At 41.6% G+C, this 72089-nt stretch overlaps 1 long non-coding RNA gene across 1 annotated transcript; it reads left to right on the top strand.

The window, feature by feature from the left end:
• Positions 1-26588: 26588 nt before the first annotated feature.
• LOC121400522 lies at positions 26589-45316 on the top strand. The gene is made up of 3 exons (XR_005965788.1): positions 26589-26856; positions 30953-31154; positions 44629-45316. It is a non-coding gene; the product is annotated as an uncharacterized LOC121400522 (long non-coding RNA).
• Positions 45317-72089: the final 26773 nt, after the last annotated feature.

Genomic DNA, 72089 nt, shown 5'->3' with positions numbered 1-72089 from the left:
TGTCGCCTGGCAACTAATCGCCTCGTCTTCTGAGCGACAATCTCCCCGAACTGCCTCAGCATGTTTTCACATAGGCTACAATGAAAAGTCGCCTGTGCTAAATCTCCCCGAATCTCCTCGTGTGGCTTTACCCTTAATCAATAAAATAAATCCTTTGTATTCGTTAATGTACTCTCTATTTGCTATGTCTTTATGGTGTCTTCTTTTTAAATCGTCTGGAGAAACATATCTTGTTCATTAACTGCCTATGTGAAATTTGCAAAGGCCGGTTGCAGAGGGGATATTTTATTATTCGCTAGAGCACCTTACAGTTTGCTAGGTTTTTAAAAAATTCCCAGAAGTGGAGATTGTGGTATGTTTTGGCGTGAACAACACTTATGTAGGGACCCATAGAAATAAGTTCCCTAAGGTCCTAAAAGTACCACATGGTGGGAAATCCAATGCCTGGCCAGCTAAGTGTTAGACCTAAAGGGAGGGGGAGTGAGTCATTTGTCCCTAATGCAGTGTGCCCTGTCAGATTCCTGGTTTGGCCAGAAGGTGTCGCTGTGGCGTAACTTCTTCATATAGCTGCACAGCCATGTGCTCAGACAGTCTACTTCTTGATTTATTTGCAGTCAGAAGTGCAGGACTGTAGCTAAGATGTAAGGAGCCCGAGCAATTTGAGTGGTCCTGAGGAGCTTGGGGCCTTGTGAGCTCAACTATGGAGAAACCACAGAGCGGTGATGCCCTGTGTGGGCTTGGGGATAACGAGGCCCCAGTAAGAGATGCCTGGAAATGGATTCCATGGAAAGAGGCTTGGGAGTACTCACACCCAGGAGGGGTGTTGGAGTCAGCCTGAAGATTTCTGTGAGAGCTGCGGATGCCTGTACCAGTTCTGTGTGAGTTTTGACCTGAGGAAAGGGTTTTGCCAGTACTAGCTATTGTGAGCCCTCAGTGAGCGATCTGCCTAATGTAAAGGTATTGAAGGATCCTAGCATGTGTCCCCTGTTTGAGAAAGTTGTTCTTGTGCCTGCTATGTGGGAGCTACTGCCCCTATTCAAATGAGCAGTATAGGGGCAGGTAGCACTACCTGGGGTAAAGAGCTCTTGGGATGATGACTGTGTGTCCACCAGGAGTGGAAGGTGGGATTGTCTCCTGGGTAAAGACTGTGCCAGGAGTTGGAAGTCCACATGGGTACTCCAGGGCAGGATTTATGGTGCATTGAGTGAATGTATTTTACTTTGCATTTTGCCTTTTCTTCTTACATAAAGTTCTATTTGTTTTACTGCAATAGTGTGGTTAAAGGACAAGGAAATGCAAAAAAATAAAATCCAATTTCTACTTTCTTTAATGAAAAAGAAACCTATCTCCAATATACTTTAATTAAAAAATGTGTACAGTTTTTATAAGAAACCTGACTGAATGCAGTAAAATTCTCCCTTCATTTACTGCTGTCGATAGGAATTGTCAGACGGTCCCTAACTGCTGAGCAGGGAAACAATCATACTTATGAAAAGCAGGGGGAGCCCCCGCCTTACTTACCAGCCATGCAGAATTCAAGCAGCTTTGTTTATGACAATCCCTAAGCAGCCCAGACCACACTGAGCATGTGCAGGGTCAGGGTCAGGCAAAGATGTTTAACAAAGTTACAAGATGACAGCCCCCTGTGGCCAACTTTGAAAGCATAAATCATTTGTTTGATTAGGCTTTGTGGTGCAGCAAGTTCATGCTTATGTTTAGTATACAAAATACAGCATTTCTAGCCTTATTCTATTTTAGACTTTCCTTGTCCTTTAATCATTTGTTCCTATTGGGGCCACCCTTAGGTGTATTCCCGGATCCCACTAGGTTGAAGGCGCTGCCATGACAGGTAAATTCCCAACACCCTTTCATTTAGCAAATGGGATTCAGGACCTGAGGATAGTAAGAAATTAATGATGTATATCCTATGGCCTAGGGGGTGGCCAAGATGGGGTTATACTATTTAGTATACTATATACTATTTGCTATTTCATCTACCTTTGTTCTCTTTCATTTCACACTGCACACCCTCCATGATCGCTCTACAGATTGGACAAAGATAAATAGCAGCTCCTGTTTCATGTATGAAAGTTTATTGTTGTGTAAGCAGGATGTTAAAGTTGTTCATAAAAGTCAGGATCAGACAGTGGCTCTAGACAATGCAGACATTTACATTGGCAAGATAAAATGAAAATACATGATGTATTGTACAGAAAGGAGATGGGGAATGGAGCAAACCCAGTCCTCCATATTATGTTACATTCACTAGGGGAGCACAACAGAAAAAAACACAATATATGAGACTAATAAGCTAGTATTAATACAGTATTTGAACAAAAAATTGACCGAATCAATCTGTTTAGAATGAGGGTAAATAATGAGTTTGATCCTTTTAGAATGAATCACTAAAACAAAAGTAATCTGAATGTAAAGACTAGAATCAGCTGTATGTGAAGGTTCAAATTCATTATTTATTTAATTCTACACAGATTGCCTTATAATTTATATCCCAGAAATTGGCAAAAGTTAAGTGTTAAATTGTACTAAATGGTAAGAAAATAATGAGTCCATACTTTTTCAGACCCAAGCTATTCTTTAAAAAAAATATTGCTTTCTGTGTTTTTTTTGTTAAACTTTCCTTGTCCAGTAATATAGAAAGTTAAAGTTTTAACTGCCCTGTTAACTCTAACAATCTACCCTTAAATAGTGGACAGGTACTGACATTGGGCATGCCCTGAGGTCTTCATTATAGCATGGTGAAAGATTGGGACCCAACTTTTATTTGAAAGCCTCCATTAAAGGAAGGACCTGCAGAGTAGGCCAGTCTTGAAGAAGTAACTTACAAAACAAGTCATGAACAGATTTGATGAGATGGCTACAGTATATAGGTGTTCAACAATTGTCTTGAGAATAGCTATATCATACCTTGGGTCCAATGGCAATATAAGTATCTGGGTCTCCAGTGATGAATCACTCCCTCCAGCTGTAATTAGCTGCATTCTGATTGGATCTTTCTGCTTTCAGCCTCTCCAATCAGAGTGCAGTTCTCATTACTGAAAGTAAAATCTACCAATCAAGCACTCGATAGTAGGCGGCTAGGGATATTACAGGAACTGAAGGCTTCTGCAGAGTGAAGACTTTTAAGAATGATCCATAAGCTTTCACCTGCACTCCTCACTAAACTGAATCATTGCTGCAGGCTTTACCCCTTCTCATTTCACCTGCGTATTGTGCTTACATGCGTCTGTGTGAGTACAGCCTCCTTCACAATAATTGAGTACGCCTACTCCTGCACTCCCCATGCGGCTGAACGGAAGAAAGCGCAATGCAGGGGAGCGCAGCAAGAAATACCCGTGTGTAAAAGCCCTTAGTCAGCTAGAGAATGGCCAACTTTAGCATTCCAAAACAAAAAATGCCCCCTCCGCCTATGCCTGAGCTCCGCTGAGTTACTCTGCACAGATACTTGAGTTGCACATTAAGGGGCACATTTTTCACTAATGCATTATGCGGGGAGGAAGTAGGGAGGGGACACTATGATGGGAAGGGACTTTTCACATTAAGAGGAGTTTAGTTCTTATTTAAGAAAAAAAGTGACAGAATGTTCCTGTATGCATTTTTTGAATGCCAATGAGAATCACATTGTCCCATTCATTTGCAAAGTGGCTTAAAAACTTGAATGTTTTAACAACTATACAAGGTTCTGAACAATATTTGAATACTCAATATTTTGAGGATTCACGTTTTTTCGCCACATTTTTTATCTAATCCTGAAAAGAACTCAAATTTTGACAAACCGGTCCCTCAGTGTGATAATTAGGCATAAAATGGGCTGCCTTGTGATTTTATATTTGTATTTTATGGATGCAAGGGAGTGGTACAAACAGAACCTGAATGCAGGCCCAGACTGGCAATATGTGGATTCTGGCAAGAATCCATAGACAGTCACTATTTAGTGGGCTGGTGGGGGATGTTTGGACCTCTGTGCACTTGAAAATGCCAGGGCCTATTTTGAATCCCAGACTATATCTGCCTGAATGTCTTTAGTAAACTTATTTCCCCTTCAATATTTAAAGTGAAAATAACTATACAGGCTGTACCGCTTTTCCTCTCCCCATAAACATACTCAGTTTCCTCTGATGTTTGCCTTGGAATAAGTACAGCACCAAGTCTGCTCCTTGTGCAGAGTGGCAATGGGACTAAGTGGAAGGGTGCCAGTGGTCAGAAGGGTGGTGGCACAGAGCTTGCTTGCGTTTATATAGTAAAGTTCTCCAACACAATTAACAAATAAAAGTGTTGTATTTGCATATCCCTTGAAGGAACATCAACATCAAAAAATAAAAGTGTTTTAAAGGAATAACAATATAATGTACTGTTGCCCTGCACTGGTAAAACTGGTGTGTTTGCTTCAGAAACACAATTATAGTTTCTATAAACAAGTTTATGTGCAGCTATGGGGGTAGCCATTCAAGCTCAGGATACACAGTAGATAACTGATAAGTTCTGAAGAATCCCATTATATACTATAGAGCTTATCTGTTATCTGCTGTGTATCCTGTACCTATTCTCCTTTTTCACCTTTGAATGGCTTCCCCCATAGCTACACAGCAGCTTTTTTATATAAACTATTGTGGAGTTTCTGAAGCAAACACATCAGTTCTACCCAGTGCCTCACAACAGTACATTATATTTTTATTACTTAAAAGACTTTCATTTATGGGTGGGACTGTCCCTTTAAGGTGCCTTTAAAATGAAACTTAAGAGGTCACCTAAAATGTTACCTCTATTTTAACTGTGTCCAAAATCAATTAATATGAAGTGTCTGTGTTCCTGTACAGACAAGCACACGTAGGTGAACTGAAAAGCACTCACTTTGCTTCTCCACAGCAAGTCATAAAGCACAGTGTTTAAATGTTTCTTACCAATAGAAGCCTCACAGTGAAGGGATTAACTGCCAATTTACCTTCTGAGAAAAACAAGGCAAGACACAGTAAGACAAATGCTTTTCCCTTGTAACACACAAACGATTTCCTTCTGTGCTCCGCCACTTTGTGCTTGTTCACTATTGTGCCTGTAATGGGAAGGAAAATTATATAATTCAGCCAGGTTTCAGATGCAAACCACTGAGGGATTTTTTTTAGCCCTATTCTTTACCTTGCGCTATTTCCTTTTTTTCCCTATTGAAACAAATGGGCTTTTAACTTGTCACAGCAGCTTGTAGCTTGACTCAATAGAAAGCAATGTGAATCCTGTACATTGTCCTAAACCAGCTTATTGGGGTTATGTACACGATTTTCTAGTAGACAAAGTATGAAGATCCAAATTACAGAAAGATCCATTGTTGTTATATCCTGAACATTCTGGATAACAGGCCCCATAACTGTACTCTATAATTTAAAGTAAAGGTTACATTATTTCTTGTCAGTTATGTCATATATATATATATATATATATACACACAGTACCTTCCCTCCACACTGCCTTATACAAATGGTGCAGGGTTCTAAAATATTGCAAATTCTACCATGCAAATCAAACATTCTATTTGCATGACAGTTGGCCATTCATAACTGATGACATTACTAAGCAGCATTTGGAGTATAAGAGTATATTTTACTGGTTATTTTTGGGCATAAAGCCGATTACTGGCTATGTATACAACACCCATACCTTTGCTTCAAATGAGGATACATTATATCTTAGTTTGGCTAAAGTACAAGGTACTATTTTGTTATTACAGAGAAAGGTGAAATTATTTTCTAAACATTTGGATTATTTGATTAAAATGAAGTCTATGGAAGATGGCCTTTCTGTAATCTGAAGCTTTCTGGATAATGGGTTTTTGGATAACAGATCCAAAATCTTGAGAAATGTGCTTTGCTTTTATTACAGGAGCGGTGTTTGTAGTCTGGAAACAAGCAGTGTTTTTTATATTTTTTTTAACATGTTCCCTTTAATATTCACATTGTGTAGCTTTCCCAAAACTGGGGCAAATTCCCTAACCGGCGAAAATTCGCCAGCGACAGCTTTGCAGCCATCACAACACTTCGCCAGGCGTAAATTCACTAGGATAATGCTAATTCGGTAGAATGCGAAGTTTAGTCCAGGGCGCCGAACCCTGCCAAATTTTTGCTAGCGTTACTTCGGCAATCAAAGTGAAGATGTGCTAGCGTTGACTAATTTGCAAATGGCAGGAAATGATAAAGTTACATGGACTTATATGTTGCAGCAAATACATTACATTACACAAGTCCAGGGAACCTTAATAAATTAAATAGAGTTGTTATAATGCCCTACACATGAGCCCACTGTATAGTTTATTTTCCATATGTTAGAAAATGTATGGGGGAACCCAGTTACCACAAAAACATTTTACGGAACTTTGCAGGCTATCACTCAGAAAAAAGGAAAACGCCAGCATTTTTTGGGAAAAAAATTTTGCACTAAAAATTGAGGAAGTCCTGTGCACTCCATTGCACTTTGCCTGGTCTGAGCTGGCGAAGGCAAGTCTGGTGAATGAGCTAATGTTCAGTAAAATCTGCATCTTAGTGAATTTGCGGAGTTACGTCTGGTCGATAGAGTGAAAATTCGTCTGGCGTTAGAGTGCGAAGCAATGCTAGTTTCTATCTCTTTCGCTAGTGTAGTGACGCCTGCGCCCGTTAGGAAATCTGCGAAGTTCCGAAATGCTGGTGAATTTTTGCTACTGTTAGTCACTCTTCACGGAATATGCCCTGTGGTGTTTTCCTGTGATGTTGCCATGTAAAATTTCCTTTTCTGTGGGATTAATTATGAACAAGTGCACCCCCAATGCAACATGCACCCCCAATTGCAGCTTTATTGCAAGCACAGTCTAAATATTATGTGATGCAGTTTGCATTAGTTTGGTGTATACCAGGGTTGCCAAAAAGGTAGATCGGGATCTACCAGTAGACCTTAAGCTGGTGATCAGTAGATCTCATGACAGTGCCAACAAACAGCTTGTCTAAAGCACCCTCCTATTTCATGCTTTTCATTCAGATATTTATTATGTTATGGTTACATAAGAAATAATTGTTTGTTGAATATAGTAATATACATTTTCTCATAAAAATATTTAAATAATATTTTCTATGGAACAGAATGCTAACAATGCTTTTATGGATGTAGATCATAATGGGACAACATCACTAAAAGTACAGATACATGATTTCTGGTTCACGCAATTAATAACATTAGCATTAAGTTCACAGGCTGCAAATCAGTTTCAAGTGTTGACGCACAAAACACAGAAAGAAATAGCCACTCTGTCTAGGCACTGACCAGCTGTTAATCTTAGTAGAAAGTAAAAGGAGAGCACTCAAAATTGCAGATTTAACTGCTTTTGCTTATTTATTCTGTGAAACACAACATGTTTCGGGCCCAAGAAAGCCCTTTCTCAAGTGTAACACACACAGATACACAGTGAACATTTAAACACACCCATTCTGCCAATTAAATCCCCACATCCAATCTGATGTGGTATGCAAATTCTCAAAAAGTTCAGTGTTGTATCCACAGGTGATTCAAGTGCAATCCACAAATCTTCAGGTGATTATGTACTCTTTAAAGTTAGTGTCCAGTCATAAAAATTATACAAATATAAAAAAAATACATTGTATACATTATTAAGTGCCAAATTGTCAAGTCAAATCGAGACAATGTAGAGAAACAGCCAAATACATTCTAGTATTAGATACATTGTATCAATGAGTACTTTAATTTCACCAACCTGTTAAAAACAAAATTAGATACAAAATGTAAAGGTAAAAGTGATAATACCATCTAAAACTACCCTTAGAAAAAGGCTAAAATACTTGAGACAATTAAAAAACTTTAGAACAATAAAATCTTACCCTGTTAAAGTAGTTATTTCTGCATTAACTTTTCTTCAAGGTCTGTAAAGTAAAGGAGTCAAGGTATTAATTTTAATTTTACAAGTAAGGTTTCAGACTCCAAGAATCATTGAGACCATCAGGGATAAGTGTACCTAGCTTCTTGATCCATTTGCCTTCTTTCTGTAAAAGTCTTTTCAGTCTATTGTCTCCTCTACTATCAATGGGAGCTTCATCTATAACGCACCAGCGCAGTTGCATAGGATTATGCTTACATTCAAAAAAATGCCTTGAAACAGACGTATCTGTCGATGTATTAGCCTTAAAGTTCCTGATATTGCCTTTGTGCTCCTGAATTCTCAGTTTAACTTCCCTGGATGTCTGACCTACGTATCCTAAGCCACATGGGCATTTAAGTAAATAAACGACATGATTGGATTTACACGTAGCATATGTTTTTATATTAATTTCATAACCATTTTTTGGGTGGTTGATTTTACTGCCTTTTATTATAGCGGCACAACAGTTGCACCCCAAACAAGGATAGGTTCCTATCTTCTTCTTACCCTGAAAAAGAGTTTTCTTTTTGCATGTATCAGATGGGCATAACAAATCTTTAAGGGTACGACCTCGCTTATAGCAAAAAAGGGGGGTGTCTTAAACAATTGACCAAATTGTCTGTCTGTTTGTATCAGTGGCCAGAACCTTTTAAGAATCTTCTCCATTTTCTGACTATTAGAGTTAAAAGTTGAAACGAAGGTAAGTTTTTGGTCTCCAAATCTTTTGGTTTGTGACATAATAAGTTTTTACGGGGAATGACATCAACTTCCTCTATAGCTTTATTTATCAACTCATTTTTATAGCCTCTTTCTATAAAGCGTTTGGTTAATGTTGCCTTAGCTTCATCATATTTTTCAGGGCGCGAGGTTATTCTTTTAGCTCTAATAAACTGTCCTTTCGGAATCGCTCGTTTTACTTTAGGATTATGAAAACTTTGTATATGTAACAGGTTATTCTTATCAACGCTTTTCCTGTACAAATCAGTATTGAGCACACCATTTATTGAGCTAATTTTTACATCAAGGAAGTTAATTTCCGTATTGGAACATTCGTATGTAAATTTAATTGTTGCATGGCTTATATTAGCTTCTTCAATCATTTCCACAAGCAGATCTTTCGGACCATTCCAAAACAAAAGAATGTCGTCCACAAATCTGAAGTATGAAAAAATGTATTTACAAAATGGCTCTTTTTTAAAAAGAATTTGTTCTCTAAATAATGTACAAATAAATTTGCATACGAGGGGGCGACTGTTGCCCCCATCGATGTGCCTTGAGTTTGCCAATAGAAGCCATTCTCAAACGTAAAATAATTTTTAGTTAATACCATATTGAGACAATCCAAAATAAAATATATTTTTTGATTTGGAAGATTGGTATCCAGTAGTATTTCTTCTATGCAATTCATTCCTTCAATATGCGGAATTGACGTGTATAAACTCTGGATATCAATCCCACATAGTATTGTCTCAGGTGGTAAAGTCCCAATATCTGCAAGTTTAGTCAGAAGTTCAGTAGTATCTTTTAAACATACATCTATTTTTCGCATTTCCTTCTGTAAGAAGGAGTCAACAAAGATAGACAGCGGCTCCAGTACTGAACCTATGCCTGAGACGATCGGTCGTCCAGGTGGATTAATAAGTGTTTTGTGTACTTTAGGCAGTAGGTACAGTACTGGGACCCTAGGATATCTTGTGATCAAAAATTCCTTCTCGATATCGTCAATTATTGTATTAAGCCATGCATCTTCTACCATGCTGTCTATCTGTTTCTTAATACTAAGCGTAGGGTCATAATCAATTTTGGCATAATGGCCAAGAATATTCAGTTGTTTATAAACTTCACTGTTATAATCTTGTTTATTAAGCACTACAATGCTACCTCCCTTGTCAGCTTTACGGATAATAACATCATTATTCTGCTGGAGGGATTTAAGTGCAATACGTTCATTATACTTAAGATTAGATTTAGGCAGTTTATTTAAGTCCCACACCACGAAGTTTACACGGGATGAGGAGGACTACGCAAAAGAGCGAGTCTATACCTGGCGCCAGGACCGTACGAGGCAGCGCTCCGAAGGGGGACCCCAAAGGATCGGACTGTCAGGCCAGCGACGCCCCAGGACCTCATGGCGAGAGAGACGCAATCCTGCCGTGTATACTAGTAGCGATGAAAAGGTTTGCAGCGGAGTACAACAATATCCTTTTTTAGGCGCACGCACAGAGGGAGGAGACGTGGTAAGGCCCAAACAGCGCACCAACTCCAGGACGCCGATCGACAGGGATCACTACCCGAGACGGGACAGACAACCTCCAAGGTAAATAACTTGGTTATCAATCTCTCTTCGTATGAACTATCACCCAGTGAACTTGCGGTGCTAAATAGAGGGTTAGGGTTTGTCCCCACCTATAATACATACAATGAAGATTGGGAAATTGACTTTTTGAAATTCACAAGGAAACTTAAATTGAAAATGTGCTTCCAAGAAAACACTAATACGGGGCCGATTAATAAACTGAAGAAGCCGAGTACGATGATTCCTGATATACAGAATGAAGCTGTTCAATCATTTGAACGTATTGTTATCTCAGAAATGAAAAAAGTGTGGGACTTAAATAAACTGCCTAAATCTAATCTTAAGTATAATGAACGTATTGCACTTAAATCCCTCCAGCAGAATAATGATGTTATTATCCGTAAAGCTGACAAGGGAGGTAGCATTGTAGTGCTTAATAAACAAGATTATAACAGTGAAGTTTATAAATAGGGATGTAGCGAACGTCGGAAAAAAAGTTCGCGAACATATTCGCGAACTTGCGCAAAAATGCGAGCGGTTCGCGAACGGTTCGCGAACCCCATAGACTTCAATGGGAAGGCGAACTTTAACATCTAGAAAAGACATTTCTGGCCAGAAAAATGATTTTAAAGTTGTTTAAAGGGTGCAACGACCTGGACAGTGGCATGCCAGAGGGGGATCAAGGGCAAAAATGTATCTGAAAAATCTGCCTGTGTGTGCTTGGAAGAGATAGTGTAGGGGGAGAGCTGTTAGTGATTTCAGGGACAGATGATAGTAAGTTTGCTGGCTAGTAATCTGCTTGATACTGCTCTGTATTGGAGGGACAGAAGTCTGCAGGGATTTGAGGGACATTTTAGCTTAGGTAGCTTTGCTGGCTAGTAATCTACTGTTCTCTTTAAACAACTGCCATACGTTGACCTTGTAGGCATTGTTTGCCCAGTTTTTTTGGACGCAGCCACTGAAGCACAGTTGCCAGAAAAAATATGCCATATAAATGCTGAAAATAGTCATTTTTCGCCATACGTTGACCTTGTAGACATTGTTTGCCCAGTTTTTTTGGTTGCAGCCACTGAAGCACAGTTGCCAGAAAAAATATGCCATATAAATGCTGAAAATAGTCATTTTTCGCCATACGTTGACCTTGTAGACATTGTTTGCCCAGTTTTTTTGGTTGCAGCCACTGAAGCACAGTTGCCAGAAAAAATATGCCATATAAATGCTGAAAATAGTCATTTTTTGCCATACGTTGACCTTGTAGGCATTGTTTGCCCAGTTTTTTTGGTCGCAGCCACTGAAGCACAGTTGCCAGAAAAAATATGCCATATAAATGCTGAAAATAGTCATTTTTTGCCATATACGTTGAGTCAACGTATGGCAAAAAATGACTATTTTCAGCATTTATATGGCATATTTTTTCTGGCCTCTGTGCTTCAGTGGCTGCGGCCAAAAAAACTGGGCAAACAATGCCTACAAGGTCAACGTATACACTACTACAGCGGTGGATACGGATTACGTAAAATATATGAATGCTGCTTGAAAAAAAGTAACTCAAGTGGTTTTTCTAGAGACGATAATATTATCAATATTTAGACAAAATGTGAACAAGCTCACACAGCTCGATGGCGGGTTGAAGAAAACACTGTGCAAATAATGCCTACAAGGCCAACGTATACACTACTACAGCGGTGGATACGGATTACGTAAAATATATGAATGCTGCTTGAAAAAAGTGACTCCGGTGTTTTTTCTGGAGACGGTAATATTATGGATATTTAGACAGAATGGGAACAAGGTCACACAGCTCGATGGCGGGTTGAAGAAAACAGTGTGCAAATAATGCCTACAAGGCCAACGTATACACTACTACAGCGGTGGATACGGATTACGTAAAATATATGAATGCTGCTTGAAAAAAGTGACTCCGGTGTTTTTTCTGGAGACGGTAATATTATGGATATTTAGACAGAATGGGAACAAGGTCACACAGCTCGATGGCGGGTTGAAGAAAACAGTGTGCAAATAATGCCTACAAGGCCAACGTATACACTACTACAGCGGTGGATACGGATTACGTAAAATATATGAATGCTGCTTGAAAAAGTGACTCCGGTGTTTTTTCTGGAGACGGTAATATTATGGATATTTAGACAGAATGGGAACAAGGTCACACAGCTCGATGGCGGGTTGAAGAAAACAGTGTGCAAATAATGCCTACAAGGCCAACGTATACACTACTACAGCGGTGGATACGGATTACGTAAAATATATTATGGCTGCTTGAAAAAAGTGACTCCGGTGTTTTTTCTGGAGACGGTAATATTATGGATATTTAGACAGAATGTGAACAAGGTCACACAGCTCGATGGCGGGTTGAAGAAAACAGTGTGCAAATAATGCCTACAGGGCAAATAATGCCTAAAAGGTCAACTTATACACTACTACAGCGGTAGTAAAATAAAAAAAAGTAAAATAAAAAAAAAATGAATATTAAAAAAAAAAAATTAAAGTTGGTGCTGCTGAACTACTAGGAGCAGCAGATTAGCACACCAGTCCCACTCCCCAACACTGCTAGACTAATAGCACTGGGCTCTTATAGTAGTAGTAGTAGTAGTAGTAGTAAAACAACAAAAAAATAAATAAAAGCAGTCCTTACAAGGACTACTGTTATTGCAGCAGTCAGCAGATGAGATCAGAAGCAGGACAGCTGCCCACTGCAGCTACATACAGAGCACTGCAGTAGAAGGTAGATTACTAGCCAGCAAAGCTACCTAAGCTTAAATGTCCCTCAAACCCCTGCAGACTTCTGTCCCTCCAATAACAGAGCAGTATCAAAACGATTACTAGCCAGCAAACTTTCAACTGTCCCTGAAATCACTAACAGGCAGCAGCTCTCTCCCTACACTATCTCTTCAGCACACACAGGCAGAGTGAAAAAACGCTGCAGGGCTTCGGTTTTTATAGGGAAGGGGAGTGGTCCAGGGGAGAGCTTCCTGATTGGCTGCCATGTACCTGCTGGTCTGGGGTGAGAGGGCAAAAAAAAGCGCCAACAATGGCGAACCCAAAATGGCGAACGTCGCGCGACGTTCGCGAACTTCCGGCGAGCGCGAACACCCGATGTTCGCGCGAACAAGTTCGCCGGCGAACAGTTCGCGACATCTCTATTTATAAACAACTGAATATTCTTGGCCATTATGCCAAAATTGATTATGACCCTACGCTTAGTATTAAGAAACAGATAGACAGCATGGTAGAAGATGCATGGCTTAATACAATAATTGACGATATCGAGAAGGAATTTTTGATCACAAGATATCCTAGGGTCCCAGTACTGTACCTACTGCCTAAAGTACACAAAACACTTATTAATCCACCTGGACGACCGATCGTCTCAGGCATAGGTTCAGTACTGGAGCCGCTGTCTATCTTTGTTGACTCCTTCTTACAGAAGGAAATGCGAAAAATAGATGTATGTTTAAAAGATACTACTGAACTTCTGACTAAACTTGCAGATATTGGGACTTTACCACCTGAGACAATACTATGTGGGATTGATATCCAGAGTTTATACACGTCAATTCCGCATATTGAAGGAATGAATTGCATAGAAGAAATACTACTGGATACCAATCTTCCAAATCAAAAAATATATTTTATTTTGGATTGTCTCAATATGGTATTAACTAAAAATTATTTTACGTTTGAGAATGGCTTCTATTGGCAAACTCAAGGCACATCGATGGGGGCAACAGTCGCCCCCCTCGTATGCAAATTTATTTGTACATTATTTAGAGAACAAATTCTTTTTAAAAAAAGAGCCATTTTGTAAATACATTTTTTCATACTTCAGATTTGTGGACGACATTCTTTGTTTTGGAATGGTCCGAAAGATCTGCTTGTGGAAATGATTGAAGAAGCTAATATAAGCCATGCAACAATTAAATTTACATACGAATGTTCCAATACGGAAATTAACTTCCTTGATGTAAAAATTAGCTCAATAAATGGTGTGCTCAATACTGATTTGTACAGGAAAAGCGTTGATAAGAATAACCTGTTACATATACAAAGTTTTCATAATCCTAAAGTAAAACGAGCGATTCCGAAAGGACAGTTTATTAGAGCTAAAAGAATAACCTCGCGCCCTGAAAAATATGATGAAGCTAAGGCAACATTAACCAAACGCTTTATAGAAAGAGGCTATAAAAATGAGTTGATAAATAAAGCTATAGAGGAAGTTGATGTCATTCCCCGTAAAAACTTATTATGTCACAAACCAAAAGATTTTGGAGACCAAAAACTTACCTTCGTTTCAACTTTTAACTCTAATAGTCAGAAAATGGAGAAGATTCTTAAAAGGTTCTGGCCACTGATACAAACAGACAGACAATTTGGTCAATTGTTTAAGACACCCCCCTTTTTTGCTATAAGCGAGGTCGTACCCTTAAAGATTTGTTATGCCCATCTGATACATGCAAAAAGAAAACTCTTTTTCAGGGTAAGAAGAAGATAGGAACCTATCCTTGTTTGGGGTGCAACTGTTGTGCCGCTATAATAAAAGGCAGTAAAATCAACCACCCAAAAAATGGTTATGAAATTAATATAAAAACATATGCTACGTGTAAATCCAATCATGTCGTTTATTTACTTAAATGCCCATGTGGCTTAGGATACGTAGGTCAGACATCCAGGGAAGTTAAACTGAGAATTCAGGAGCACAAAGGCAATATCAGGAACTTTAAGGCTAATACATCGACAGATACGTCTGTTTCAAGGCATTTTTTGAATGTAAGCATAATCCTATGCAACTGCGCTGGTGCGTTATAGATGAAGCTCCCATTGATAGTAGAGGAGACAATAGACTGAAAAGACTTTTACAGAAAGAAGGCAAATGGATCAAGAAGCTAGGTACACTTATCCCTGATGGTCTCAATGATTCTTGGAGTCTGAAACCTTACTTGTAAAATTAAAATTAATACCTTGACTCCTTTACTTTACAGACCTTGAAGAAAAGTTAATGCAGAAATAACTACTTTAACAGGGTAAGATTTTATTGTTCTAAAGTTTTTTAATTGTCTCAAGTATTTTAGCCTTTTTCTAAGGGTAGTTTTAGATGGTATTATCACTTTTACCTTTACATTTTGTATCTAATTTTGTTTTTAACAGGTTGGTGAAATTAAAGTACTCATTGATACAATGTATCTAATACTAGAATGTATTTGGCTGTTTCTCTACATTGTCTCGATTTGACTTGACAATTTGGCACTTAATAATGTATACAATGTATTTTTTTATATTTGTATAATTTTTATGACTGGACACTAACTTTAAAGAGTACATAATCACCTGAAGATTTGTGGATTGCACTTGAATCACCTGTGGATACAACACTGAACTTTTTGAGAATTTGCATACCACATCAGATTGGATGTGGGGATTTAATTGGCAGAATGGGTGTGTTTAAATGTTCACTGTGTATCTGTGTGTGTTACACTTGAGAAAGGGCTTTCTTGGGCCCGAAACATGTTGTGTTTCACAGAATAAATAAGCAAAAGCAGTTAAATCTGCAATTTTGAGTGCTCTCCTTTTACTTTCTACTAAGATTGATACCTTTGGATGCACGGTACATCCATACAAGAGGATTGAGGCATTCACTGCATAACCATTGTTGGGCTGAGCGCAGATTCCCCTATATTCTACTGACCAGCTGTTAGATGCACCCTTGTGCCAGTGCTCAGTCTAACCCACATTCTGGAGTTGATCAGCTGCTGTAAACGATAAAAAGGCAATATTTGTGCACAAAAAGAAGGAGAAAGATTGCCAGTGAACAGGTTGCCTTTAAAAATAATTATTGCAAAAAATAAGGCGTAAGTACCACACTTTGGCCAAAATACATATGTAAGCTCACGTGACATTTCAAGGCCCCTCATTGTGTGTCCTAAGCTATCCATTAGCATTCTAAGATTTTAATGCATTTAAAATCAAGTCCCCCAGTAGTAAGACCGTAGTGCACTTACCCTTTAAGCTCTATTTAGGTCTCTTACCGACGAGCGTTTGAAGCTGCGCTCCCCTGTGCTCCGTTTTTATGCGTTCAGCCGCAGGGGAGTGCAGAAGTAGACGCATTCAGTTTTTTCAATGGGGCTGTACTCACACAGGCGCATGTAGGTGCCGAACTCAGGAAAAATGCATCATGTTGCATCTCAACCTGCTTAGAAAGCAGGGAGCTTTTAAGCCCCAGCCAACTAACATACACCTGTAAATCATTCCCTGTTTTAAAGGCTGAATGGCAGCTATAGGCTACAATTTGTACACAAAAATAATCGCCAGCGCTTGGTCTAAGCCACAATTTAAAGTTGATGATGCTTTAAAACTGTAGGGATTTGATTTTAAATGCACATAAGAATGCCAATGGAAAGGACTCATGTACAATGAGGGGCCTTGACGTGTCATTTGAGCTTACATATTTGGGCAAAAATGTAGTCAAATCATGTGCTGGAAATCTTCCTCATTCTCAAGATTTGATGCATCCTGCTAAGAGAACTTTGGAATTACCAGCAGGACCAGATTAGTGTTAATTCCAGTGATCCCTCCCTTGCATTTATGTGTGCAATTATTATTTCCTGGGTTCCCCATGGCAGCAACTAATGCGTGTGCTGCCATGGAGGAACTCCAGGAAAAGAGAATTACGGTAAGTATGATAGGAATTCTCTATTTTCCTGGGTTCCCTCCATGGCAGCACACGCATTGGTTGCTGCCATGGAGAAACTCCAGGAATGGTGTTATCTGTTATCCACTATTTGATATGTGCCATATAGCCTTTTTCCAATTTCCGCCATTGCTACACTGCAGCTTGTTTATATGAACTATAGTAGTGTTTCTGAAGCAAGCAGATCAGTTTTTTTTTAACAGGTATTCTTTTTACTGAATTTTGAAGATGAGGGATACAGAAAAAAGAGGGATGGGAGGAGGAAAGAGGTGTGTACAGCCATGGTTGTGTCTAACCATAAGCTACTGACATATGCACTAAAACATTACATGAAATCTCACTTATCATTTTCATTTACATACAGGGGAGATCCTGGCCCCTCCACGACCCGAGGCAGCAGCAGTTGCTGCTGCCACCGCCCCTCCCCCGCGCGCTTACCTTTTTGCGCCTGAGGAGGTACAGGGGGTCCACGAGGGCGGCAGAGAGAGCCAGTGAACTAGCGCAGAGAGCCTATCTGCACTCTCTGCGCTAGAAGAGCCGAATTTCCAGCTCTTAAAGTACCAGGAGTGGCATTTTTGCTGCCCCTGGTACCTAGTGGGGCGCTGCCGCCTGAGGCAACAGTCTCAAGTTGCCTCATTGGCGAAGCGCCCATGTTACATATCATGGAAACATTTGCAGGTGTGCTTCCAACCAAGAGCCCCAGATTCTGTCAAATTTACTAGGTTGTCCCCTGGCCTCATAGGTGAGTTTATTGAGTGGTAGCATTTTATTGACATATTCAACCCAGGCTCCTTTCTTTGGAGGTGGTAGGGGGGGCATCCATCGTATCACTAGTAGTTTTTTGGCATAGAAGAGGAAGGACCTTATCAGTGTCCTTTGTAGGCAACAGATCATCTATCAACCCCAACAAAAATGAATGGGAGGGAGCAATAATGTAGGCCTAGCCCTCCTTTATCCAGAGGGGCAGATAACGTGGCAAAGGAGATTCTGGGATTTTTATTATTCCATAAAAATGGTTGTATAAGTGCCTTTATTGAGTCACATATTTGCTTAGTGATTGGTGTTGATCCTTCCCCACAGTGTAAGAGCAAGGGAACCCCAGGTGGTGAGGGCATTAGATAGGTGGTGGGTAATGGGCGTAATGTTCATAGGAATAAACTGGTCCAGGTTTGAAAGGATGTTTATCCCCAAATATTTAAAGCTTTCCACCCATTTCAGGTGGTAATCTGCCACCTGTTGCAGTTTTGCGTCTAATGGAAATATGATGGATTTGGACCAGTTAATTCAAAAGCCTGCATATGTCGTAAATGAGGAGAAAATACTCAGTATCTCTGCAACTGATGGGCCTGGGTCAGCTAGATAAAGCAGGATGTCGTCTGCATATAAGGATAGCCTTTCTTCCATAGGGCCATATAATAGTCGTGTCAGCTGGGTGGATTGCCTGATCTGAATGCACAGAGGGCAGCCCTGTCACGCCCCCCTGCCAAGGGGGAAGGTCTGAGCAACGTATTAATTTACGTGGATCTGGGCTGTAGGGTTTTTGTAAAGAAATTGAAGTGTTCCCCAAAGCCATTCAATGGAGTCAAATGCTTTTTCGGAATCCAGGGAAGCGATTACCCTAGATCCGATATTATTATGGGGTACCTGTAGGTTATAGTAAAGTCTCCTTAGGTTAACATCAGTGTAACTCTTCGGCATAAACCCTGTTTGATCTGGGTGGATAAGTTGAGTGATCACAGTTTTGAGCCTGGCGGCCAGCACATTTGCTAACATTTTTGCATCTACATTGATCAATGACATGGAGCGGTATCATCCGCACAGTTCTGGTTCCTTCCCTTTCTTTTGAATTAAAACTATAAGAGCAGGTAGGTTCCCTTGGTCTTTAGCCCTGGTTAGGATTTCGCACAGTGTACCTGCCGCCCTGTCACCTAATGCCCTTCACCACTCTATAGGCAGACCATCGGGACCAGGATCTTTGGATGATGCCATTGCAACTATTTCCTCTTGGATTTCTTTAGGAGTAATTGGGCTATCTAACATGGCTGCAGAAGTTGGATACAATCTGGGAATCGGTATAGCGTTAAGAAATCCTGTAAGCTGTTGGTAGGAATATTGGGCCTGAGATTGATAAAGTGCAGAATAGTATTCTGCGAATTTGAGGGATATCTGATTGGGGTCTGTAATCTCCTCTTCTGAGTTTGATAGGACCCTGTGTATTATTGTTCGGGGGGTGGATACAGATAGGCCAACAATCTACTGGTTTTCTCTCCTTGTTCAAAGCCCTGCTGAGCTGCATATAACATTTTCTTTTGAGTGAGTTTACAGTTTAGGCTAGTTTGGGCTTGAACTAAAGGATCATGGGCTTCTACTGTAGGATCTGCCTCGTGGGTTGCCTCTACCTCCTCCACTGCTTCCGTCACCATGGCGACCTCCTGCTTAGTGCTCTTACTATTTTGATTGACTGGATAAGTGCAGCCCGGGCCAACGCTTTAAAGGCAACCCACACTATTGGGGGGGGGGGTTGCCGTATCTTTGATCTCCTCCCAGTACAACTCTGCTGTTTGGGGAACTTTTTTAGCTATTTCTTCTTGGGTAAGCCATAGGGGACTCGGCCTCCATGTCTGGGAGCCTTGATGTATGTATGTATGTATATTTTTATTTGTAAAGCGCTCCTTGAGGGCAAAGCACTGTACAACAAAACAATAAATTAGTAGTAACAAGCAAGGGGTCATTGGAATAAAAAGTAACAATAAATGCATTATTAGAATACAATTCACAAAAATACAAAATATAATTACAATGCAGATTAAGTGCTCAGTGTCAAGGAAACAAAAGGCTAGAGGACCCTACCCCGTAGGGCTTACAGTCTAAATGGGAGGGTAACATACAGACGCAATTCAGAGGGGTATAAAGATGCATATATGGGCAATGGGTAATAATAAGGGGGGAGTGATCAGATATTGACCTGGCACCATAGTGAATATCAACCACCTTAGGGGCCATGTCGGGTGATACAAGGGCCAGATCAATTCTTGATAAGACCTGATGGGTAAGAGAATGGCAGGAATATATCCGGGCAGTGGGGTTTCTAGCACTCCAGACATCCTCTAGGCCTAGGGAGTCTGTCCAACTTTTAAGTTTGGTGGAGTTATCTGTTGAGTTAATTTTATCCAAAGCTGGCGTCAGTCCACTATTGAAGTCTCCCAGCCAGTACTGCAGGAGGGGGGGAGCCACTACTTTTTGCAGGATAAGATCTAAAACCTCGGTGGTGGATGGAGGTGGTATATACATTTATCAATATAAATTCAAACGTAAGTAATGTGCAGTGCAAAATAATATATCTTCAGGGCTGGATTTAAATAGCGGGCGCCCCTATGCCCACTGCCGTTTGTCGCCACTGTCCCCTCCCTTTTATTTGTGCAAATCTTCATCATCAGGACTGGAACAATGGGGATTGTTTCATAGTGATCTGCGTATATTTGGTGCACCACAAATTGTGTATTTTTCTTAACTAAAATTGTCACACCTTTTGCATGGGTAGAAAAGGTAGCGTGGTATGCCTGAGCAACCCAGCCCCTTTTTAGGGCAAGTATCATTCAACCTGTTAAATGTGTCTCTTGTAAACCACACAATCACTGGGGACCACTGTTTGAGGGCAGTGAATAGGAGGGCCCATTTGATTTTATCATTGAGACCTCTAATGTTCCATGATACCAGATTTATATTCGCCATTTACTTTAGTTGAGAGAATATTCAGATTTAACATGTTGCTGTAGTAGGGGGAAATAGTAGGGGAAAGAGGGGAGATAGTATGGGAGAGGGAAACCCGATTGCACCCTGCCCACCCTGTAAAGCCTTGACCCTTAACTGGAACTTTGCAGCATCTGCGTGGGACGCGGTAACCATTACAACATATAACCACACAATGCAAGAGTTTAAACCAATTAAATTTGTAATAATTATGTGTATCCTATTGCACACAAAAGTTCACATTGTGGCCACTTGAACCTCATATTATGGGGCCAGTTATCTTTAACCATGTCTTTGAGGCAATGTCTCATAACTAGGATCAGTAGCCTTTAATATTTATACTCACAACATTTCCTTGGTGAGGCAATGCCATCTTGCATAAGGTTCCTCTTTACTGTGGTCTGTTGAGTCATAACATGTAATCTATGGGTGATTTTCTGGCGGGCTAAGTGTCTTTCAAGCCAGTCCATGGCTTCTTGGGGAGTAGAGAAAAATCTTGTACTTTTCCCATCAATAAGACAAAGCTTTGCCAGGAGTACGGTGTCCCCTTTTTGCGCAGTTTCTTTCTTACTTCTATGAATTTTGCTCTCTGGCGCTGGACCTCTAATGTATAGTCCGGATAGAACATGGGTTTTGTATCTCCTAGCACCAGGTCACCTTTTAGTTACATTTGCTTCAGAATAGTGTCTCTATAATTTAGGATTTTACTGATAATGGTGCGTGGTGGGGCCCCCTGGAGGGGATTTTCGCTCTGGTATCCTGTGTGCAAGTTCCACTAGGAATAGCTGGGAGAGGTGCCCAGTGCCTAGATGGTCTTTGATTGACTTTTCCAGGAACAGTTCTGGAGCAGTGCCCTCCTGTCCTTCCTGAATTCCAACTATCCTGATGTTATTCCGTCTTTGTCTCCCCTCTAAGTCATCCGCTCTGGCTCTACACTGCTGCAGCTGGTCCTGGAGATTCTCCGTTCACCAAGTTGCACCAAGTCTATCTTTACATCCTCCACCCTGTGTCAATCTTCACCTTCACTGCAGTTCTGGTGTCACAAATTGCTTGGAGGATTCTTGCAGGGTGGGTTCTGCTTGCTCCAGGGGCTGTGAGCTTGCTGCATGTGGGGAGGAGGTGTCTCCGGTCTAGTGGCGTGGGTGCCATCTTGATTTTGGAGTCACATGTATTTGTCGAGTTTGCTGGCTCCCACTTCACTCGCTTTCTTATAGCCACCCATCGTTCAGGTAGAGTAGGGTATTAGGGACTTCAATAGGTCCGTTTTGCCTTGTGGATGTAGCCGGTTTCTCAGTAATGGATCGGCTGATTCGGAGAGCCATGCCCCCAAGCAGATCGGTTTTACCAGTGCAGGGCAGTACATGATATTTTCATTACTTTAAAACACTTTCATTTTATGTTGTTCCTTTAAATAAGCCCTAAAGGGGTAAATTCAGGGTCGCTCCACCAATGAGGCGAGTTGAGGCACTCGCAAAAATACCGCTCCTGGTAACTAAGAACCGAATTTCTGCTTTTCAACCCGGAAATTCGGCTCTTCTGGTGCAGAGAGCACAATTGTGCTCTCTGTACTACCGACATGGACTGCCCCTGACCCCTCCAGCATGACGTGGACCGCCCCTGACCCCCTCCGGTGCTGAAGAGGTGAGTGCCGTGGGGAGGGGTGGGGGCGGCAAAAGGAAGGTTGCCTCAGATGGCAAAATGACCAGGATCGCCCCTGGGTAAATTGCAGTAAAAATGATAGATTTACTAGAGCATATGAACATTTCCATTGAAACAGGGTCATTTCAGGCTATTTGCACCACAAATATATAGTATAGTGGTTTTCAGTTAAGTGCATCCTGTTAGAGCTCTTATCAGAGCAGACAAAGAGACAGCCAGATTTTCAACTACACTGGAGCTTTTCCTGGCTATAAGATTAATTCCATTTCCAAACTAATCAGATAGCTTAAAGGGATACTGTCATGGGAAAAAAATTTTTTCAAAATGAATCAGTTAAAAGTGCTGCTCCAGCAGCTTTTGGACATCTTTGTAACATTCTTTGCAGACATCTTTCTGCCTTGTAGAGTGACGTTAAAGGGATCCTGTCATCGGAAAACATGTTTTTTTCAAAACGCATCAGTGATTACTGCTACTCCAGCAGAATTCTGCACTGGAATCCATTTCTCAAAAGAGCAAACAGATTTTTTTATATTCAATTTTGAAATCTGACATGGGCTAGACATATTGTCAATTTCCCAGCTGCCCCAAGTCATGTGACTTGTGCTCTGATAAATTTCAATCACTCTTTACTGCTGTACTGCAAGCTGGAGTGATATCACCCCCCTCCCTTCCCCCCCCAGTAGCCAAACAAAAGAACAATGGGAAGTTAACCAGATAACAGCTCCATAACACAAGATAACAGCTGACTGGTAGATCTAAGAACAACACTCAATAGTAAAAACCCATGTCCCACTGAGACACATTCAGTTGCATTGAGAAGGAAAACAGCAGCCTGCCAGAAAGCATTTCTCTCCTAAAGTGCAGACACAAGTCACATGACCAGGGGCAGCTGGGAAATTGACAAAATGTCTAGCACCATGTCAGATTTCAAAATTGAATATAAAAAAAAAATCTGTTTGCTCTTTTTAGAAATGGATTTCAGTGCAGAATTCTGCTGGAGTAGCACTATTAACTGATGCGTTTTGAAAAAAACATGTTTTCCGATGACAAGATCCCTTTAACGTCTCTCTACAAGGCAGAAAGATGTCTGCAAAGAATGTTACAAAGATGTCCAAACTCCACAAGAATAAGGTTAATCTGTTTCCTATTTTAGCCTAGCCACTAATGGAACTCTTCTACTATCACCAAAAAAGATATGGGATCTGTTATACAGAAAGCTTTGGAACTGGGGTTTTCCAGATAACCAATCTTTCTGTAATTTGGATCTTCATACTGTAAGTATATTAAAAAATCATGTAAACATTAAAGGGGAAATATCGCTAAATGACATTTTAATATAAGCGTCAGAATACTGAAACAATAAACTTTCTAATTACAATCAATTAAATATTCTGTACTGTTTCTGAAATAATCATGTTCATCTTCACCAGGGCTGCTTTAATAAGCAGGCAAAAGGGGTATCTGCCCAGGACCCACTTATTGAGGGGGACCACCAGGGTTGAACTGGGGGCCTGAGCAGTGGCGTAACTACTACAGAGTGGGCCTGGGCCCCCCCCCCCAAAATCATAAGCACTACCCACTGCCATAATAAGCCTTGCCCACCAACACTTTCATTCAAACAGCTGCCACTAAATGGATGTCCTTCCTGCATGTCTGTCAGTACAATGCTATCAAATTACTAGGAAATTAAGGTGCAGTTCCGCTACAATGAGGAGTAATAGTGGGGTTAGGACCCTGTGGTGAGTCCACCACTGGTACAGGGACTTCAGTGGGTGAGGTGAGGACCAGTGAGGGTGCCAAGATACAAGACCCCTGGCTGAGTATCCCTGTGCACAAAGCTCTATTTTATGGGAGGATTTTGCCCCAGGAGCGTGATAACCTAACTGTACTTTTTTACTGAAAGGAAAGGATCCTGTTACTATTATTCTGTGGACATCTATATGCCTGTGAATTACTCCATTGCAATGGTTTTATATTATCATTTCTCTGAATGGATCCTTTGCTATACCAGGTACCGGGAGTTGCAGGGAGTTGCACAGGTACACTGGGGTCCTGGGCACAAGTCAAGCAGTTTTAGCTTGGTCACACACAGCCATAATACACCGCTAAAGCACACTCATGGGTGGGCTACGCAGGAAAAAGTCACCTCGACAGCTTAATTCAGATCAGATGATCAAACTAAACCAACGTTAAACAGCCCGAAACTATTGAGAATCATGAAGGGAAAAAACATCTTCCAATTATTGAAGGGACCATCTGCCATTGACTTGTACATGATTTTGACAGGTTTTAGCTGCAGTATATTCAGATCTTTAGCAGCTTCAGAGCAAAATAAATCTCGAGATTTTCAAGTTTTTTTTTTCCCCTCTAAAAATTCTGATTTTTTTCCCCTTTAAAACTCTACTAGAAATATTCGAGGCTTCATAAATAGGTCCCTTAATAAACCCATTAGGCTGGGTTTGCTTCCAATAAGGATCTTATTTGGATTAAGTATAAGATACTGTTTATTATTACAGAGGAAAAGGAAATCAGTTTTAAAAATTTGGGAGATGGCCTTGCTGTAATTCTTTAAATCTGTAAATCTTTCTGGATAACTGGTTTACGGATAACGAATCCCACACCTGTATATATTATTTTGACGTGTGAAAAAAATGTTTTATTTAGTCAATTCAGTTAGAGTGGGATATTTTTCAATTTGTGTGATGCAGAATTCTTTTTGCCCATATACCAGAAATTAGGCACAATCAGTGCTGTTTATCTTAATTATTAATAAACCTTTTGACCTGGGGATAAAGGAAACAGTCAAATTCTATCAATTTTCTTTTTTCAAGCAACCTAATTTCCATAACAAATATATATATATATATATATATATATATATATATATATATATATATATATATATATATATATATATATATATATATATATATATATATATATTGTGAGTTTAGACCACTGAAACTTGGATTCTTCATATGGTGATCATGAAAATCACATAAAACAAAAAACAAATAAGGCTATGCTCGCTAGAAAATATGTAAGCAGAACTTAAAGTTGAAGTAAATGTTTGCAGATAGAGTTTAATATTTCTTTAATATTCTTTAATATTTCTTTTAGTGGCATGCCATACTAGTGGCTCAGTTATCTAACTTAAAAATTTTACTAATAGATGCTAATGCTTTTCACTGGGCACATTTGAAAGGCTTTACTGAGCAATTACTAAAAGTTTATTGTTTTCTAAATGCATAATCGGTCTTTATCACCTGCAAGTAAGACCTCTGATCATTTTCTTACATTTAGTAACCATTGCTTTTGAATTTATTGTAAGTGCCCTGTCTGAGAACAAATTATTTTAAAGGTCTGTGTAACGAAATATATAAATGATGATGCTGAAGATAGTATCTTTTCATAAAAATGGCCTCTGTCAACAAAAGCAATCTATGTTTAAACTAATTGAGACTACCTTAATCTGCAAATGTAAGATGCGTATGATTTTTAAAGCCTATTTGGCATAGGGTTCAAGAGAATGTCTCCCCCCTGTTCGTAATAAGAACAGACTTGGCCTTTACACACAAACGGATAAAAGAAGGGGGGGGGCTAGCTCTCTTTACTGCTGCTGGCCCTTCAGCTGCATAGTGTATCACATCATCTGCTTCTCTTTTCTGGCTCAAGGTATCATCTGGGTATAGCAGGAAATGCCTCTGGCCTTGAAAGTGCCTCCTCCCTCCCCTTTCTTCCTACTCTCTCCCTTTCTTGTAGGGAATGAAAGGCAAAGAGGTTTACAGCTGACAAATATTATCCATTCTTTTCATAGATCCAAGCATGTGCAGATGTGAAAGCTTGATGTAAGCTGCAAAACGGCGGAGGCATCTTTTTTTTCCTCTCAGACCCTGCAGACCCACAGCTGGTTCCCCTCTCACCTCCCATCAGTATAAATAGATTTCCATGCAAAGTCAGCTGCAGCTACTACTTGCTAAGCTTACCAGAAGGTGGTCGTGGACAGGATAATTTGCTTGAAGCAACTTAAAATACTGTGACTCCAGGTAGTTCACAAATCAAATATTTCATCAATTAGAAAAAAAGTGTTTAAAAGCAACAATTGCACTGTAGTCATGCCCGGATTTACTATCCAGGCACCCCTAGGCCGGCTACACTTGTCCCCCGCCCCTTACCCATCCCCTTCCCGTCCACTACCTTTATGTGCATGTGTGCACATGTAGAAAGCGCACACATAGGACTGGTTCCAGTGATTGTATTTAGATGCGGCCCCTGAAAGTCTGCCGCCCTAGGCCGGGCCTTTGTGGTTTTGCCACAAATACGGGCCTGACTGTAGTCTGGATACAATTTACCAAAGGATAAAACAATGAAGCCCTTGCTATATATTATACGTTACTCCACATAGTGAGGCAGAGAGCTGTGCTGGCCTGGCACGTTGGTGTGCCGTGCATTGAAGAGAGCCAGGTGGTGCAGGATTCTTCTGACTGGGCTGACTGTTGTTGGAGAAGTTGGAGAACAATGAGCAGAGCACTGAGCAGTGAGGTACAGATCTGGGGCAATATTTTTGCTGTTGCTGCTGCTCTGGCACAGACTTGGGGGGCAATGCTGGCACAACAGGTACAGACTTGGGGGGCAATGCTGGCACAGGTACAGACATAGCGGTGCAATGCTGGCAGAACAGATACAGACTTGGGGGGCAATGCTGGCACAGGTACAGACTTAGGGGTACAATGCTGGCACAGGTACAGACTTAGGGGGGCAATGTTGGCCCAACAGGCACAAAGTTAGGGAGGCAATGCTGGCACAACAGGTACAGACATGGGGGCAATATAGAGGCACTAGCAGATTAGTAGTCAGCACAACTGCAACTCACTTCTTTGGCTGGGTGCACATCCTCCAGTGGCCACCTTCCACTGGCAATATTAGCGAAGAAAGTTAGTCCAGCACCCACTGTTTCATGAATAAAACGGCCTTTATTGGACCAAGGGCATTGGTCCAATAAAGGCCGCAATATAGAGGCACAACAGGTACAGACTTGGGGGCAATATTTTGGATATTGCTGGCACAGGTATAGATCTGGGGGCAATATTTTGTCAGTTTGTGTATATATACACAAACCAAGCCTATTGGGATGTTAAAATCTACAGGTAGCTAAGTGTATATCTTTTATAAATGAGTGTATAGATAAAGCTGAATATGAATTGATATATGTATGTACACACACACATTATACTGTGTGTGTATATATATATATATATATATATATATATATATATATATATAATTTTTTATTTTATTTTTATTTTTTTAACATCCCAATAGGCTTGGCTATAGGCTATATTATAGTGATGGTGATGATCCAAATGAAAATGATGAGATTTGGTTTCGGCATTAGGAAATATTCCCTTATACAATATTAATTAAATACTGAAAAGCAATGCGTGACATAAGTGTAATGCAGCAATGGACCTTTATCGCTAGGCAACCAAAAGAATGTAAGTTAAACAATACAACAGTTTACAAGCAAATTTAGCACAAGACAATGAAAGATTTATTATTTACCAGAGATAACATCACTATTTGTGCACTTGCAGCTACAGCACTGATTTATGGTAGAAACATAAAGAGAAATGTATGCAAGGGACTGCTATTGCCCTGTAAAGATAGATCAGTGGATCGCAGAGGTTAAGAAATAATCACAGGCATTTATTATTAATCTAAATATGCAATGTACAAAGAAAATGAAAGATTTGGCCAGCCTTGGGGAAGGTCTCGTAATGCAAATAAAACATTGATCTAGAGAACAGATCTTTAACCTCAGACAAACATGGCTGTAGCTTTTCAGAAACTGGCGTAGACAGTGCCACTGGCAAGATCAGGTCGACTGGGTACACAAGCAAATGGCATTTTAGCAAATACCTTGCTCCACAAGAACAACTTTATTCAGCCTATAATCATCCAGAGTGAGCTCTGTTATATTAAAGAGATACTGACAACATAAATTTAACCCTTTTTTATAAGTACAAAACAGTGTCTTCGAATGCTTTATAATTTTGCCATGAAAGGATTTGCTTCCCCCATTTTCCTCTGTGAGGGGCTGATGGCAATATATGCTGCAATTGTCTGTGAGTGTTAAAGGGGAACTAAAGCCTAACTAAAGAAGTAGGCTAGAAATGTTGTACATTATGTTTTGGACTTCTGTACCAGCCCACACAAACCACAGCCCTTTAGCAGTAAAGATCCGTGTCTCCAAATATGCCCCAGTAGCTCCCCATCTTCTTTTGTGCTGATTCACTGCACATGCTCTTTGCTGCTGTCACTTACTGAGCATAGGGACCCACTCACAATATACAGTACACATAGACTATAAATGTCACAATATAAAACTGATAAGTAACTAATACAGATAATTACTACATGGCAGCACCGAAACCGGTGCAATTAGCATCAGAATTTAATAATCAGCCCTGTAGCATCAGCTTATATTACAGACTGACCTCATTCTCTGCTTGATAATTTGCAATTGCAACAGCTGCTCAGAGCCCACTGAGCATGTGAGTGTCTCAGACACTTTCCAAGATGGTGACCCCCTGTGACAAGTGTGAAGTCCTGGATCATTGCTGCTATTGAGAAGCTGAAACTTTAGGCTGGTACAATCTGTGCAGTATATAAAATATGGTATTTTTTGCCATACTCACTTACAGTATTAGGGTTTACTTCTTCTTTAACAATCCTAAGTGCATCCAGAAATTCAGTTTTTGCACTATGCTGTGATTAGGAGATCTGTGCCAGAGGTAGCCTTTAGGGCAGTGTTCCCCAACCAGTGGCTCACGAGCAACAAGTTGCTCACCAAGTACATGGATGTTGTGCTCAGTGGCCTCAAATCAGGTCTGGCCCAGACTGGCAATCTGTGGGTTCCCTAAAATGCCAGAGGGGCTGCTGTAAGATGCCATAGAAAGTGACTATTAAGTGGGTTTGTGGGGGCTGTTTGGGCCTCTATGTACTTGGAATGCCAGGGCCTATTTTGAATCCAGGTCCAGACCTGAAGCAGGGGCTTATTTTTGAAGTACCGTATATACTCGAGTATAAGCCGAGTTTTTCAGCATCCAAAATGTGCTGAAAAAGTCTACCTCGGCTTATACTCGGGTCAGCGGGCAGTAGCTGAGATTGCAGTCATTTTTAATCATTCCTATACCAACAGTTCACTTGGGGAGAGACTGCAATATCCCACAATGCCCTCTGTTGGTTATATGAAAGAATAACAGTGCGCCCTCTGTTGGTTATATGAAAGAATAACAGTGACTGCAATATCACACAGCGCCATCTGTTGGTTATATGAAAGAATAACAGTGACTGCAATATCACACAGCACCCTCTGTTGGTTATATGAAAGAATAACAGTGCGCCTTCTGTTGGTTATATGAAAGAATAACAGTGACTGCAAAATCACACAGTGCCATCTGTTGGTTATATGAAAGAACAACAGTGCGCCCTCTGTTGGTTATATGAAAGATTAACAGTGACGGCAATATCACACAGCGCCCTCTGTTGGTTATATGAAAGAATAACAGTGCGCCCTCTGTTGGTTATATGAAAGAATAACAGTGACTGCAATATCACATAATGCTGCTGAATACAGGCAGAACTGCATAGAAAGTTCCATTCTATGCACACCTCACGGTGTGAGCAACCATTATTAAATCCTTAAGGGGTCCAAAAACCATGGTGCTTTGTGCCCGTTTTTTTATTTCTACCCTGTGCAGTCTATTAACTAAAGAGGGGGGCGGTCATTACAAACAGGTATAAATTGGCTGGAGAATGATATTTAAGCAATTCATTGCACCTCCAAATGGTTGCCAGTGTGTCTGACCTGCCTCTTCTGAAGAATAGTGTGCAACTGGCCTTTTGACACTTGAACATACTGAAGCTACTTCCACCCTGGCTTGAACCCGGTAAATTGGATGTGTTTTCAACTTGCTTTCTAAAAGTGACATGACCCCCAAAATAAAATTGCTAGACATAGGTTGCACTCAATTTGCATCAAACTGCAAGCTCATTTGCACTATTTTGATACATGTAACACATGGAGTGGGCACAATTCAGAGTGTCGTCTTCAATTAAGAATGGAATTAGGGAAAACACTGTTTTAGCAGGTTTACAGGGCTATTTTTAAGTCCCTCGCTGTGAACAGTATCTTTCTCTTTTTTCGCGTCCAGAACCCTTGTGTCTGTTCCAGCATTTAGTGCAAATTCTTGCTTTGCTTTATCAAACTAAGCTGCCACACGCATTCCAGACACAAAAGAAGAAGAGGATACTGCTAAATACAGGCTGAAATTGGCTTGTATCAGCAGGCTGATTTTGGCCTGTCTGGCCTTAGCCTTTTGGGTAAAAACACATGACAATCTGTGTCCAAAATTGCCTTTACAAAAGTCATGACTGATTTATTATGCTTGCACAAAAAAGGGGTTGTAGCAGGTATCAGCTTACCTCCCAACATTTTGAAAATAAAACGAGGAACAAAAAACTGGCCGCGCCCAGCCCGTCAAAATTTTCTTGGCCACGCCTTTTTATCATGTTCATTTTACAAAATTTGGCAGGTTATGAAAGTTTAAACATATTTCTATGGGTTTTTTTCCAGTTATTACAGTTTTTCTGCCGTACGCTGCCGATCTGCTATCTTACAGTGGGGACAGGAATCATGACACCACTGTGGCCCTCTGAAGAGCTGGAGAAGGAGATCAATACGCTGTCAGTGAAGTGCCAGGGAGGAGAAATCGAGCCCAGCAGGATGGATGCTCGCCCTTTCGCCTTTTCTGTAGAGGACAGGAAGTGGAGTTTCTGTAAGTTATTTCTTAATAAAGGGTTTGCTATTTTAAATTTTAATTTGTCTTGATGTCTAATGAATTTTTTTGGAAAAAATGTTGATGTTACTGGTCCTTTAAGCTGTGGGTCTAACTTTTCCCAAGGGACATCCTTATCTAAATTGTTACAATTACTTATTTGCTTATCTCAAAATTGTTACAAAGTATCTTAGTTGCACCAGGTGGCTGTTTTGGGCTCTATGCCAAAAGCCAATTAAGTTAGAAACATTTTTTTTCTGGCTGTTCAGTGCAGAGAAAGTCGGGACTTTTCAGTACAAATGTGGGACTGTGGGTTAAGCTACATAGTAAGTAAAGTTGAAAAAGACACACGTCCATCAAGTTCAACCTTTTGGTTTTTTTTTTTATCTGCCTAACTGCTAGTTGATCCAGAAGAAGGCAAAAAAAACCCATCTGAAGCCTTTCCAATTTGCCTCAGATGGGAAAAAATTCCTTCCTGACTCCAAAATGGCAATCGGACTAGTCCCTGGATCAACTTGTACTATGAGCTATCTCCCATAACCCTGTATTCCCTCACTTGCTAAAAAGCTATCCAACCCCTTCTTAAAGCTATCTAATGTATCAACCTGTACAACTGATTCAGGGAGAGAATTCCACATCTTCACAGCTCTCACTGTAAAAAAACTCCTTCTGAATATTTAGGCGGAACCTCTTTTCTTCTAATCGGAATGGGTGACCTTGTGTCAGCTGGAAAGACCTACTGGTAAATAAAGCAGTAGAGAGATTATTATACGATCCCCTTATATATTTATACATAGTCATCATATCACCCCTTAAGCGCCTCTTCTCCAGCGTGAACATCCCCAATTTGGCCAGTCTTTCCTCATAGCTAAGCTTTTCCATACCTTTTACCAGCTTAGTTGCCCTTCTCTGTTCTGTCAAAAGCGGGACTGTCCCACTGAAAACGGGACAGTTGGGAGGTATGCATTTTACAAAATGGCTATTTCTGCCTAGTAAGAAAATATACAGTGTTACAGTAGTGTCAGAGCAATGAAATGGTCATAGGTACTTATGTAACTGATGTATTTTCTTTTAATGTTGAGATATCAGTGTTTCAGCATCAGACATTTCTGTGGCTAATTTAATTGGGCCAGTGACTGCCAGACAGCAACCTTATTTGAAACATGAAACTTTTGTTATTTGTTATTTTGTCTGTATTAAAAAAAATGTATTCTCATTCATGGATGGACAGTTGAACACTTCTATAGGACAGATTAAAAAAAATGTAAACTGGGACATTTCCAGTGGCTTCAATTTTAAGCATAATTATTGAACAATTTCTTGATTTTTTTCTGAAAGTCAGAAAAGTGTTTATAGCAGATGTTTCATTCATCAGAATGTCTTTGGCAGTTGAATATGCTGTTCTATGAAGCGTTAGAGCTCAGAGGCAGCACTAAGTTTTAACGCCCGACTGAATTGTTAATCCCCAAAAATGCAAAAAAGACTTCCCCAAAACATTCTTTCTACAGTAAAACAAACCTTCCAGTACTAAAGAGAGAGCTTGGTAGGTCTGACTCCATCAATTTTGAGGTAAGAATCATTACCAATCAGTAAAAAATACTGGTGCATAATAGATCACCCATTTATATCTGAAATACTCAATGCTGTGTAATATAAACAGTCATTTGTACAACAAAAAATACAAATATAAATATGCTTCCATTATATTGATTTGATGCAGTAAAGGATCTCCAATATATATTCCTGTCACATGATGGCCATTAGGATAATATGTACATGAATATGCAAATATGAGTGGAAAAATTCTTTTGGCGCAGTTATTTATCTGAGCTAACACAGATATGAATGAAAGCATATTATATGTACAGAAAGTATGTCAACAGAATATATGCACATAGCAATCTCCGATGTGCTAATTAACTGAACTGATAGCAGCTGAAGGCAGAGAGTGTTAACTCAGCTTTGAACATCTTCTTCTAATAACTAGCGTGTGCATGCGGGGGAGGTCCTTTAAAGGGAATGTATGTCAAAAAAGGAATCAAAATCAAAAATCAAAGAAAGTTGTGACCCCAAGTAAAAATTATATATATATATATATATATATATATATATATATATATATATATATATATATACACATTGTGACAGGGTGCTTGGGAGACACCACTGTCTTAGAGGAAAATGCATCGAAAAGAGTGTATTTAAACTGCATTACATGTGTGGCAAAGGAATATTCCGCTCAGGTAGGGTTAATATTCCATCTCAGCAATGTAATTAAGTGGCAGCTGAGAGAGGAGCTATCTAGGAAAGGTAAAAGGGTATGTAACACCTGAAGTCTCTCCTGATACCACCTAGAGTGGAGGGAAGTGTGGTGCTGCTGGGAGAGACAGTGCCTGGAAAAAGGTTTGTTCTTTGTGAGGATGCCACCTAGCAACAGCTGTTGGGTTAGGCGGCAGCCTCCCGAATTGATCGCTGGAAATTTCAGATGCTCTGAAAAGAGCGGGAAGAAGTTACAGGAACAGGATCTCTTAACTCTCGCAAGATCTTGTTCCTGTCAGAATTTTTCACAGCGCTGTGACAGGACACACTTTCTGTAATGGCTACTGAGTCATTAGAAATTTCTCCTCACAGACAGTTTAAAAATGTTAAGCAAAGGAGACAAATTAAGTCTCCAGATAATTCTTCATCCTCGGAAGAGGAATTCATAAAAAATAAGAAAAAGAAAAACTATAATATTGAAGACTCTTCCTCAGACTCTGGTAAGAGTTCATTAGACAGCTCTCCTAAGGCAAAAAAGTCTCGTTTGAGACAGAAAGGAAAGGAGAAGAAAAGAAATTTGGTCCCTTTTGGGATTTCACAAAAATTACCCAGAAAGGGTCATTTTAAACATTATCATAGCAGCAGTCATTCCTCATTATACTCTGAAGCAGTTGCTTCTGATTCTGAGCCCGTAGCTGGCAATTCAAAAATCTCTGAGGTGGACTGGGATTGTGAAAAAACAATGAAATCTTCAGCATCCTCTGAAAGAGGAGAAATAAGTGATACACAAATGTCAAGAGTTGATCTCCTGGGAAAAACACCTCCACCAAAGTTATTTAATGCCAGATGGGCACTTAATGATAAATCTGAGGTGTATGATTTCACAAAGTATGCCTTTCGCTCTTCTTTAATGAAAGAAGATGACTTGGTTTTAAGAAACCATATTGGAATCCCTGATATACAGGCTATGTTAGCACCAGAAGTAGACCCTGCACTATCCTCTATTACTGGTACAGTAACCAATAATGACAGGATGGATCAGTCCTTGCGCAACATACAATTTAAAATTGCAGATGCAGCCGGTCCTTTGTTACTCATGCTTGATAAAGCAGAACAAGAAGGACAACAGTCCAGAAAGAATATTCATTCCTTGCAATCCTCAAAATTAGCACTTCTTAAAGCATCCACCAGGGCTGCATTGATGATTGGCCAGGCTTTTAACCATGTCACAAGCGTGAGAAGAGCTCGTTGGTTACATACTATGGGCATGTCTGACCTGGCTGCAAAATCACATGAATTTCCAAATTTTGAGGACTCTAATTTATTTGGTCCAGATTTTATTAAGGAGGTAAAATCACGCTATAAGGCAAGAAAATCATTTGGGGACTGGAAAAGACCTTCTTTTTTCAACAAAAAACCCTTTCGTGGAGAGGGACATCCTTACAGAGCTCAGGGGTCGTCCCGTGAAGCCTCACAGAGCTATAAAAGACCTTTCTTTGGCCAGAGAGTCCAGTTCAGTGGACGAGCAACCAACCAGGCCCGGACTGGCAATCTGTGGGTTCTGGCAAATGCCAGAGGGGCTGCTGTATGGTTCCATAGAAAGTTACCATAGAGTGGGCTGGTTGGGGGCTGTTTGGGTCTCTGGAATGGCTCGTACTTGGAATGGCAGGGCCTATTTTGACTCCCAGTCCACCAACCCAAAGTGGTCTACTGGTTATAAGAAAAGAGTGCCAGGTAAACAAAACTCATGTATTTTCCCAGTCAGAAATTATACATTTATGGCAAACAATAACCACAGATAAATGGGTTTTAAACATAATAAGAAGGGGCTTGTACCTTCCTCTAAAATCGTTCCCACTTCAAATCTCAAACAGATACAGAGACACCAGTGCAGTTCTAGAGGGTGCCTTAGAAAAGGCTTTGCTAGAGGGAAAGATAGAACTCTCAGACCTTTCACAGTCAGGCAGGATAAGTCATCTTTTCCCAATACCAAAGCCAGATGGTTCTGTCAGACCAGTCCTGAATGTGAAGTCTTTAAACAAATTTCTAAAAAGGAAACGTTTCAGAATGGAAAGCATTGCAGATCTCACATACCTCTTGAAAGAAAATGCTTATTGCATAAAGATAGATCTAAAGGATACGTTCCATGCTATAAAAATATCAAAAAATCACAAAAGGTTTTTGAGATTCCAGTGGAAGCAAAATATTTACCACTGGAATGTAATGTGTTTGGCCTCTCCAATGCTCCATACACATTTTCCAGGGTAATGAATAGAGATGTCGCGAACTGTTCGCCGGCGAACTTGTTCGCGCGAACATCGGGTGTTCGCGCTCGCCGGAAGTTCGCGAACGTCGCGCGACGTTCGCCATTTTGGGTTCGCCATTGTTGGCGCTTTTTTTTGCCCTCTCACCCCAGACCAGCAGGTACATGGCAGCCAATCAGGAAGCTCTCCCCTGGACCACTCCCCTTCCCTATAAAAACCGAAGCCCTGCAGCGTTTTTTCACTCTGCCTGTGTGTGCTGAAGAGATAGTGTAGGGAGAGAGCTGCTGCCTGTTAGTGATTTCAGGGACAGTTGAAAGTTTGCTGGCTAGTAATCGTTTTGATACTGCTCTGTTATTGGAGGGACAGAAGTCTGCAGGGGTTTGAGGGACATTTAAGCTTAGGTAGCTTTGCTGGCTAGTAATCTACCTTCTACTGCAGTGCTCTGTATGTAGCTGCAGTGGGCAGCTGTCCTGCTTCTGATCTCATCTGCTGACTGCTGCAATAACAGTAGTCCTTGTAAGGACTGCTTTTATTTATTTTTTTTGTTGTTTTACTACTACTACTACTACTACTATAAGAGCCCAGTGCTATTAGTCTAGCAGTGTTGGGGAGTGGGACTGGTGTGCTAATCTGCTGCTCCTAGTAGTTCAGCAGCACCAACTTTAATTTTTTTTTTAATATTCATTTTTTTTTATTTTACTTTTTTTTATTTTACTACCGCTGTAGTAGTGTATAAGTTGACCTTTTAGGCATTATTTGCCCTGTAGGCATTATTTGCACACTGTTTTCTTCAACCCGCCATCTAGCTGTGTGACCTTGTTCACATTCTGTCTAAATATCCATAATATTACCGTCTCCAGAAAAAACACCGGAGTGACTTTTTTCAAGCAGCCATAATATATTTTACGTAATCCGTATCCACCGCTGTAGTAGTGTATACGTTGACCTTGTAGGCATTATTTGCACACTGTTTTCTTCAACCCGCCATCTAGCTGTGTGACCTTGTTCACATTCTGTCTAAATATCCATAATATTACCGTCTCCAGAAAAAACACCGGAGTGACTTTTTTCAAGCAGCCATAATATATTTTACGTAATCCGTATCCACCGCTGTAGTAGTGTATACGTTGACCTTGTAGGCATTATTTGCACACTGTTTTCTTCAACCCGCCATCTAGCTGTGTGTATTATCGTTTCCAGAAAAACCAACTGAGTTTTTGTTGTTGTTGTTGTTTTTTTAAAAATAATGCCAGGCAAAGGCAGGCCGCCACGCAGAGGCCGTGCTAGGGGCCGTGCTGCTATGCAATCCTGTGGCCCTAGCAAATTGCCCAGTTTTAAAAAGCCAATGACCCTGAACTCCCAAAATGCTGAAGAGGTAGTTGACTGGCTTACACAGCACACCCCATCCTCTACCGTTTCTAACTTTACCACAACATCCTCCTCATCCTCCACTGCTATGGCCACCCCACGTAACACTTCCTCCACCACCGGTGCCCCTTCTTCACTGGGGTCAGAGGAGTTATTTTCCAATGAGTTTCTTGAACTGAGTAATGCGCAACCATTATTGCCAGAAGAAGATGAAGGAGATGAGGACCTTACACCAGATTTAATTCTGGCAGAGAACACGATAGAGATGGACATAATGAGTGATGAGGAGGAGGTCCCCGCTGCTGCTTCCTTCTGTGATGTGTCAGAAGAAATTGATGCATCTGAGGAGAATGATGATGAGGAGATTGATGTTTTGTGGGTGCCTAGTAGAAGAGAGCAAGAGGAGGGTAGTTCAGATGGAGAGACGGAGAGTCAGAGAGGCAGTAGGAGAATAAGACTTAGAAGAAGCAGGGAGGACAGCCCGCAGGGATCAGCAGGGCAACAACATGTATCGGCACCTGTGTTCAGCCGGCCAACGCACCCGCCATTGCCGCCAATACCGCCAACTCCGCCAACTTCTACTGTTACCGCCAGATCGCACACTTCCAAAAAGTCAGCAGTGTGGGATTTTTTTAATGTGTGTGCCTCTGACAAAAGCATTGTAATTTGCAATGAGTGCAGTCAGAAACTGAGCCTTGGTAAGCCCAACAGCCACATAGGTACAACTTCTATGCGAAGGCACATGAGCGGCAAGCACAAAGCACTTTGGGAGCAACACCTCAAAGGCAACAGGCAAACTAAAAGCCACACTCCTTCTGGTCCAGCATTTTACTGCTCTACCTCTGCTCTCCTTGACCCGTCTGAACCACCCTCCACTCCGCCTTCCACCTTGACCACCTGTTCCCATTCCCAGTCATCTGCCACCAGCCAAGTTTCTGTGAAGGCCATGTTTGAGCGTAAGAAGCCAATGTCTGACTGTCACCCCCTTGCCCGGCGTCTGACAGCTGGCTTGTCTGCACTCTTAGCCCGCCAGCTTTTACCATACCAGCTGGTGGACTCTGAGGCCTTCCGCAAATTTGTAGCAATTGGGACACCGCAGTGGAAGGTACCCAGCCGCAATTTTTTTTCTAAAAAGGGAATACCACACCTGTACCAACATGTGCAGAGCCAAGTTACCGCATCTCTGTCACTTAGTGTTGGGCCAAAGGTCCATATGACTACTGACGCATGGTCCTCCAAGCATGGTCAGGGCAGGTATGTCACCTACACTGCCCACTGGGTGAACTTGGTAATGGCTGGGAAGCAGGGAATGGGTAGCTCAACAACAACAGTGGAGTTGGTGTCACCGCCACGGATTGCACGCGGTTCTGCCACCACCTCTACTCCTCCATCGCTCTCTACCTCGTCTTCTTCTTCTTCTTACTCTGCTGCTGGGTCCTCCTTCTCCTCCTCCACACCTGTGCACCCCCAGCTCCCCCTAGGCTATTCGACGTGCCAGGTACGCCGTTGTCACGCTGTCTTGGGGATGACGTGCCTGGAAAGCAAAAACCATACCGGATCTGTACTCCTGTCATCTCTGCAGTCACAGGCCGATCGGTGGCTGACCCCACACCAACTGCAGATCGGAAAAGTGGTGTGTGACAATGGAAGCAATCTGTTGGCAGCGTTGAGACTAGGCAATTTAACACATGTGCCCTGCATGGCACATGTGTTAAATTTAATAGTCCAACGTTTTGTCTCCAAGTACCCAGGATTCCAGGACGTTCTCACCCAGTCCAGAAAGGTGTCGGCCCATTTCAGACGTTCCTACACAGCCATGGCACGCCTTGCTGACATTCAGCAGCGCTACAACATGCCAGTCAGGCGTTTGATTTCTGACAGCCAGACTCGCTGGAATTCAACGCTCCTTATGTTGGAACGTCTGCTGCAACAACAAAGGGCCGTCAACGAGTACCTTTTTGAACTGGGTGGTAGGACTGGATCTGCACAGCTGGGGATTTTTTTCCCCCGTTACTGGGTGCTTATGCGCGATGCCTGCAGGCTCATGCGACCTTTTGAAGAGGTGACAAATATGGTCAGTCGCACCGAAGGCACCATCAGCGACCTAATACCCTTCGCTTTCTTCCTGGAGCGTGCCGTGCGACGAGTGACAGATGAGGCTGTAGACCAGCGTGACGAGGAGCTGGAAGCGCACGATTTTCTGGTCGGAATCACCAGAACGAACCCAGGCACCTGCTGCAACGCAGGGAGAGGTGCCAGAAGTGGAGTCAGAGGAGGAAGGTGGCTTTGTGGAGGAGGAGGAGGAGGACCAACAGGAGCAGGCTTCCCAGGGGGCTAGTGGTGACCTTTTGGGGACCCCTGGTCTTGTACGTGGCTGGGGGGAGGAGACCGTGGATGATGCAGTCCTTGATAATGAGGAAGCGGAGATGGATAGCTCTGCATCCAACCTTGTGAGAATGGGGTCTTTCATGCTGTCATGCCTGTTGAAGGACCCCCGTATCAAGAGGCTTAAGGAGAAGGACCTGTACTGGGTCGCAACGCTACTAGACCCTCGGTACAAGCATAAAGTGTCAGAAATGTTACCAACATACCACAAGTCCGAAAAGATGCGGCATTTACAAACCAGCCTGCAAAACATGTTGTACAATGCTTTTAAGGGTGATGTCACTTCAGGAACTCATCAACATTCCAGGGGCAGAGGTGCCAGTAATCCTGCCACGAGCACACCTGCAAGGACAAAGCCCTTTGGCCAGTCTGTAACGTCAGACATGCAAATGTTTTTCTGTCCAAGGCAGCGCCACAACCCTTCTGGATCCACCCTCAAAGAACGCCTCGACCGGCAGGTAGCGGACTACCTGGCATTAACTGCAGATATCGACACTCTGAGGAGCGATGAACCCCTGGACTACTGGGTGCGCAGGCTTGATCTGTGGCCAGAGCTGTCACAATTTGCCATGAACCTCTTGTCTTGCCCAGCCTCAAGTGTGCTCTCAGAAAGGACCTTCAGTGCAGCAGGAGGGATTGTAACTGAGAAGAGAACTCGCCTAGGTCACAAAAGTGTCGATTACCTGACCTTTATTAAAATGAATGAGGGGTGGATCTCGGAGGGTTACTGCACGCCGGAAGACTTGTTCTGACTTCTATGCAGCTGTCCTTCTCTTCAAGCCTCATGACTCCACACACAGCTGTCCTTTAGCGTCCTCCTCCTCCCTCCGCCACCGTTACAAACTAGGGTGCAAACCCTACTGGTTTAATTTTTTCTGGCCTCTGTGCTTCAGTGGCTGCAACCAAAAAAACTGGGCAAACAATGTCTACAAGGTCAACGTATGGCAAAAAATGACTATTTTCAGCATTTATATGGCATATTTTTTCTGGCAACTGTGCTTCAGTGGCTGCATCCAAAAAAATGCATATTTTCTGCATTTATATGGCATAATTTTTCTGGCCTCTGTGCTTCAGTGGCTGCAACCAAAAAAATGCATATTTTCTGCATTTATATGGCATAATTTTTCTGGCCTCTGTGCTTCAGTGGCTGCAACCAAAAAAATTTATATTTTCAGCATTTATATGGCATAATTTTTCTGGCAACTGTGCTTCAGTGGCTGCGACCAAAAAAATGACTATTTTCAGCATTTATATGGCATATTTTTTCTGGCCTCTGTGCTTCAGTGGCTGCGGCCAAAAAAAACTGGGCAAACAATGCCTACAAGGTCAACGACGTTGACCTTGTAGGCATTGTTTGCCCAGTTTTTTTGGCCGCAGCCACTGAAGCACAGAGGCCAGAAAAAATATGCCATATAAATGCTGAAAATAGTCATTTTTTGCCATACGTTGACTCAACGTATATGGCAAAAAATGACTATTTTCAGCATTTATATGGCATATTTTTTCTGGCAACTGTGCTTCAGTGGCTGCGACCAAAAAAATGCATATTTTCTGCATTTATATGGCATAATTTTTCTGGCCTCTGTGCTTCAGTGGCTGCAACCAAAAAAATTTATATTTTCAGCATTTATATGGCATAATTTTTCTGTCAACTGTGCTTCAGTGGCTGCGACCAAAAAAATGCATGTTTTCTGCATTTATATGGCATAATTTTTCTGGCCTCTGTGCTTCAGTGGCTGCAACCAAAAAAGTTTATATTTTCAGCATTTATATGGCATAATTTTTCTGTCAACTGTGCTTCAGTGGCTGCGACCAAAAAAATGCATATTTTCTGCATTTATATGGCATAATTTTTCTGGCCTCTGTGCTTCAGTGGCTGCAACCAAAAAAATTTATATTTTCAGCATTTATATGGCATAATTTTTCTGGCAACTGTGCTTCAGTGGCTGCGTCCAAAAAAACTGGGCAAACAATGTCTACAAGGTCAACGTATGGCGAAAAATGACTATTTTCAGCATTTATATGGCATATTTTTTCTGGCAACTGTGCTTCAGTGGCTGCGTCCAAAAAAACTGGGCAAACAATGCCTACAAGGTCAACGTATGGCAGTTGTTTAAAGAGAACAGCAGATTACTAGCCAGCAAAGCTACCTAAGCTAAAATGTCCCTCAAATCCCTGCAGACTTCTGTCCCTCCAATACAGAGCAGTATCAAGCAGATTACTAGCCAGCAAACTTACTATCATCTGTCCCTGAAATCACTAACAGCTCTCCCCCTACACTATCTCTTCCAAGCACACACAGGCAGATTTTTCAGATACATTTTTGCCCTTGATCCCCCTCTGGCATGCCACTGTCCAGGTCGTTGCACCCTTTAAACAACTTTAAAATCATTTTTCTGGCCAGAAATGTCTTTTCTAGATGTTAAAGTTCGCCTTCCCATTGAAGTCTATGGGGTTCGCGAACCGTTCGCGAACCGCTCGCGTTTTTGCGCAAGTTCGCGAATATGTTCGCGAACTTTTTTTCCGACGTTCGCTACATCCCTAGTAATGAAATCAGTAATTTCTCACATAAGACAAAAAGGGATAACATGCATTTTTTATCTGGACGATATTCTTATTCTAAATCCAGATATGTCAGTTCTCATAGACCAAAGACAGATGTTCATCAATTTAATGCAAAAATTAGGATTCACAATAAATTGGGAAAAATCAGTACTAAACCCTTGCCAATCAATAACATTTCTGGGATTCACAGTAGATACAACAAGGTTAACCCTTTCCATTCCCAAAGAAAAGTGGGAACATATTCAGGTTTTCATAGCCCAGTTGCTACCACTTCATCAAGTTTCCCTACGTTTAATTGCAGCAGCAATAGGGAAAATAATTGCTTTATCCCCAGGATGCACTCAAGCCTCTTCTGTGTCGGCACTCACAAATGTGGCTAGCACAAAACTTAAGGGAAAATATTCATTGGAACAAAAAATTAACACTTCCAAACAAAGTAAAAAGGGAACTCACTCTGATAACCTGGCAAACCCAGTCTTTCCCAAAGCCACTTATAAAAAACAATTACGACATTATCATAACAACGGACTCCTCCTTAAGAGGTTGGGGAGCTTACACTCACAAAGGAGCAGTCAGAGGTCTTTGGTCAGGAAAAGAAAAAACACTTCACATAAATGTATTAGAGCTAAAGGCGATGTTTTTAGGCTTAAAGGCTCTAATTTCCCCAAATATTCTAAAGTCTGTGTTAATTCAGTCAGACAACAAAACAGCAGTTTCATATGTAAACAGAATGGGAGGAACAAAATCAAAAACACTTTGTTATTTGGCGTTAGACCTTTGGGATTGGGCTTTTTCCAATCAAATCACATTACACGCCACATATATTCCCGGAGAGGAAAACGAATTAGCAGACGCTTTATTGCGTCAAAAGATAACACTATCAAGTCTCACTAAAAAAGGACATTTTTCACAAAATAGAGACACAACTGGGAGAAAGATCAAGATCCCAGACATCAGCTCAAACAAAGAAATTTGTAGCCAGAACCTGGACAAGCAATGCATGGAGAATGGATGCACTTTCCTTCCCATGGACAGGCTTAACAAACCTTTATGCCTTTCCCCCTCCATATATTCTCACGAATGTTCTCCAAAAAATTCAAATGGAGGGAGTCAGAGATCTAGTCCTGGTGTATCCAATTTGGCCATCCAAACCATGGTTTACACTGATACAACCCCTAATTTCAGGCAGGAAGGTTCCATTGGGGTTCACTCAGGACTGTTTTCAGGGTACACAAGAGATACTGAAGAACCTACCAACACTAATGTGGATTGCAGCTCCAATTTATTATACCAAAATCCTTCATTGAAACATTCTACCATAAAGCTGATAAATTTTTCCCTTCGATCTAGAACATGTAAAAAATATAATTCCCTCATTGCGGAATTTAAAACTTGGATGTACCCTCATTTACAGGACTCAAATAAAGAGATTCCACTACACTCAGCATTAGATTTTTTAGCATATAAGTTTGAACAAGGGACAGCTTCTAATACCCTAAAATCATACGGTTCAGCACTAAATTTCTTAATTCCAAATTTCACGGATAGTAAACTCTATTTGAGAATTGAGATTAATCAGAGGAGCTTGTTTATCAAGACCAATTTGTCCTAAATATGACAACACTTGGGACACCGAACTTCTGTTGCAGTACCTATCTACGATAGATAATCAGAATGCAGACATGAGAAGCCTTACTATCAAAGTGACTGCTCTCTTAGCTTTAGCTCTAGCAGCAAGAGGGGCTGAACTAACTCTCATCCACATAACAGACCCATGGTTTTCTTCAACCCCAGGTGGTTTCCACATTATTCTTAAAGGTAGAACTAAAACGCTAATTGAAAACTCATCTCCAGCGGAAGTGGACTTAATAAGAGATGAGGAAGATACATCTTTATGTATTGTATTGGCTTTATCCACCTACTTAGAAAAATCTAGGGAGGTAAGAGGTTATATGTCGCAATTACTCTTGACAACAAGAAATCCTTTTCGTCTCGCTAAAGTAAACACAATGGGGGTCATTTATCAACACTGGGCAAATTTGCCCATGGGCAGTAACCCATGGCAACCAATCAAATTGCTGCATTCATTTTTCTACTTGCAGCTGGCTTTAAAAAGCTATTCACTGATTGGTTGCTATGGGTAACTGCCCATGGGCAAATTTGCCCAGTGTTGATAAATGAGCCCCATTGAGGGTGGATACTGCATGCTATGAGTCAGGCCTCATATGATACTACCATATTTAAAGCACACTCACTAAGATCAGCCACAGCCACAAAGGCAGCATCAAAGGGTGTATCACTTCCCATCATACTCAAAGCCGCCAGGTGGTCTTCTCAGAGGACATTTGCAAAATATTATTGGAGACCTACAGAGCAAGAAAAACTCAATTTCATTCGTGCAACCACCAGGTGTGTGCTATTCTACCCAACAGCTGTTGCTAGGTGGCATCCTCCCGAAGAACAAAGAGGAGTTTGCAGGAATCTATGATCTGCGAACTCTATTTGTTCTAGGGAATAAGGATCGCCACCTAGCAACAGCGCCCATCCCACCGACCCAAGTTAACTGGTGGTTTCGTTTTACATGTGTTAAATTGATAAACAGAAAATAAACAAAGATTTTCTTTTCTCTACAGGATTCAACAAGCCAGCTAAGGTGGACAATAACTCATCTACTAAAGATACAAAGTAGAAGATATTTCAGTCAAACAAGATACACACTGAAATTGTATTTCAATTGAATTACAAAGTATCTCATACCAAATGTCAATAAAGAATGTAATTTGTTACAATTACAAATATCTTACAAAAAAGTTTCTTTATTATCTCTTCCTCTCAAGGAATAAAGAGTTACACTGTTTATTTCAAAAATGTGTTTTTTCACTCTTATTTGAAAACAGGTATACTTAAGGATAGTCATCACCAGTCTTCCGAAAAATTCTGACAGGAACAAGATCTCGCGAGATTTAAGAGATCCTGTTCCTGTAACTTCTTCCCGCTCTTTTCAGAGCATCAGAAGTTTCCAGCGATCAATTCGGGAGGCTGCCGCCTAACCTAACAGCTGTTGCTAGGTGGCTATCCTTATTCCCTAGAACAAATAGAGTTCGCAGATCATAGATTCCTGCAAACTCCTCTGTCTTGCTGCCAGCAAGTGTGACAGAGGCTGGTGAGCCTAAATCCCTAGAGAGATGAAGGGACTGGCAGATGCTAGTGAGCTTGAGTCCCATGAGGGGAAGTCAGCAGGGCTGAGTGAGAAGCCCAAAGGCTCTGAAGTTCCAGAGGGTGAGCGTTTCCCTTGATGGTGATCGACCAGAGTGGGGAGAACCCTGAATGTTTTGTTTTGAAGTTGGTGGACTGTACCCTGCATGTTTTACATTGAAGTTGCTGAACTGGGGTTTTGTTGCCTTTTGTTGGGAATGCCCAGTGTTTAATAAACCTGTGTTTTGTCCAAAGCCTTGGTGTCCCTGTCTCTAAGCTCCAAATCCTACGCTACCTGCCTAGCAAAAGCATAGGGAAAACAGGGCTACAATATTGTGTGAAGAAAAAATCATACTCTGTGAATGAATAATGATATCTACATATCTACAAAAAAAAGTAAAAGCAGAAAGAAGAAAAAGAAAGGAAAAAAGAAAAGAATAATGACCACTTCCATTCGAAGTCCTTAGAGACTAAAGCTATGTATAACCAGAGTAATAGTTGGCCGTCTGAAGTTGTGTCCGTATATTAGCGCATAGGTTTAATTAGTTAATAGTAGCAACTAAAGGGCTTGTTGTAAGGCATATATTGTGTCACTATGGAAGAATTAAATGTATGCGTTATTTTGTTATTCACAAGTATCTAACCACATTTCCCTAAATTATACTGAGGTGGTTTGTATTCTCACACGTAAAGGTTTTACGTCGGTATTTTATGAATGAATGGGGGTGGTGCATTGTGATATACACTTTCTGTCACTTTTTACATCACTGAAGGTTCACACCAAACTGGGTATTTATTAATGTTTTATTACATTTTTTGTACTTTGAGAAAGGCTGAAGATGCAGCTGAAACGTTAGTATATGTCAAAATAAAAAGGCTCCTTCGAAGTGCAGTTTCTCCAACAACACAGTTATCTAGCTCGCTGAATAACCACACCATTGCAGTAAAACAAATATAACTTTATATAACTGTAAAAGTGCAGAGTAAAATACAATCACATCTCAATAACCTCTACCCTGGGAAACCCTTGTGGCAGTCCATCTCTGGCACAATCCTTACCAGGAGCAGTCCCACACTCCACTCCTGGTAGTCAAAGAGAGTCACAGTTCCTTTTCCCCCCCAAGAGCTTATAACTTTCCCGAGGTAGCACTACCTGCCCAAGTACCTCTCCTGCTGAACAGAGGTAGTTGCCTACCATGTAGCAGGCAAACAAACACTTGTTTTCTCAAACAGGGGACAGGGTGAAGCCTTTCACTACCCTCCCTCAAGCAGACTCACCCAGGGGCTCACACAGAGCTGGCACAGGCATCCTCAGCAATACAATCCTCAGACTGGCTCCCAAGCTTTCTTAGCTGAACACACGAAACATACTTAAATCTTTAGGGCACGCTCCAACACTATCCGCAGTGTGAGCACAACAGAACTACTGCAGATATGGGATATATTATCCACAATGCTTGGGATCTGGCATTCTCCAGATAATGGGAATTTGCATTGCCATCGCTTAAGTCTGATTTTAAAAAAATTAAACATTAAATAAACTCCACAGGATTTTTTTGGCACCTATATGGATGCATGCAATTTAGTTATGATAAAATACAAGGTATGCTTTTTTATTATTATTGAGACCAAATGAAATTGCAATAATTTGCTTAAAATGGACTTTACTGGAGACAGCCATCCAGGGCTTTCTGGATAAGGAAATTCCACCACTCTGCACACTCTAGTGCCAAGGGAACCCTAGGGAACCACCAATTTAACACATTCCATTCCCCTTAATAATCTAGCATACATATACATAGTATAAAAGGAAAGGAGAAAAAGAAAAGAATACAATCTTATAAAGGAATGTCTGACTGCACTACTTTGTGATACTTACTGACTTCCGAAGTGCAGAGAGACATGCAAAAGTTACAAAATGCCAACTGTATATTAATTATTCCTAAGATGTTGGTATGACCCAGCCTTAATGCCAATCAATGTCAATGCTAAATTTGTGCCCTGGATGCAGTGGTGTCACTTTATAGTCCCCGGCTTATATCATTGGTCACCCATGGACCCTTGGCTGCATGATATGCTTCTCTGTAGTTATGCCACTGTCTGGCTGCTCCTGGAACTATACCATTTTACTGTTATAATGTTAAAAGTCAAGCGGGCATGGAGCTAAAGGTAGACCAGAAAAAGTGGCTACATAACTTTAGTAATAGGGATGTCAAAATAAGTGTACTTTTACATATCATGCCGTTAAAAAAAAACGAAAAAAAAACGAAAAAACCCCAAAATCTCAGGATTACTGAAATCAGATCATTACAGTCTCTTTCAGCTAATAAAAATTGCATACATATCAGAGCTCTTGTGCTATATTAAAACATTTGTTGTATGCATAACTTGCTGCAGCATGCAGGATTTTTCACACCCAATGTTATATATCCTCATTTGTCACTGACCAGTGCAGTAAGAACTGGCATCATATTTCCCATACTCCAAACAGAGAGACCTGAGGAACAGCAGCAAATAATTTACTGGTTTGTAATAGACAGCTAAAGCTTCAAAGACCAAAAGGGGTTAGTCTGCAAGCTGGTGCCTCCCTTGTCCCCTTGCTGCGAGGCAGCATCTAATCCTCAGCATTTAGAACTCCTGCAGAGTAAGGATTTTAACAAAGCATTTCTGAAGGGCTCAAAGCACAGCTCTTGCTTGCGTATAGCATTAGCCAAGCATGGAATGCTGGATAGGCATAACAGCCTGCGTGATATCAAAATGAGGAAACAATCATTATACTAATGCTTTCTAAATTTTTCTGGTAGGGTGCCTAGTTCAAAGGACAGGTGATTGTAAGATAACTTAAAAAATAAGGGCATAACAAATATTTCCAAATATTTTCACGCTTATTTAGCACCTGATTTTACCCTATATGGGAAGTAAACAGATGCAAAATTAGTTTCATTTTTAATTGCATTTTATTTGTTATATTTAATGGCTTGGTGTAGTCTTCATCTGATAACCATTTTTTTATGGCTAGCTTAAGCAAGTAGAGAAAGACAGTTTTCTTTATTTCTCTTTTCTGTGCACACAGGAGGCAGCACGGTGCAAGGAACATTTGATTTACCATAGCACTGCTTTGATCTTTTACTTTTGTCCCAGCATTGTCTGCTTGCGATATGGAGGGGGAGGTTATTCTAAGAGACATGGGAACCAGGTCTGGACTGGGAATCAAAATAGACCATGGCATTTCAGACACACAGTGGCCCATAAAGGCCCCCACCAACCCAATAAATTGCAAATATCTAGGGCATCTTTTTTGCACACTTAAACTGGCCATACACAGACCCATTCAAGCTGTTGATTCAAGCCCCTCCAGCAGCTTATCGCCAATGTACGGGGCCTAAATTCAGCCTTTAATGCAGCATGGTATTATTTGTTGGCCCATCAGCTCAATCTGGCCCAATGTATGTTAATATCACCAAATGAGTGGATATCATTATCTATGGTCAACTTTTGAAACTTGCCACAGATTTGGTCTTTCACTATACAGTATTTGAGTTTGTCAATAACTTAATATATGTTACAGCCTGCAATTCATTGCCTAGCTCCTTTGAAAATAGTCCTCCTCCTCCTTCTCCTCCACATCACAATCATAGCTGAAGCTCACAATATAAGTTTAACCCCATTCAGTGCTGGCTTGGTAACACATATGCACTTAAAGATGCACAGCAAGAGCTGCTCAGTAAAAGTACACTACATTTTTAAAGAACCCAAAAAAGTAGCGAATACAACAAATCGATCATTGTTAGATCTGGATGAATATTTAACGATAATTGGCATAGTAAAATTACAGATCAAAAATGACATTATCTGTAAACACATATTATTTGCATCTGTTCTGCAATTGTTGGCCCTGGGTGCCGAATTCTGCTACTGTGATCTCGTGATTGTTTTGAAATGTGGTTTTCACTGATGGTATATTTCTATTGTGCATTTTTTTTATCAGTCTCCATTGCTCATGTTGATGACAGGGTCTGTCAAACCCTTGCCCAAGGCCTGGGGGGGGGGCTAGAACAGAGCTGGGGCCCAGATTTTGATCCATGGCCTGCAAAGGGGCCATTGTTGGAATAGGTCAGCAGGACACTGGGGAAAGACCTAATGGGCCCTCAACTTAGCCTCGCTCCCTTTTGGCACACCCCCACTCGTGACCGTGGCGAGGGAAAGGTAAAATGTATGCAGGAGAGTAAGGCAAGTTGATTTTGGGGGAGCTTGTGCCTGGGGTGGGAGGCCTTTGATGGAGGGCTGGGGCTAGGGTTGCCACCTGGCCAGTATTTTACCAATAGTACTTGATGACAATGTCGTTCATAGGGAAAAAACAGTATAGAAAGCTTCCAAAAAAGGAGGCAACCCTGAGGTGGCGGCCCTGGTGAGCACCACACAACCAGTCTAACACTGAAAGGGGCAGTCCATCACGGCTTCTTACAGGGCAAGGGGCCAGATGGGGATTATGGCCCATGAGGAGGCAGGACCGGAGTAACGGATCCTTATGTGGGCCCTCTGGCTGCAGAATCGCCACAATCTTGGCCAACAGAAAAGTGACAAAGCGCATCTCTCCATCCTTAAGTGGGTTTTCTATTATACTGCTATACAGTTCTGCTTTTTATTACTGTGTGCCTGCCTGGCCCGGACTGGCAATCTGTGGGTTGGGGCAAATGCCCAATGGGTAGCTATCTTGCTTTAAAATGTAAATGGACTGCTCACCTAAAAATGCAAATTAGGTCTGTATTTAATATTTAAATGAGCCACTCATTTTAGAAATGTAAATGAGCTGTTGCATGAGGCAGCCTAGTCTCTTCAAGTATTGCACACTTTGGCCCTGTGACACACATGGTAATTAAAGTCCTCTTATCTGCCATGGCGCATGGTCTAGCTGGGGCCACACAAAGGAAAATTTAGAAAATACTGTAAGGAATAGTTGTGATAGAAACTAGGGTGAGATATTTGTTGCAAGGGCCAGTTCTAGCACATAATATAATGTATAATGTTGCTCTTAAAATGTCTATTAATAAACACTAGCTCTAGTTAACCTTGGCGTTGGAAATATATTTATATATCATGCTTGGCATATGCGTGAATTTCAGTTTATTAGCCCGCCATGGAGCGCCAATGAATGGCTTCCTATATACAGGGAGCACAGAGACGCGCTCTTATCCCCACACGGAGGATCACAGACTCGCAGACAGGACTGGCAGGCGGGCAGTGTGAAAGAGTCTCCGCCACCAGCCGTCTATCAGCAGCCAGTCTGACCTGACAGTGGTAATGTGCGATCAGCAGCAAATCACCCCCTCCAGGCACCATCCATCACTCTGCCAGGCGGTGGGTGCAGCCAGCACAGACACATTTGCCTTAACCCCCACCCTGCCGCAAGTCTATTGCAAGAAAGGCAGCAGCCACTGAAGCGGACTTGGAAGGCTCTTCGTGGGTTAAAAAAGGGTTGGACTGGGAGCTTTCAGACTGGAGAAGCCGCTGTTATATAAAGCCGGGAAAGCGCGAGCGGAGCGCAGAGATAGGCAACGCTGCATTAATGATCTGGTGCTGCCCTTGAACATCGCGGCGAATTATTTGAAACGTGCTCAAATTAAATACTATTATTGGAGGCTGCGAGACATTCTTTCTGGGGGCTGATCTGACTTTTCAATTGAAATGAAGTAGCAATGGATGCGTTATCAGATGCGTGAGTTCCATGTAGAAGAAATAGGCAGGGAGAGGTGCAGTACAGAGGAAAACGGTTGATCGATTTGCTTTTAATCAAGGTGACATGTAGGGAACTCAGTGGGTTAACTCCTCTTGATATGGTAAGACCCAGCAGCTGTGACCTATTCCCTGGAGGAGGGAAGTGTTCCAATAGGCACAAGGGTAGAGCAATGTCAGACTGGGAATTTGGGTGCCCTTTGGGGCTGCCAACTCAAGGGCTCATGCCACAGAAGACTCCCACACACCGCACCCTCCTTTCCCAATGCGTACATCAGAGCAGTGCCATGTTCTTCTGGCCACAGGGCAAGGAGCAGTTCAGGTCAGGCAATGGAGGGCCACGACAGCCAGGGCCCACCAGGGTTTCTCCTGGTTTCCTGGAAGCCCAGCCCGACACTGGGATAGAGTGATTTTGAAACATAAGGTTCCAGTAAGAAGTTTAGTTCCCTAAGGGAGGCCACCCCTCCTCCTTTAGTGGTGACAGGGAAGGGACCCACGAACTAGGTATAGACGGTTGCTAGCAGATCCTGTTTTAAGCAGACTCCTAGGCAGCTTAAACTAGACAGGGTAGCTAAAAAAAAACAAGTGTGCCTGTGTATGCTGACAAGCTTCAGGAGGGAAACCCATGAAGACCAAGGGGTTGTTAAAACTGACGCCATTTGAGATCCTCCAAGGCCTGAACTACAGGAGTGCAGGCAGAGACGTTAGGTACCCAGCAACCCCACACCATTGAGACCTAGGCATGTGCCTACAGTCCTGAACCCTTGAGGCTGCTGAAACACTGGGAGACTATATCTGTGGTATCAGCGTAAACTTCAAGAGAATTCAGTATGTGCTTTGTAGGGATGCACCAAATCCACTATTTGAGACATGGCTAAATCCCTGAATCCTTCATGAAAGATTTGGCCAAATATTGAACAGAATCCTAATTTACATATGCAAATTAGGGATGGGAAGGGAAAAAGTGGAAAAAAATGTTTTACTTCCTTGTTTTGTGACAAAAAATTAGGGGATTTCCATTCTGGACCCTAATTTGCATATGCCAGGCATGAGGAGTCTCAATCCTGGATTCTGTGCATCCTTAGTGTTTTGCTACTGTACCCAAAATATTCAATGTACTAAGAAGTATTTACATGTAGGGAATCTATTATCTGGAATGCATGAGACCTGGGGTTTTCTAAACAAGGAGCTTTATTTGTTGTGGAGCCCCTTTAAGGTAAGAAATCATTGAAACAATAAAGAACCCAACAGGATTATTTTGCAATCAAAGAAATCATGCTAGTTTGGTTTCCATCAAATACAAGTACAATATTATTATTACAGAGGAAAATCAAAACAGCCAAAATGAAGGCAGCTTGTTTAAAAATAATATAATGAGAGAATGGCATTGCCGAACTTCAGATCTTTTTTGATAATGGGTCTCCAATTAGTAACATACCATGCAATACTTATAAATTGCATCTCAGGTGTTCAGTGGAGTAGCTAAACTGTGACACCTACAGTTAAAGAAAGGAAATACAAAAAATGTTTTTGGAGTCACTGGCAAGTACTACTGGGTTATTTTTAAAATGATTAATTTCTATTATTTTTTTAATTCACATTACAGAAAGCATCTTTATCAGGACTAAAACATAAATAGTAATTAAAGCCAATGAGTAATTTGGATAGTGGGAAAACTATAAAATAAAGCAGTCAGTGTGCTTTTCCACATATTCAGTGTCACTGCTTAAATCTGATCTCACCCTCCTGCAGTCAAGAAAACAAAGTGAAATTGGCTTTTGCCTTGGTTCATGGGTGGATGTGATAGAGCGTATCAAATAGATACAGATCAGCCCTGCTTAGTCTGCCTTCCCTGCCAGGCAGCCAAGCCCGAAAGGCATACAGAGCTCTGATCACATGCTTAAGCGCTGCAAATCGCATCTGGCCGATGGCAAGAACTGGAAATAAGAGAATGAAAACACAAATATGAAAGTGGTATATTTTTGGTGGTTCCTCTCTGTGATGCTATGCCTTAAATGCTTCCTCTCATATCAATATCTCTTTCAAGAACTATTTATGTATTAAGTCTAGCTTGCTTCCTCTGATTGCTTGAGACAACTAGCTACCTTCATTTAGAGATTCTAAAGCTGTGGCTTATTTTGTTTTTTTTTCCATAAAGCAAAGTAATATTAGAAAAGAAATAAATATTTAATGTACATTCTTTCACAGAGATTTATCTTTGTATATGTACAGCTTGGTCAGTGCCCTTAGGTTTTAGCACTGTGGTTAATATTCTGTTCACCACAAGCTCTCCTGAGATTAATCGTGTCACTTGTCGGACTAATTTTATGGCATCTGTCTTTAAAAACTATTACTACCAATGTAATAATTTCCAGCGGATACGACCAAGGCTAAATTGCACTGTAATGAACTCCTGCAATTTTCCTGATGGTGGCAAGGCAAGCTTCGGTACCCTCCAAGAGATTCAGAGAGACTTGGAAAATTGGTTCTTACATGATTTATGCCACATTATATGTAACAATGCATTGTATCCCACTTGGATTAAAAATACCAATACACAAAAATAGAGATAACAGTAAATTTTACATAAGAGAACTAGATTAACTTGATCTAACTAGATTAACACAAAAACTTGCTTTCAAGCACAATCCATTTAAAGTAACAGTGCTCTTAATAAAGCTGGACAGGCAATTTAACATTCAGTTGCTTACATAAAGTCCCTTATAAGGCTATGGTCACACAGGCTGCGTATTTTCTGTAGGCTGAGAGAAGCAGATTTGCTCAGTTCCCCTGTTTCATTAATTTGAATCTGATCAGCCTGTGTGTGTGATCAGCCTGTGTGAGGTCACACACAGGCTGAGCTCACCCCAAAAACTGACCTCCGCTTCAGCTCTGCTGTGTGTGACCGCACGCAGGCTGATTGGATTTAAATTATTGGGGTAGGGGCACAGAGCAGATATGCTTCTTTCAGCCGGTGTGCCCATAGCCAGTGGCGGAACTACCGGGGGAGCAGGGGGTGCGAGCGGGCCAGGGCCTGCACTCATTCAGGGCCCCCAGACAGCCCGCGCGCCACTGAAAATGCGGGCCGTCCGGAGGGGGCGTGGCCCGGCTGCGCGTCACGCACCAGGGCCCGCCCCCCTCTAGTTACGCTACTGCCCATAGCCCTAAGAGATCTTATTAAACCCCAGGTAGTGCTACATTTTCCAAAGTACTTTTCCATGGACTAAGGCAGCTGCTTCCACATATGATTCTAACCACTTGCATTTCTGCAAATATTCTTCCTATGGTTACTCGGTTACTAGGGCAATATGAGAGGATTTTTTTCAGGATAACAAAGGCAGCTTAATGGTCTGAACTGCTGGATTGGTCAACTCCAGTGAATCTTGCAGCCTTGATTGCCCCTCTTTCTGCCTCTAATGTTCTCACTACAGGATATCTGCTGGGAGTCCTTTATTGTTTTTAGTGGTACCAAAGGTTACCTCAATGTCTAATCCAGTCTTCTCCCAGGTCCTCCTGTTTTTGTTATGTTTCAGATGTACAGACAAAGATGAGCTGCTATGCACATACAGTATGTGCAACTTATAGTAAACAGGTAAAAGAGGCCATACTTTGGGATCAGTGGGCTTTTTCAGTGGAAGTACTGGATAGCACCAGTAAGCTCCATCAGCTGTGCCGATGTATATACAGGAAGCTTCAGCAGTGACAAGTGCTTTGTATTTACAGAGCTTGATACATCCCTTGACAGCTGAACAGAAGGCAGAAGGAACACTTTTTTCTAATACAGTACAGCTTCCTAAGTGACCCTGTTGCCATGCATTTGGACCTGTTGGTGCTCTAACATGGACAAGATACTCTAAATTTTATCCAGCATGTTAAAACATTTTAATACTTAAACCTTAATATTCTGGTGCAAACAATTTGTCTCAACAGTTGTCTTTAATGGTCCTTTTAGACATTAGAAATGGGTAAATAATACAAAGTTTAGCCAGTTGAATTAAAGACCAATCCTATGCATTAATATAGACCATTAAGAATCTACCCAAATTATATTTCCTATGTAGACTAACAGGTGCCTCCACATAGCAGACACTACAGGGTATATTTATCAAAGAGTGAAGTATAAGAGTGAAGAGTATAATACCGCCTCTCTCTCTACTCAGTATGTGATTTGTAAAAGAGTATTTATCAATGGGTGAAAGTTCACCATTTGATAAATACGCCTTTAATAATCCCATAGAAGTGAATGGAGAGAGGCGGTATTTCACGCTAGCGGACTGTGGTGATCTTTAAATTCACTCTTTGATAAATATACCCCTAAGGCTTTTGACACATGGGGTTTATTCTTCACCAGAAAAGAAAAACATGATCATGGGTTTTTGGCCTATTTACTTCAGTGTACTCCACACTAACATTGGTCCTTTAATGCTCTGGCCAGGCGATTTCGGATCCACTCTCCTGCTGCTCCTCTGCTACTGCCTGCCTGCACCCAGAAGCATTGTCTCTGCTCGGGTGCAGGCAGACGCAGCAGATTTTGGCACTGAAACTCAACATTTTGGGTTTTGAGTCAAAATCCGCCCTTCCTACAGAAAAGAGAAGCAGCCATGCAGCCGTATCGTCTGGCTCTAGCCTTAATAATCCTTATCACAAAGGAATGATAAGCCTACATGTCTGCCAGTATCTACCTTACTTTGGCCTACTGACTTTGGGCCTTAGGTTAGAGGGAACATCACTATTGCTTTACTGCTGAGGTTAAAAAATAAATATACAGCATATAAATATAGAGCAGTGATGGGAGAGCAGTAATAATTTCAGGCAAAATTGATACACAAATTTTTACAATTGCAAATTTTTACACCCCTAATAAAAATCAAATTAGTTTCTTGAACAAAAAACTAAAAAAGACTGAAAGTTTTTCTAAAGGACACCTTATCATCATTGGTGACCTTAATGCAGTAGCAGATCCCATCACTGATTGTTCAACAATAAGGAAGAGGCCTCCGACCACCATACGACCCACGCTACTAAGTCATGAGTTATATGATGCCTGGAGATGTCTGCACCCCGGAGAAAAATATTACACTTACTATTCTCCGGTGCATAAGTCCTTCACAAGGATTGATCATTGTTTGGTAGACAAATTCACACTCCCCCTCTTGATCAGACCATTCACCTATAATAATAAAAATTCAGATACAAGGCTCCCCCTCTACAACTTATCTTTGGAAGATGAATAAAGCAATACTTCATTCAGAACACACGGCCCCCCTGATTAAAAAGACTTTAGAAGACTACTTCAGTTTTAATGATAGAAAAGAAACTACCAGAACCACTCTTTGGAATGCCCATAAGGCTTTTATCAGAGGTGTTTTTATTAAGCAAAGCTCTATTCTCAAAAAGAAAAGGAGAGAAAAAACTGACACATTACTGCAAGAAATTAAAAAAATGGAACAGTCAATTTATATAGATAAAAAAATCAGATTTAATCCCACATTTAGAAGAACTCAGATAAGAACTCAGAGAGGTATTATTTCAACAATACGACAGGTGGCATACAATTCTTAAAGAGAGTTGGTATGCTGATAGAGATAAAGCAGGGAAAGCTATGGCCCAAAAAATTAAGGGACGCAGGATAACTCAGAGGATCTTCAAGTTGAAGCACCCACAGACGGGTGCGATGACACAACACCCTACGGAGATTGTGAACGCTTTGGCAAGCTATTATGAAGCCCTTTATAATCTGGATCAACATCTAGACACACACAAGCCCAACCTGACAGAAATTGATCAATATTTAGAAAGTGTAAAACTCCCTTCATTGACCGAATTTGAGCAGAAACAAATTAATATTCCCTTTCAAAAGCACGAAATAGAAAGAGCAATAAAAACCCTAAAAAGAGATAAGGCCCCAGGGATTGATGGATTCATTAATGATTATTATGTAAAATTTATAAATATTCTTTCCAGGCCATTGACAGAGATGTTTAATGAGGTAGCAACTGTAGGTATTTTCCCTAAAGAATCCTTATCAGCAGTAATTACTACTACAAAGAAGGCAAGGATCCAAGTGATCCAACCAGTTATAGGCCTATATCTTTATTAAATACTGATTTAAAAATCTATGCTAAAATTATCGCCAATAGATTAGCCCCTCTAATTCCCCAATTAATACACTCTGATCAGGTTGGGTTTGTGAAAGGTAGAGTTACCAACGATGGTATGAGGAAGGTGTTGGCTCTCTTGCATAGGATTCAAATTTGTCGGACGCCTTCTCTGTTTGTTTCTTTGGACGCGGAGAAGGCGTTCGACAGGGTCAGCTGGAGATATCTATCAAAGGTTTTGGAGAAATTTGGTTGTATTGGCTACCTGTACAAGGCCATTATGGCATTATATTCTCAGCCATCTGCAGTGGTATTATCCTCTGGTTCATTGTCTTCCCCATTCAACATAACTAATGGTACACGTCAGGGATGCCCATGTCACGATCGCCGCCCGGAGCAGGTCCAGGAGCTCCGGGCGGCACGTCCTTCCCTGCCGGCGTCGCTCCCAAAATGGCGGCGCCCATGGCTGCCACGTGGGTAGTGGCGCCGGCGCGATGACGTCAGCACATCGACGTCGGTGCAAGGACGCCGATGACGTCAGAATGGCGCCAAATTCAAATATAAAAGCCTTACCAAGACGTCAGAATGGCACCCAAGTATAGGATTCATTCCTGTGAGTTTCCTGGGTTTCCTGTCTGCTTTGCTGAAGACTTATCTTGTTCCTGTTTGTTGCTGACCTCTTGCCTGGACTTTTGGACTTTGCTGATATTCTGCCTGCCTTTGAACCCTTGCCTGGACTTTGGTTATTCTCCTGATTTACCCCTTGTTGGACACCGCGACCTTGACTCCCTTGTGGGCTTCCTCCTTGATTCTGACAACCCCCCTGGTGGGAGCATCCCGGCTCCCTGACATTATACTTGGGCCATGGATCCCACTGAGGAAGCTCAGCCAGATTTCGGCAGGGCCTTTCGAGGTCTGCATACCCGCATGGAGGCGTACAAAGCTCGGCAAAATTAAGTCGGACGCACGCTGGAGGCGATCTTGGAAAAGCTATCCATGCTCACGCCGACTACTCCAACGCCGACAACGCCCACGCTAGCTGCTGCCGATATGGCTACACAATCCTCCACTTCTGGTCCGCGAATTCCTGCACCGCCTCTCTACAGTGGCGACCCTCAAGACTGTCGTGGTTTTGTGAACCAGTGGCAGATTCGGTTCGCCCTGCAACCTGCGGAATTTAACTCTGAACGAGCAAAGGTTGGTTTCGTAATCACTCGTCTGGCGGGGAAAGCGCTCGAATGGGCATCTCCGCACTGGGAGAAGGAGTCTCCCTTAATTGACGATTCCAAAGCCTTCCTTCATGAATTCCGGACGGTGTTCGATGCTCCCGGTCGGGTGGCGACCGCTGCTTCTCGTCTGTTCCAGATCCGCCAAGGAAATCGCAGTGTAGCGGAATATGCCATTGAATTCCGTACCCTCGCTGCAGAGACTTGCTGGAACAATGATGCCTATCATGCTGCCTTCTACAATGGTCTCTCTATCCGCCTCAAAGATGACTTGGTCTCCCGTGAATTACCCACGCAGGTTGAAGACCTCATTGCTTTGTCTGTCAAGGTGGACACTCGTCAGAGAGAACATCAAGCTGATAGGGACAGAGTCAAGAAATTTCAACCCATGTTGGCTCCTCGCTTTCAAAGACCCCTATTACCTCCTACCTCCCAGCAGCCTTCTGTTATTCCTCCGGAGGAACCTATGCAAGTCGGACGAGCTCGTCTCTCTGAACAGGAGAAACTCCGGAGACGTACGGCTGGACTTTGTCTCTACTGTGGGGGTCAATCTCACTTTGCCAACTCCTGTCCTGTGAAGCCTCAGAGTTCCCCTCTTCAAGGTAACCTTGCAAAGACTCATGTAGGGGGTGTTACTCCCAAGTCACAAGAGAACTCTCATAGGTTTCTTCTGCCTTTACAGATCAGTCTGTCTTCTAAGACCATTGTTGGCTCTGCGTTATTGACTCTGGAGCTGCCGGTAATTTCATGGACGCTCTCTTTGCCAAGCATATGAATGTTCCCGTTTCCATTGACTCCTCCACTTCGTGTAACCGCCATTGATGATCGACCCCTTGAATCCGAGTTTATCTCTATGACGACTGGGGAATTGCCTGTACAGGTTGGGACTTTACACAAAGAAAAGTTATTGTTCCTGATTATTTCCTGTCCTTCTGTTCCAGTTGTCTTGGGGCTTCCTTGGTTACGCCTGCACAACCCTATTATTGATTGGTCCTTGGGGCAGGTCTCTCGTTGGAGTCCATACTGTCTACAGCACTGCCTTCCTGCTGAACCCATCCAGAGGGTGAATATTTCTTCGTCAGATTTGAAGACGCTTCCCTCCTTCTACAAGGAGTTCGCTGATGTCTTCTGTAAAAAGTCTGCAGAATTTCTCCCTCCTCATCGTCTCTACGATTGTCCAGTTGATCTCCTGCCTGGAACCATGCCTCCTAGAGGTCGCACTTATCCTCTCTCCCCAGCAGAGACCTCTGCCATGAAAGAATATATTCAAGAAAATCTACAGCGGGGGTTTATTCGCCCTTCCACTTCTCCTGCAGGGGCTGGATTTTTCTTCGTGGAGAAGAAGGATGGAGGCCTACGTCCTTGTATTGATTACCGGGGTCTAAATAAAATCACCGTCAAGAACCGGTATCCCTTGCCGCTGATCGCAGAACTTTTCGACCAACTGAAGGGGGCTAAAATCTTCTCTAAGTTGGATCTCCGTGGGGCGTACAACCTTATCCGCATCCGGGAAGGTGACGAATGGAAGACAGCATTCAACACTCGTGATGGGCACTATGAGTACCTCGTAATGCCCTTTGGTCTCTGCAATGCCCCCGCTGTCTTTTCAGGAATTTCCGGGATCTCTTGGGAAAGTTTGTGGTCGTATACCTAGACGATATCCTGATTTTCTCCAAGGACCTTGCTAGCCATCGCTCCCAGGTGAAGGAAGTACTCTCGTTTGAGGAAGAACTCTCTCTTTGCCAAGCTGGAGAAATGTGTATTTGAAGTGTCCAAGATTCCTTTTCTGGGCTATATCATCTCCCCAGAGGGTTTCGAGATGGATCCCGTTAAAGTGTCCGCAATCCAAGAGTGGCCCATTCCGCTGAGCACCAAGGCGATCCAGAGATTCATTGGTTTTGCCAATTACTACCGGCAATTCATTAAGGGGTTCTCTTCTTGTATAGCTCCTATCCTGGCACTCATCCGAAAAGGGGGTAAACCCAGCTCTTGGCCTCCATCTGCTATTGAAGCCTTTCAATCCCTGAAGGATGCCTTCACTCCCGCTTCGGTTCTCCGCCATCCTGATCCGGGGTTACCTTTCTTCATTGAGGTGGATGCTTCTGAAGTTGGAGCTGGAGCTATCTTGTCCCAAAGACATCCCTCTGATGGAAAGCTGCACCCATGTGCATATTTCTCTAAGAAGTTCTTGCCTGCTGAACATAACTATGATGTAGGAAATCGAGAACTTCTGGCGTCACCTCCTTGAAGGTTCTTTGATTCCAGTCACGATTTACACCGATCATAAGAATCTCGAATTCATTCAGTCTCTCAGGAGGCTGAATCCCAGACAGGCAAGGTGGTCTCTCTTCTTTTCTCGATTCAACTTTATCTTGACTTATCACCCTGGCTCCAAGAATCGGAAGGCCGATGCTCTGTCACGAAGTTTCTCTCCGGTGGATCGTTCTCCTGAAAGACAAGAGCCAATTATTCCTCCTGTCGAGATCATCGCTTCATTGTACCCTCAGTTTGCTGATCAAATCCTGGCTGGTCAATCTTCTGCCCCTCCTGATACCCCCATCGGAATGGCTTTTGTACCTCCTGAGCTTCGTCTGCCTATCCTGCAACAGACTCATAGTTCCAAACAAGCGGGACATCCTGGTCCTGTTAAAACTCTTGAACTTTTACGGCGTCTAGTCTGGTGGCCGACAATCCGTAAAGATGTCAAAGACTTTGTTTCTGCCTGTACTGTTTGTGCCACTTCCAAGTCCAGCCATTCTCGCCCCAGTGGGTTACTACAGCCGTTGCCTGTTCCCTCTCGTCCTTGGACGCATTTGGCAATGGACTTCATTGTTGAACTTCCTCCAGTGGGAACACCGTGATCTGGGTTGTCATTGACCGCTTCAGCAAGATGGCCCACTTCATCCCTCTACGGAAGCTTCCATCTGCAGTGGAGTTGTCACAGTTGTTCATCCAGTTCATTTTTCGCCTGCATGGCTTCCCGGGCCGAGCTCGTTTCTGACAGAGGCTCCCAATTCACGGCAAAGTTCTGGCGTTCCCTGTGCAAAGATCTGGGTATTAATCTTCTCCTCAGCTTATCATCCCCAGACAAATGGAGCGGCTGAGCGAGTGAACCAAGCCTTGGAACAGTTCTTGAGGAACCACGTTTCCCTTTGTCAAGATGATTGGTCTGATCTCCTCCCGTGGGCGGAATTTGCTCATAACAATGCCTGCCACACTTCCACTGGAAGGTCCCCATTTATGTCGGTGTATGGTCAACATCCTCAAGCCTTCCCACAAGACTTTGTGTTGTCTGATGTTCCGGCCGCTGATGACCATGCAGCCCACATGTCTGCTGTTTGGGCTGCAACCAAGTCAAACCTGGAGAAGAGTGCTCTGGTTCATAAGACGTTTGCAGATCGTAAACGTAGACCCTCTCCTCCCTACAAGGTCGGTGATAAAGTCTGGTTGTCTTCCAGGAACATTCGGTTGAAGGTACCATCTCCTAAGTTGGGTCCGAGGTTCGTAGGTCCATTCTCCATCTCGGAGGTGATCAATCCTGTGGCTGTCAGACTTCAGCTTCCCCCTGAGATGCAAATTCCCAACGTGTTTCATGTCTCCTTGGTGAAACCCGCTGCCTCCAACCGCTTTTCCGTTGTCCAGCCTCCCCCTCCTACTATCTCTGTGGATGGTCAACAAGAATATGAGGTGGAGAAGATCCGTGACTCCAGAATCTCCAGGGGCTCTCTTCAGTACCTCATCAAGTGGAAAGGCTTTGGCCCTGAAGAATGCTCCTGGGAAGGACGCTCTGATGTCCATGCTCCTCGTCTGGTGAGGGAGTTCCACTCCAAATTTCCCCAGAAGCCAAGTCCTGGTGGTCCGGAGGCCCCCCGTGAGGGGGGGGTACTGTCACGATCGCCGCCCGGAGCAGGTCCAGGAGCTCCGGGCAGCGCGTCCTCAATCTACTCAAAATGATATGGAGATGGTACTTAACTCCAGAAAAAATCGCCAAGTTTGATGCAAAGGTTGCTCCACTTTGTTGGAGAGACTGTAACCAAACAGGATCTCTAGAACACATCTTTTGGGAATGTCCTAAAATCCAAGGGTTATGGAAAGAAGTGGAAGTTTTTCTTAAAAAGCTCCCAGTAAATCTCATCCATATTCCCCCTCACATGGCCCTTTTACATTTTAAGACTATGGACATGCCTCCCAAGGAAAGATTGATATTTAATCATATATTTGTAGTAACTAGATCCTATATAGCAGAAAACTGGAAGTCAAAAATTGTTCCTAAACTTGATGATATCCTAAAGAGAGTAGAACTTAACCTCCAAGCTGAAAAGACTTGGGCAATAAAATCAGGAAACCTTCAATCCTTTCTGGTAAGGGCATGTCTATGGTCTTCGGTTTATCCAGACACTAAGTTATTTGAACTTTGATCTTAGGCCATATATCCTCTCACAGAGATACTCTTTTGTGGATTGACTCTGCATAATTTACTAATTCATGAAAAGAGTGCATTATTCTTAATTCTCAGCAACTGATTCAAAAAGGACACTGTTATTTGTAGTTGTAGTTGTTTTGTTACAATAAAAGTTTATTTCCCCCACCATTGGGGTGTAATACAGATATATACTTATAATACTTTATTACCTTAAAAATTTATAGCTTTTCTAGAAAAATTCCCTTGACTTACTATTAATAGAGGTATTTAGTTAAACAATAAGGTTTGTTATAACAATGTTTTGAAATATAAGTTTATTACTAGAATACTGTATAAACATATTGTTTGTGACCAATTCTATACAAATGTTAATAATTGTGATTTTTAATGTCATTATGTGTTAATGTAAAAACTTTTACTTAAAGTATATATTAGGCTTTTACCAAAAGCTGTAATTTAACTTGAAAACCCCAATAAAAACTTATTGAAATTAAAAATAAATATATTGGTACAACATTTTAGTACCCATGGCCTAATTAAAAGGCAAGGAAAGGTTAAAATCAAGTCTGTTGCATTGTAAAAGGATTTTTAAACTGTGTTTGCTTCCCTTCTCTCAGAATGCTCCAGTCAGTGCCTGAACTAGGGGTAGGCAGAAGAGGCATCTGCTAGGGTGGAATGAAAGGGGGGGGGCACTGGGCAGGTACCTGTCTTTTGCCTTCCCCATGTTCATTGCTCTCACTCACCTTCCTCCCCTCCAGAGCTCTCCCCGCCTCCCTCCCCTTCTGGCGATCTCCTCTCCGTCTCTCTCCTAACTCCCTCCCCTCCGCCATTCTGCACAACCGTGCGAATCCTTCTGCCCGGCCGAACCGAATTCTAATTTGTATATGCAAATTAGGGGCAGGGAGGGAAATTGCGTGACTTTTTGTCACAAAACAAGGAAGTAAAAAAAAACTTCCCCTTCCCATCCCTAATTTGCATATGCAAATTAGGATTCAGTTCATTATTCGGCCAAATCTTTCACAAAGGATTTGGGGGTTCAGCCAAATTCAAAATAGTGGATTTGGTGTATCCCTACCTTAGACCAGTGCAGTTCAACATCTGTGGTGAAGGGTCGATAATGGAAGCCAGTGTTAGCCACTCCCTGTTTTAAACCACACCCATGTTACCACAAGACCATGTCCACAACAAAAAACCAAATGGTTGATGCTCACTGCAGGCATATTACTTATCACTCATGTGAAAAAAGTTGTCATATTAAGACATACCATTAAATCTATGTGCCTGATACTCCCCTGTGGATAACACAGCCCCCCCCCGAACATGATTAAACACCTTAGGGGCCCCTAACAATTTAATAATATTAATTTTCAAATGCTTATGTTCCACTGTTCCACAGGCAGATCAGGGTACACACAGGCAGAGTATGGCACACACAGGGACCATAGGGCAGGCAGAGTATGGCACACCCATGGAGAAAAGGGTAGGTAGTGTATGACACACACAGGGAGTATAGGGAAAGCAGACTATGACACACACATGGAGCATAGGGCAGGCAGAGTATGGGACACACGAAACATAGGGCAGGCAAAGAATGATACATACAGAGAGCATAGGGCAGGCAGAGTATGGCACACACAGGGAGCATTTGAGGTTTAATGTAGTGCCAGTTAATCTCTGTAGTGAAACATTTTAAAGCTTACACATGGTATGCAGACATAGCACCCAGACTTTCATGTGGGGGGCACACAAGACGGGGTTGCGGGCCATCAGTTGGAAAGCACTGCCTTAGACCCCCAAGATGTGAGATTTAAAAAGTTTTCTAAATAACTTACCTACTGAACAACAGATTCTAAAACCCTTTAGAAAGACTTTGATGCACCAGTCGGAGTGTTTTTGTTTTCTCATAGTTAGTTTGTTTTTGTCAGAGCTTCAGAACTGTCACTTCTGTCCCTGGGTATTCCAGGGTCACCAAAGGCCTTAAATGATCTTTCATTTATATAGACATCAGGGTCTAGGAATGTTAAGCCAATAAAACTGAGGACAATATAGTTCTTGTAGGAGTCCTAGTTATTGTCCAGCATCTTAGTTTCAAATTCCATCTGAAATACATTCAAATGAACTAATGCAAACTTGAGCAACCCACCTTTCTAAAGAAGAGATTTTCAGAAGTTGCCTCTGGCCTGTGCTTTTATTGTGGCAGTAAGGGAGCTGTAATCATACACTCCGCTGGAAGATGGGCTGTGTGCTCATGCTTACCAAAGGGAATCCTTGCAGCATACTTACGGAACCAGGTAGATGCACATGGTGACTCAGGCAGGCCCCACTAGGGAGGTGTAGTCACAGTAGTTATACCACTGGAACAGGGGGTACTCCAGCAAGGGAGAGAGAGGGAGCCTCATGATTGCAAAGGGGATGAAGATTGTGGGGATGGGTGGAGTTATGTGGGTTTAATGCATGCTGGGTTGCTGTTGGGGTGCATCAGATGTATGGCCATGTGTGCACAGGGCCCAATTCTAATTGTTGGCAGGGCCCACAACCAGTGTGTCCCAGGTGACTGCTGGTCTAATTGGGCCCCTTTGGGGGAGGGTCCTGCTAACTTAGTAGTAAGGGGCCTACCCTACTCTTATTGACCATGTCAGTGAAGGTAGCTAGGAAAATGTCCCTGTAGTTGCCCAATTACCTTGATAGTCACTTCATTTGGAGACCCATTAATAGTTTAATAGATTGTCCTCCACTGAGATTACCTCTTGGGTATCTACAAGTCATTTTACAGTCATATGAAAAAGTTTGGGAACCCCTCTTAATATTTTGGAGTTTTGTTTATCATTGGCTGAGCTTTCAAAGTAGCAACTTCCTTTTAATATATAACATGCCTTATGGAAACAGTAATATTTTGATGGATGGATTGATGGATGGACTTTGATGGATTCTGCATGGCGGTATTTTTGACCATTCATCAATACAAAATCTCTCCAGTTCAGTTAATCTGATGGCTGCCGAGTATGGACAGCCTACTTCAAATCATCCCATAGATTTTCGATGATATTCAAGTCTGGGGACTGTGACGGCCATTCCAGAATATCGTACTTCTCCCTCTGCATAAATGCCTTTGTAGATTTCGAAGTGTGCTTAGGGTCATTGTCTTGTTGGAATATTTAACCCCTGTGTAACTTCAACTGTGTGCCTGATGCTTGAACCTTATCCTGAAGAATTTTTTGACATTGGGTTGAATTCATCCGACCTTCAACTTTAACAATGGCCCCAATCCCTGAACTAGCCACACAGCTCCACAGCATGATGGAACCTCCACCAAATTTGACAGTAGGTAGCAGGTGCTTTTCTTGGCATGCGGACTTCTTCTTCGGCCATGCGAAGAGCTTTTTGTCATGACCAAATAACTCAATTTTTGTCTCATCAGTCCAAAGCACTTTGTTCCAAAATGACTGTGGCTTGTCTAAATGAACTTTTGCATACAACAAGCGACTCTGTTTGTAGCGTGAGTGCAGAAAGGGCTTCTTTCTCATCATCCTGCCATACAAGATGTTCTTTGTGCAAATTGTGCTGAATTGTAGAACAATGTACATATATCTAATATAAGTAATTCTAAAACAAATGTACTTTCTGATTAATTATTGAAGACGTTTCACTACTCATCCAAGCAGCTTCTTCAGTTCAACTGACTGGTGTGGGAAGTCCTCAGTATATAAATATCCACTCTTCATAGGAGAGTCAAACAGAAGCACAACTTGCAATTGGCCACCTTAAATACATTTTCTCATGATTGGACACACCTGCCTATGACGTTCAAGGCTTAACGAGCTAATCCAAACAATTTGGTGTTGGCAGTAATCAGTATTGCCAGTATTGAGCAGTTAGAAGAATTCAAATTAGAAAAATGACCCAAATTTTTGCACAGCCAGTTTTTTACATTTGATTTAATTTCATACAACTGAATACTGCTGGGAAATGAAAGATGGCATCTTTTTTGTTGAAAATTGAGTGAATTATTATGCAGGCAGAGAGGGATTCGCAAAATTTTTCATATGACTTTATCTGCCTCAGCTACCAGTTCTATTTTTTTGTCTCAGAAATTGCATTTTTTCATCACAATATAGAAATTTTTTTTATTTATACGAAACAAGCCATATGGCTGTGTTAATGATCGTCTGCGTTGCACCCTCCCTCCTCAAGGCAAGCTCTGTAGCAAAGTGAATTCCAAGCAGTGAAAGAGTACATATAAGAGAATTTGTCCAGAGGCTTGATTCATTAATCTAATTCTCCTGCAGGCTTCTATGTCTTTGGGAAAAGGACAGTTCTCTCTATTATTAAGGCCTTAATATGATCACAGTACATTAAATATACACCCTGCCCCTCTTCCCAGAACTTTTGCTTGGAACGGTCCACAGTTTTTTTAATCAAACTGGATTTGATAGAGGTTTACCATTTTCTTTATATGAGAGAGAGGGTGGAGGGAAACTAATTGTAAGTTAACAATTAAAAGAACGTTGTTTTGAACATTTATGCTCTCTCACATTAGAGGCATGTTCTGGGGGACTTATAGTTTACCGACTCATAATTTGCATATGCAAATTAGGGGCATGAGGGCAATCGCGTGACAAGGAAGTAAAAAATGTTTTACCCTTACCACCCCTCATTTGCATATGCAAATTAGGATTTGGTTCGGTATTCTACCAAATCTTTCGCAAAGGATTCGGGGGTTTGGCCGAATCCAAAATAGTGGATTCTGTGCATTTCTTATACTGAGGGTTTGTTAAGGACTTGTGAGACTTTTTAAGAAATTTCCAACAAATTGTTTTTATTCAAATATATAATGTATTGACACCTGAAAGCAAATCAACAGCACAAACAGTATTATCAGATGCTCAGCTGTGTATAAACCATCATCTTCAGGTCTGTCTGACTCAACAAGGCTTTTCAGATGTGAAACCACTCAAAAGCTGTCCAGCCTGTTGGCCAGAGTATCCATGTAGTTATGAAGAACATATACTACACTACACTAGATCTTAGCCAAAAGGATCCACCTGTTACTTTGCTCATGGTGTGGATCTCAAGTTTGGATTTGCTGGCTGATATCCTCATTGTGTAGTCACAGGCAGATCTCATTCATACTGTACCTGTTGCTACACAGAAAGAATGGGGCTTTGTAAGTGAAAACACAACGTGTGCCACTAGCCTTGGGCTGAATAATACTACAGTATTCAGTGGAATTTAACTGTTCCACTACTCCAGCTTAATACACCACGGGACACAGAAATTTCTTACCAACTTGCTCAACATTACACATCTTATAACAGAGCCCTTTAATGAGAAAAAAATAGAAAAGTCAAAAATCTAGCACTTGGAAATTTATGTTCACTGATCTAAGTGAACACTTATAAATGCCTCACCATGATACAAGATACTGCAAGAAATCATAAGTTGTGCTGAAGTGTAATAGCTCGAGGGAAAAGTTTGCTGATGCATATTCTTAAATGCTACTGGCTTAAGATATATAAAAAATAAAATGTGGCAACATTCTGTAGAAATATCGGAAAATAGTTTGCAAATAAATAAAAAGCATGGCAATAAAAAGGTAATTAAAAGGTTTAGCAATAAACAATTTTGTGGTGCCAGAAACGCATGGTGCTCTGCTCATATCTTTATTTTAAAGGGATACTGTCATGGGAAAAAAAAAAAAATTCAAAATGAATCCATTAATAGTGCTGCTTCAGCAGAATTCTGAACTGAAATCCATTTCTCAAAAGAGCAAACAGATTTTTTTATATTCAATTTTGAAATCTCACATGGGGCTAGACATTTTGTCAATTTCCCAGCTGCCCCAAGTCATGTGACTTGTGCTCTGATAAACTTCAATCACTCTTTACTGCTGTACTGCAAGTTGGAGTGATATCACCCCCCTCCCTTTTTCCCCCAGCAGCCAAACAAAAGAACAATGGGAAGGTAACCAGATAACAGCTCCCTAACATAAGATAACAGCTGCCTGGTTGATCTAAGAACAACACTCAATAGTGAAAACCCATGTCCCACTGAGACACATTCAGTTACATTGAGAAGGAAAAACAGCAGCCTGCCAAAAAGCATTTCTCTCCTAAAGTGCAGGCACAAGTCACATGACATGGGGCAGCTGGGAAATTGACAAAATGTCTAGCCCCATGTGAGATTTCAAAATTGAATATAAAAAAATCTGTTTGCTCTTTTGAGAAATGGATTTCAGTGCAGAATTCTGCTGGAGCAGCACTATTAACTGATTCATTTTGAAAAAATTTTTTTTTCCTATGACAGTATCCCTTTAAGGCTCTAAGCAGGAGAATTCTGCTTTTCTATGTTACTCACACCTTCCTAATGAGATATACAGTATCTGCAAACACCACTTTCCATAGCAAAGAAAAACTGTTACTTGTCCTCACTTTGAAGAGATTTACACTGCATTTAGCATATTCAGAATGTGGTGCCAAATGTGGCAAAATTATTCAAAGGCATTTTTTGAGGTAAGTGTGGATTTAAAGTTTAATATTGTTATTCTCTTTCTTGTCACCTAGCTTTCATCTCTTGTGTCACTCTATCCTTGCTTGACTTCTGATAAATTCTGTCTCATCCCTCCTCTTGTATGTTTACTATGGGGTGCTGTTTGTCTCAAATACATTCTGTATACAAAACTATCCCTAATACATAGAATGAATGCCTCTCATGGTTTATAAGTATTTGTGACCATATACACATAAAAAAATATACAAACAACTTAATTCTATTAAAGAATGAGAACAAAATCTGTTTAGTGCATTAAAGGATGTCGTTATATTACAAACTACATTCTGTACATTTTAACAATCAATCTGTCTCACAAATGTATAACCTCCATGTAACACACACTTATGTGCAAAGTTGCTTACAGAATGAATTATGTAAAAAACAACTTGGACAGAATATATAATAGTGTAACTTACTAGTGCATGCCAAGCTAGATTTGAATGACAAAATAGATATTTACAGTAAGGCCCATAAATCTTTGGACAGGGACAACTTTTTTCTAATTTTGGTTCTGTACACACAATGTACCACAATGAAGTAATAAAACAACTCAGAGGCAGTTCAACTGCAGACGACTTTCAGCTTTAATTCAGTGGGTTGAACAAAAAGATTGCATAAAAATGTGAGGAACTAAAGCCTTTTTTAACACAATTTCAGGGGCTCAAAAGAAAATGGACAATTGACTCAAAGGCCATTTCATGGGTAGCTGTGGGCAATTCCTTCTTTATGTTGTTATCAATGAAGCAGATAAAAGCCCTAGAGTTGATTTGAGGGGGTGCTTGTATGTGGAAGATTTTGCTGTGAACAGACAACATGCGGTCAAAGGAGCTCTCCATGCAGATGAAACAAGCCATCCTTAAGCTGCAAAAACAGAAAAAAAACATCTGAGAAATTGCTACAATATTAGGAGTGGAAAAATCCTGAGAAAAAAGAAAGCACTGGTGAACTCAACAATGCAAAAACACCTGGACATCCATGAAAGACAACAGTGGTGGATGATCGCAGAATCATTTCCATGGTAAACACAGAAACCCCTTCACAACAGCCAAACAAGTGAACAACACTCTCCAGGAGGTAAGCGTATCGATATCCAAGTCTACCATAAAGAGAAGACTGCATGAAAGTAAATACAGAGGGTGCACTGCAAGGTGCAAGCCACTCATAAGCATCAAGAATAGAAAGGCTAGATTGGACTTTGCTAAAAAAAAAAACATACATCTAAAAGAGCCAGCACAGTTCTGGAAAAACATTCCTTGGACAGATGAAACCAAGATCAACCTCTACCAGAATGATGGCAAGAAAAAAGTATGGAGAAGGCGTGGAACAGCGCATGATCCAAAGCCATCACTATACAACATGGCGGAGGCAGTGTGATGGCTGGGCGTGCATGGCTGCCAGTGGCACTGGGACACTAGTGTTTATCGATGATGTGACACAGGACAGAAGTAGTCAAATTATTTCTGAGGTGTTCAGAGTCATACTGGCCCATGGGCAGTTTACTAGAGCAACCAATCAGCGATTAGCTTTTTAAAGCCAGCTGCAAGTAGAAAAATGAATGCAGCAATCTGGTTGCCATGGGTTACTGCCCATGGGCAAATTTGCCCAGTGTTGATAAATGACCCCCACTGTCTGCAGTCAAATTGATTAGGAGGCATTTCATAATACAGATTGACAATGAGCCAAAACATACAGCCAAATCAACCCAGGAGTTTTTTAAAGCAAAGAAGTGGAATATTCTTGAATGACCAAGTCAGTCACCTGATCTGAACCCAATTGAGCATGCATTTCACATGTTGAAGACTAAACTTCGGACAGAAAGGCCCACAAATAAACAGCAACTGAAAGCCGCTGCAGGAAAGGCCTGGCAGAGCATTAAAAAGAAGGAAACCCATAATCTGGTGGTGTCCATGAGTTCAAGATTTCAGGCTGTCATTGCCAGCAAAGGGTTTTCAACCAAGTATTAGAAATGAACATTTTATTTTCAGTGTTTTAATTTGTCCAATTTCTTTTGAGCCCCTGAATTAGGGTTGCCACCTTTATGTCTGGCTGAGACCTGGCGGGGGGGGGTGTTCCGTGACATTAGTGGGTGTGTCTGTGATGTCAGTGGGCGGACACGTGACATCAGTGGGCAGATCCATGACATCAGTGGGTGGGGCTATGACCAATCAAAGGAATCCCGCCCGGTTTTCCGTATTTGGAAAACCGTGCCGGAAGTATAGACCCGGGCAGCCCCTCAAAATACTGGGCTGTCCGGGTCAAAACCAGACAGGTGGCAACCCAATAAAAGGGCAGCCAAGTTTGGGAATTTTACTTTGAAAGCAGCTAGTAAGTTGCAGGTAAAACTTAGTCCCTTTTTAAAATGTATTATGAAGCTATAGAATTCTTAATGAATCAGATCAGAAAATTGAGCTTAGAACTGGCCAGGTATGGGATGACTTTGACATCGTTGGCCAGCTTAAATTAGGGATGCACCGAATGCAGGATTCGGTTCGGGATTCGGCAAGGATTTGGCCTTTTTCAGCAGGATTCGGATTCTGCCGAATCCTTCTGCCTGGCCGAAACGAATCTGAATCCTAATTTGCATATGCAAATTAGGGGTGGGGAATTAGTTTCCCCTTCCCACTCCTAATTTACATATGATAATAAGGGTTCGGATTCAGTTCGGTAATCCCTAGCTTAAATATATTGCAATATATGGACAAACAATCCCTGTTTTGTTTAAAGGGTAAGGCATTTTTTAGTAGCAGTATGCACAAAATGTCTATGTCTTAAATATATTGATAATGGGTTGAGTGCAGAGGACTCTTGTATTTGTTTTTAACATAATGACATCCTTTTGTGCACTAACCAGATTTTGTTCTCATTTATCT

The sequence above is a fragment of the Xenopus laevis genome, chromosome 2S (genome assembly GCF_017654675.1).
Source record: "Xenopus laevis strain J_2021 chromosome 2S, Xenopus_laevis_v10.1, whole genome shotgun sequence".
Lineage (NCBI taxonomy): Eukaryota > Metazoa > Chordata > Amphibia > Anura > Pipidae > Xenopus > Xenopus laevis.
This window is presented reverse-complemented; position numbering and strand designations above follow the sequence as displayed.